A 72,089-nucleotide genomic window follows, 5' to 3' on the forward strand; every position below is an offset into this window, starting at 1 on the left:
GTTTGAAGAATAATTCTCCTAACATGAACAAGCGAATGAACTAACTTATTTCTACAATTTCTTAAATGAGATGCAATTCTAAATGATATGATTAACACATATAGAGGATAGGGGATAATATAATATGCAATATCATGCAAATGAGAAAATATCCTAAAAATAAAAATATGCATGAAAATGTAATGAATATCACACAAAAAAAAATCTAATGCATGAATGATCTAAGAGTCTAGCATTGGACTAGCCCATTTCTAAAAATTCTTACTAGCATTAGACTAGCAAGTAAGCAGAGGGTGAAGCCACAACAAGTTTTGGACTAGTGTGGTGACGCCATGCATTCTTAATACTCCCTCCGTCCCACTTTGATAGTCCTGATTGTTTTTTCATACAATTTAAGAAAAAGTAGTTAACTTTGTTATAACAATCAATTTAGGTAGCTATTTTTCTAAAATACCCTCACATTAATTAGAGTATAACTTTATGGGAACTTGAATTGATGGTTAAAAAAGAATCAACTCTTATTAAATGGGGTAGGTTTATAGTAACAATAACTTATATTGAATAAGGGTATTTTAGAAAAATTAAAATACAACTACATTCTTCAATTGGAAACTGGACTACAATTTGGGACAGACGAAAAAGGAAAACAGGACTATCAAAGTGGGACAAAGGGAGCACATAATAAGAGAAATACGGCATAAATTAAAACAAATAAACATATAAGAGCACGTAGCACATAACACGTAAGCATAATATTTAAATGCAAAAATCCTAAGAAAAGCGGGTAAAGCATATAACACATAAACCACATAAACATGCAAAAACCTATCTATTACAGTGAAAAATCTAACTACAATCTAAAAATGGGGAAAGTATGATAAAATAAACCTACCTATCCTGTCTATTACATTGGTCTATCTAATTATAATTTTTGTAAAATACATTACCTATCTATTACATCTTGAGGTATTTAAACACCTCTCAAATAATTAAAAAAAATTAACTAAACAAACATAAGAAAATCTGAATAAACATTTGAATGAAATAAATAACAAACCATATAAAAATATATAGACACATAAGAGCACGTAATTGACATTTAAATAATAATAGAGGTACCTCCATTTTAAAGTGGTGACTAAATGGAAGTCAAATTGCCCTATTTATACTCAAAATGAACAAAAGAATCATGGCACCAATTTAATTGAAAATAATAATAATGATAAAAATATTAAATTCACATTAATATGTCAAATATAAAGAAACTTAAGAACATCTAAAAAATTACAAGTTAAATATATTCAAAAGTAACATAATTAGCTATTTAAGAAAAGAAACAACCATAATAAAGAGAGTCAAAATTCACTAGGGACTAAATTATAAAAATTGAAAAACTTTTGGGGTTAAAAATATTTTTTCCAAAGTTTAGGGGCCAAAATTAAATAAAAGATAAAGTTCAGGGACCAAAGTGTAATTAATTTAAGGACCTAAGTGAAATAAATTTAAAATGTTTTGGGCTGCAGTAAAACTACTCCAAAGATCAGGGGTTAAAGTGCAAATTTTGGTTTCTGATTTGGGCAAGAAAAAGGCGATCGGACCATCATTTTATTTCTTTGGGCCGAACACTACCTAAGCCCAGCTGAAAGTCCAGAGAAGCAAGCAGGCCAGCCTGTCTTTTTATCCCTCAAACCCAACCAAAAAAAGTATGGACTCTGACCTCCTACCCCAAACCGAAACCCGAAAGAAATAAATCAAAACCCATTCCCAAAACCCAACCAAAAAGTAAACACAAGCTCATCAGAAAAAAAACATTAGCCCAATCCATATTTTCTTTTCTTTCTTTTCTTTTCTTCCCTTCCGTTTCTTCTTCTTCTTGTTCGGCCTGCTGAAGCTTCTCGCACCGACGGCCGCCATGGCCACCGGCAAATTTTTCCGATCACCAAATTTTCTCAAAATACACCCCCTCACTTGATTTTTCTCGTAGATTCCATTTTTGGGTTTAGTTTTTACAAAAAATGAACCGAAAGTGGCGAAAATGACAAAAGGCAGCCCATTTTTTTTTTTTTCAAAACACCATATCCCTTTACCAAAAATCATAAAAATTATACTATAACACTCCTTACAACTTCTGCAATACAACTATGATTTTAATTTGACAAGAAAACAACATAAAAAGGCTAAATTAAAGCAAAAACAGCCCCTAAATGAAGAAAAATACTTCAATGCCTGTAGAACTCGAAACTCCAAAATTTTTAGATAACCCAACATTTTCGGACCTTTGCTAGCTAATGGTCATCTATTTTAGCAAAACATACACACGAAATTCACTCTTTTAATTCGTTTTTCATTTAGACATTTTTTCAAACATTTAACATGCACTCAGAGCACCGTTTCTTTTTTCTTAATTTTTATGCATGGCTTTGTCCCAAAAACTTCAACAACACCACAATGACAACAAAATCAGTGAAAGAAAGAGACAAATAGACAACCACACATACATTCAATCTGGTTAAAAAAAAAAGAAGAAAAAAAACTGGAAAAAAGGAGAAGAAATATCTCAATGAAGAGTTTGGTCCCTTGGCCAAAGTTTTTGATGAAATTGCCAAGCTTTTTTATCCAACTAGTGGCTGCCCTTGTTGTGTTTGACTTGCTAATAGGTGTGTGAGATTGAGAGGGGGAAAGGGAAGGGAGAACTGAGAGGGAGTAGTGGTGGTTTTTCTTTTGTGCTTGTCTGTTGAGAGGAAAGAAAGAAAGGGCCGAGAGAGAGAAAATGATGGAGTGTTCTGTGTGTTGTTTTGTCTTCCCTTCTTGAGGAAAAAGAAAGAGCCGAGACAAAGAATTTGGTCCTCCCCACCTTGTTGTGTCTGACTTCCAAGCAAAAGAAGAGGCCCGGCTGAGAGATGTATTGAGAGTGGAGTATTAGTTTGGTCAAAATGATAGCCTTCCAAATGACAAGAAAGCTACATGGAAATACATGATGAATTTTTTACCAAAAATGAGAGGAAATGTTAACGAGGATGGAGTGTAAAAATGGGTTAATAGTGTTTTTGGTGAAACAAAATGATTAGGATGATTTTGATGTTCTTCTTTTTTTCATCTTCATCTTCTTCTTTTTTTTTCTCTTTTTTGTTGTTTTGTTTTGTTTTTGTTTTGTTTTGTTTTTGTTTTGTTTTTTCCTTTCCTAAAACAAACCTGTAAAAATGAGAAAAATGCACATTAAAATGCAAGAAAATAAATAGCTCAATAAATAGAAAAAATTCAAGAAAACATTAAAATTTGACAAAAATTTGGTGTCTACAGGTGACATCTCTCCTATCACTCTCTCTTTTGTATTTGATTTCATGTTTAACTATAATACAAGTTTGGATCTTATTTTCATATTTAGTTAAAGTGTATGCCTAAAGTTATGGTTGAACTTGCCATATCTTGTTAGTGATGTTTATTTGGTTATTTGATGATATTATTTTGAGCAAGTTATTTATCACTTTAGCTTATCTAATCATGATTAACCGTGTGTGGACCCGAAAATTTTCTTATTTTTATCTTATTTTATTGGCTTATTTAAATATTTATTCACCCATTTTCTCCGAATAATTTATTTCAACCATTTTAAATCCATTTACATGGAACAATGCCTTACTTATATTTTTAAAACGTCCCGTTAGCAAATTTAATTTTTCGGAGGCTCGTTTAGTAAAAAATAGCGAATACACGTTTTTCGAGGCAATATTCGATCCGAGAGTGCAATGATCTTGAAGATTTGAGGGCTTATGTTTTATTTCTTAAAATAGTCATTGTATAAGTTATTTGCCCTAGAGTTAGTTAATTATATTTTAGTTGAGTGAATTATCCTTAAATTTCGCCTATCGCACGCGAATCGAAAGTTCGCGTATTTCGTGTCAAAACGACTACGTGGAGATTTAAAAAACTTATACTAGACTACTAAGAGTGAATAATTACAGTGTTAAAGGAATTACATTTGAGGATTAGTGCACTAGTGCAACAAACAAGAGAGAAAAGTGGTAGTACGGGACACTATTCGCGCACTATTGCGAGTTGACTTTTGCACCATTAACCTAGCTTCCTTAACATACTTCATCCACCAACCATCAACACACAAAACACTCTCTCTTCTCTCTCTTGGAGTCGGCTGAACAGCAAAGGGAAAAGAACAGAAGAAAGGTCTCTTCATCTTGCTCAATTATTGCTTCCATTTCACTTCCAAAACTACTTGGAGATTAACTTTAACTTGGAGGAAGACATCATCTAGTGGAAATTCTTGGAGGTTTTTGTGGTGAAAATTTCTGGTTTCTACAAAGGTTAGAGGTAAACCCATCAACTCTTGCAATCTCTCCATTTTCTTCAAGAATCAAGCTTAGACAAAGGGAAAAGAACAGAAGAAAGTTCTCTTCATCTTGCTCAATTATTGCTTCCATTTCACTTCTAAATTTGCATCCAACTTCAAAACTACTTGGAGATTAACTTTAACTTGGAGGAAGACATCATCTAGTGGAAATTCTTGGAGGTTTTTGTGGTGAAAATTTCTGGTTTCTACAAGGGTTAGAGGTAAACCCATCAACTCTTGCAATATCTCCATTTTCTTCAAGAATCAAGCTTAGATTTCATGGGTTTGACAACCCAAAGCATGAAATAGGCTAGCGGACTTGAGGTGTTTCATTTCTTGCTTTAATTGTTAGGCTAGCGGTCTTGAGGTGGATTATAGGTAGCTGGCTTGAGGTATAATTAGTTGTTTGTGGTTGTTTACGTGTTATTTGAGGTGAATACGGTTAGAAAGTGAAGGAAAAATCGAAGGAAAGTGGTGCACTAGAGCTGGCCGAAATTCTGTCCTTGTTGAACAGTGATTATTTTGAATTTTTGGTACTTGTTTTGCTATGAAATTGATGGTTATATGTTGTATGTTAAGTGTACAAAGTATCGTCCAAAAATCATTTGATTTGGTTGAGCAAAACTTGAGTTTTCGAAATTGAAAGAAAACTGGAAATGGGTTCAAGGCAGCCGAACAGTGCTCCTTTGATCGAACATAACTCTTTGTTCAAAAGTCGGAATCGAATGCCGTTTATGGCATTTGAAAATAGACATTCGTAGCTTTCTAATGGTATAAAAATCACCTGCTAGTTCATTTTGAGTCATCTTAGTGATTCGTCAAAGTTTGCTGCCCTGTTATGCATATCTGTCCGAGAGGAAATGAGAAGCTGCAACTTGTGGCTTGAATTTGAACTACTTGTGAACTGATTTTGGAAATATTTTCTTCTGATGAATTGAAGAATTTTGAACCTAGTTTCCAACACCACCAACCATTCTTAATTTGAACTTGTATTGAGTGAGATGTGGTCTGATTTCTAAAGTGTAACAAAGCTTGGAAAACTGGAAGTTTTTCCTTTCTTGCTGGCCGACTGGTCTAGTTTGTTGTGGGATACTTTATTTCGAAAATTTTAATGACAATCGACCATAAAATGTTTATTAAAGGTTTCTAGGACATTGGTTTCAAAAATGGATCAAATTTGGACTGATTTCATTGTGCAAAATGTTTAGAAAAGAAATAAAAGCAAGAAGGCAGATTAGCCTTGAAACATTTCACGAACTTTGGTCATTTTGTCAACTGCCTTCCCATGTAAGTTTTTGCGTGAAATTTGATACAGGAGTAGTCCACATATAGAGGTTTAAGTGTACCAAATTTGGTGTCATTTCAACAACCTTTCGATATCCAAATGGTGCTACAAAGATAGCTTTTTAAATCTGAAAATTCACTGTTCTAGTAGTGAAAATTTACCGACTTTGAACTGCTATATCTTGATACTCAAAACTCCAAATTTAGTTCCGTTTATCGCGTTTGAAACCTTCTTTGGAACTCTTATTGTGATATAAATTTCAAGGGCTGATTCTATTTCTGTGAATTATGCCGAATTTCCAAATATGACTGCAAAACCAAGACTGGTTCAAACCTGTCCTATTGGAACTGAAATTTTGAGTTGAAAAATGAATGCTTGCCGTTTAGAATCTTGGAAAAGTGTCTTTTAGGAACTTTTACTACTTTGGATCTAGTTTCCAACGGTACAAAGTTTTCTATTTTTGGACCTACCGAGTGCAAGATCTGAGTTTTCAAAATTTGACTTTTAGTATCGATAGTTACCCTTAAGTTTGAATTGAATTTGTATCGAGCCCTGGTGAGAGCTAAGCAGGCGTCCCGCCGATACCCTTTGGTTCACCTTAGGAAGAAGTGAGGGCGTCACAAACCGGCCATTAATTGTGATTATCTAAAGGTGTTAAGTTTGCAATAAGAATTGAAATTTAACACTAGTTCAAGGAAGTGATAAACCTAGGGAGTACACTCACGAGAGTAGAGGTGCACCTATGTGGCTTTAGTGACTTGTTCGTGTAATTTTATAGAAGAAATGAACTTGTAGTTAATTTCAGAACCACGAGAGTAGGTATGGTTTAGTTGCAAGTATAGTTGATTCATTACGAGAGTAGATTTCACATACATTAGGAAATTACGCCATAACTAGCCAAGATAATAACATTCACTTAACCGGTAATCTCTTTTGCAAGAGTAGTAACGAATTCCATATCTCTAGGAACTTTCTAGTGTTATTTTCATTAATTTTATATTTATGGTAGTCTAGATAATAAAGGAGTTTGAAAAATATCGGTAGTTGCAATCTTCCCTGTGGGATCGACCCTTAATGCCCTATACTAAGTCACGATTCGTATACTTGCGATAAATCGCGTGTGGGATATTTAGGATTTATAAATGTAAAACTTGATTGTGAATGAGTTTAATTGTATATGTATACCCCGCGCTCGTCAGTGTCTAGATATAGGAAGGCCAATAAATGAAAGTCTATATACACATATGGGAAATTATGTGTAATTTGCATCTATTATCGAATGCTCAACAAACAACTCTGAAGCAAAAAAACTCTTATACATAAGTGTTGAGAACTAGATTTGCATTTCTTGGCAAGTAAAAAGAGCTTTTTCTAACAGGTGCCCAATTGGCACTTGTTCTCAATCATACCTAACTTATCATATGAATGTTCACATTAACAATTACTATTTTTACTATAACGAGTTTTCTCGTGAACAATATAAAGAAAGTGCTTTCGATTGTAGATTGGTGAATATTTGTAGTTTTATACATGGCCACAAAATCACAGACAGGTAGATTTTGGTATTTTCTTCTTGACTATATTAAATTATAGAAATTGTAATAAATAAGTTTCTAAATCTTTGAATCTTGCCAAACTCAGAAAAAGAAATGAGTAGCCTCTTTGGTTATTGCCAGATAGGAAAAGGCCAGTACTTTATTTCTTTAAGAATTAATCTTTCTTACACTGTCAGCGTTGGATGAATGACAACTGATATGTTTTATTAGTGAGTTTTGGTGTGTCTTATCTAGTTTTATAATTAGTTAACTAGGTTTTGGTAAAAATCTACCTTTTGTGGTTTAAATGGCAAAATTGCATTTCTATGGATTTTAATGGTAAAAACTTCATATGTTTTGTAGGTTTAATGATTCAATCATCAAAGGAAGTGAATTGAGAAGAGAATTTGATGGTTATTGATGATTTGAAGAGGCTTAAAGAAGACATGAATTGCAAAACATTCAAATGAAGAAATGCAAGTGAAGACAGTTTTGACACATCTTCGTATTTCGGCTATATCTTGAGCTACACACATCGGATTGAGGTGATTTTTATACCATTTTTAAGCTAAGAGATAGATGTACATTTGATATGTGGACATCAAAATCTATTTTAGTCGTATTCCTTGTCAAAAAGTCAAAATACAGAAGCACATGTGCATGGTCGAGTGCTGGAACTGAACCCTGACCAGGTGATGGTATTTTGATCATATCTTGGTCCATAGAGTTCCAAATTGGATGATTCTTGAATTATTGGAAAGCTATCCCAAAGAGTTACAACTTTCATGTTTTGCCCAAGAGCTATTTTGGCCTCTATCATTGAGAGAATAACAGTTGAAGTGGAGTCAAGTGCACAGAATTGAATACGCGACTTGGCAATACGTGGGTTGTAGTCGCGTATTGTAGCCTGATTTCTGCAAATTGCTCAGCCACTTGCTCTACTTTCACACTACTTTATAGCTCAACTCCAGACAAGAATTTCAGCTGCACATGATCTGGGAACCCTTTGGAAGAAAAAAGGGACTTTATGTCTTGTCCAAAAACCACTTTTTGACTCTCCTAACATTAGATTTGTTAGAATTATTCAAGGGAAAGAAAAGGGAGACTAGAGATAATTCTCAATAGATTTTTAGCTTTGGGAGTTTAGTTGTTAGTCTTGTTTTGTTCTCTCTAATTAGAACTTTTGTGAGAACAATTGGAAACTACATTGTACAACTCTTTTGTTGAAGAAATAGAAGATCATTGGGAGCTTCTTCATTAATCTTGGCTAAGCTTTCTTTATCTATCTTTTACTTGTGATTCAATATGTGTTCTTGCAATGAAGCCATGTTTTTTCTTGTTATATCTTATATGAGTAGCTAAATTTCTAGATCTAAGAAGTAGATGTAACTTATGGCTACTTGATATGAAGTGAATATGATTTACACTTGTTACATCTTGTATTAACTTGTCTATTTATGCATGCTTATCACTTGTTGCTGCTTGATCACCAATAGCAAGCTTTTAGTTGTTATTATTCAATGAAAATTGGTAATAATGATAGAACAACATGAATAGAGAATACACTGTTATAAGATTTACTCTTTCTCATAATTATGGATCCAACGATGATAGTGTATATGCTGTTAGTGTATATAAGATTTACTCTTTCTTTATTTTAAATTAGTTGTGAACTTGTGCAAGTGTGAATAATTAAAGTTTAAAAAAAAGTGTTCTTATATATTCTAAGTGTTTAACTATGATACCCATCTTTGAAAACTTCTAGACATACTCTTACTAAAGTGTCGTGTAATAACATTGATCATATACTACAATGCATACCAAAAACAAAAAAAAAGGAAAGATACTTTTGTGATAATTAAAATTTTCACAATGACCATAAACCTAGAACTATATCTTCCTATTCAATTAAATAAAAAAAGATGCAATAATTCATTTTTCATGAATAAATATTCAATTTCCAACAATACTAATAAATCTACTAGTGTAGCTACGCTAAATAAATTAAAACTGCGCTAAATAAAGTTAATCCATATTGATAAAAATATATATACAAATTTGTTAAAAAAAGATAAATGTGACAGCCCAACGTCCCCCTAAGGCGAACCAAAGGGTTCGGCGGACCGCCTGCCCAACTCTCGCCGGGACTCATTCACTCACTACAGTCCTCAATTAAATTACAAGGTACATCTCAAAATAATACATTAAAACCTCCATGAATTACATATCAAGCAAAGTGAAAACTAGTTCCCAAGCGTGGAACGTACACATACATCCCTTCAAGTCCAAACATGTATACAATCCCAACTATTACACAAGATGAATTCCAAATTTAAACTATACAAGAGATAAACCATCCAGTCACCCGTAGAACTTAATACAAGCGCTTCCTTTGCTTTGAGCCCTGTGGGAAAAAAATATAATTTTGGGGTGAGCTAGAAGCTCAGCGAGTGTCCAATAAAATCATTAAGCAAATAAACGTCACAACAATACATTGAAATGATATCATGAATCAATGATCAAATGTAAGTTTATTGCTCTTGTGAGCCAGTGAAATTATCGTACTTAGAGCTCCAACGCTCAAACGGATCCAGTCAGTCAAACAGTACAAGGGAGCCATTTGCTCCAAATAATCAGGGGTGAAGACGTTGGTTCTAAGCACACGAATTCCAAGTACTCATTTGAGCCAAAATATGTCATGATCCACATGCAAGCACTCATGATATGCAAGCGAGTAAACAGTGCAAGAAACAGTTCATAAGTAACTTTGAAAATAGTTTGGGGATCACTCACCTATTTAAGCAAAATAACGTCCAACGCAACACCAAATCACATTCAAAGTCTCACTTTCACTCACTCAATCTTCAAGAAAAATAAACGGACAACATTTCCCCTTAAATTCCTCCACTTTCCACCCTACAATCAAACACCAAATCACATTTCAAAATAACCACAATTCACATACAAATTATAGGCTATAAAACACACCTAATTAGGCCACAATACCCTTAAATCTTAACCAATTAAGAACTCACTAACCAACCATAAGAAAACCCCAAATTTGAAACCCTAAAACTGAAATTTTCCTCTAAAAGCTGAAATTTTCCACAACAACCCACAATTAGCCCAAGATAACCTCAACTAGGCCAAGATAAGACCATCATTCCATAACCAACCATAATATACCATATAAAACAGAAAAATCACCAAAAATCTGAAAAATTGGACAAGCCCAACCATAACTCATGAACTATGCCATAAATTAGCATATTCAACCACTATAAACTACTAATTCCACATTAGTAGGAACAAAGAGAGGATTTCTTGATAACTTACCTTATAACTCAAGAAATATGATAGCTTAGAGTTTCCCCCCTTCCAAACAACTCCACCAACTCCTTTATTTCTCCTTAGTGTACACTTGTACGGAGTAGTTTGTGATTTCACCGGTTAAAACTCAAGATTTGAGCAAAGATTAAAGCTAGAAAATGAAGAACTTTCTCTCTTTTCCTCTCTATGATGCACAACCAAGAATGAGCAAGAATGGAAGATATTTCAGTCAGGAAACAAGATAAGAATGAAGGAAAAACAGCCAGTCAAACCTGGCTGCGGAAGCGACATGTCACAATCCGGCCAGAATCTGGCCGGATTCAAGGCAGTGGCGAATCAAATTTTTTTCAAATTCCAACAACAATCTGGCTAAGAACTGGCTGGATATGCGGCCGGATTTGGTACAAAATATTGCCTCCAAGAATTTTTTTTTTCCAAAATCAAACGACCCGCTCGTCCGTTTTTCCAACAAAGAGACCTACATCCTCACACTCATTCTTTCGGGGCGTCACAAACTCCCCCCTTAAAAGAATGTCTTACTCGACATTGCAACTAGTACTAATCAGATCAAAATAGTCCTCGAAAGTCAGTCAAGTACTAAGAATCACTCTAATCCCACTTATCACTTAGTAACGGGCCAATGGATAGCTAAACAAGTACCCAAAGAGAACACGCAAAAGGGCTTGGCTCAAACAACTAGCCCTGAGTTGGAAATAAAGTCCCAAATATTCAAAAAATTCAGGACATAGCGAAGCCTCCAATCGGAAATTTACCCCTGGTGGTGCTTGATAACACAACAAGTTAGCATACAACTACTATACTTCACCAAAGAGTCTCAGTTCAAGAATTTCATCCTTGGTGGTGCTGGACAACACAACAAGCTAGCACACGGCTATACTTCACCAGAAAGTCTCAAGAATTTGTCCTCGGTAGTGCTAGACAACACAACAAGCTAACACAACGGCTATACTTCACCAGCGAATCTCAGTTCAGGTATTTGTCCCTGGCGATGCTTGAGAACACAACAAGTTAGCACAACGGCTATACTTCACCAGAGAGTCTTAGTTCAAAAATTTCATCCCCGGTGGTGCTTGATAACACAACAGGCATGCCTCGCCAGAAAAATGGCGGTGCTTTATAACATATCAGGCAATACCCCACCAGAGAGGTTCAGTTCAACCGCTACAGAGGAGTAGTAGCCGGTCTACAACCACACGAGTACGAATAAGTTCAAAAGTAGGGTCATAACAGGGTTCAAACATATAAGTTCAAAAGCAGAATCAAATACTTCAGGTTCATGGTACACGAGTACGAATAAGAACTTACTCGACTAGCCTATGCCCTGCAATTCACATTCTCAAGTAGTCACAGATTTCAAGTCCATATACAGGTCATATATGAATCAAACTACTTGTTCATGCGTAAAAGAGATACCATATATTCAATCAAGTCAAGTCCATTAAGTGTATGTAAGAGCACATTCGCCTAAACAAGTTTAAATCTCAAATGAGCTTAGCTTAGTCGGTCTTAGGCAGTTCAAGTTGTATTCGTCCTCAAATCGTTACCTAATCCTCGAGTGTAAATTTGGGCAGCATGCTCTTTGTATTTACCTATTTTCTGGCCATTTATGGCTTTCTTATTTTCTCAATCAGTCCCAAAGTCACACACAGAAAATCTCATTACAATAGCTGTTCAATAGGTTCAACAATCATCCAAGTACAACACAAGTATAACACAAGTATAATAATCCAATCGGAATCATGTTTTGAAGGCAAAAGGCTAAATGGCAGATTCGACATCTTATATCATTTTAGTCACAATTAGAGTTACGTTTATCGGATTGGTGTGAACTTTATACAGCTCGAAACTAAGACAAAGGGCTACAACTTTCATGAAGACTACTCAATCCAGTTTACAACTGATCTAGGTCAAAAGTACAGATTACAGAACCAAAATGTCCTTGTTAGTACGGTTGCCAGTACTGAATTCAAATGACAATAACTCAAGCTACACAATTCCGTTTGAGGTGTTTTCAGTTGCGTTGGAAAGCTGAAACATAGGGCTAAAAGTTTCGTGTTTTGGCCAAAGGCTAATTTGATATGGATCAAGGTGGAAAACACAGCCAGAATAAGGAAATGTCAAAACCGTTCACAAAACTATACCTATGGAAGCAAGGGTAATTTTGTCATTGCACGTGCTACAGTGCTAGGATTGAGATGAAATTTTACAGCAGGTATAATACATCATTTCCTACAACTTTCATGTTTTAACCTAAGACTGATTCGGCCTCCATCATGGCCGAATGAACTGGGCAGAATAGGGTAATACAAAACCAAAAAACTGGAATTCATGCATTCAAGTGCTAATCTTCACAATTCTAGCTTGAAACACTACTTCACCTCTGTATCTAAGTTTATTCACATCATCAAACACTAAACCATGTTCCTTCCAAATTCACAAGCATTTCCTCAGGAAAAGTATCGAGTACCCAAGTACAAAAATCCAAAACTAAGAAACTTTACGACTCAGGCCGTACGCTCCTAAGCGTAACTTAACCAAGTCCGATCTTACACTTATCACTTACAAGATTCACAACTACGCTCCAAAAGAGCACTTAATCCTTTGCACATAGCCGCTTAACTTTCAAATCAACCCCACAGTTCGGCACCCTAAACCTTAGCCTAGGATACACTATAGAGATCTAAAACCTAAACTCTGATACCACCTGTGACAGCCCCACCTCACCCTAAGGCGAACCAAAGGGTTCGGCGGACCGCCTGCCCAACTCTCGCCAGGACTACGGAGTCGATTCACACAAACCCAACATAGTACGCGCGATAGGACCCAAAGAAAATGAACAATCGGAAACTACTAAGGTGAGAACATGCCTACCCCACCATAGAATCATAGTCTCAACGGAATACATTTAATAGACAAGGTTAAACACTTATACATATATTTACATTGAAGTCTTGAACAAATTAACATACAGTGCGATCCGAGATACTCATACTACACAAAATACAATTAGGGTTTCGTTTTCAAAAAAGTTTAACAACATGACATATATACTAGCTTGACCCTTTTCTTCCAAAACCGTGATTTCCAAGTTTGTCCCCTGTAAGAAAAACAAAGGCAACAGAAAAGGGTGAGTTTACGCTCAATGAGGTACCAAACATATAGGGGTAAAATCATGGCCTTTCACGTTTAATCAATCAGATACATATACCAGATATAAAGGAAATCATTTAGACACAGTAATTCAAAGGGAAAGGATACAAGTGGCTCTCAGGAGCCAGATTTCCATTTGCAGTACTTGATCCGAACCCGTTGACTCTCCGTCAACGTAAATAGAACCAACATATCTGTAGACCCCACTTTACACCAATTTTCGTCCACCAAACATACCCCTATCGGGCCCGAACTCCATTCAAGAACAGTAATGGTAATACTCGAATATACCGGAATCAAGAGTCTCAATACCCAAAGATTCCCAAAACAGACTACCGTGGTTCGTTATCTAATCGACCAGGCCCTTGCCGGCCCGACTTGAGTAACTAGCCATAGGTGTTGAGCTCAGAGGTCATAGAAAGGTCGTTGGATACCAGCCTCCAAACGACGTCCGAACAGACTCAGATACAGTTAACAGATTATACACAGTAAATAGGCATATAGACAGACAAGAGAACGAGTGTGATAAAGTACACCCTCGTCTCGAACAGAATAAACAGATAGTGCAGTCATTTAAATCGCAGATTGCAGAGGCAGAAACCAAGTTAAACAGCAAATGAGGGGAGTGGTACACTCACCGGTTCAAGTACAGATACTTCAAAAGTTTTCACTTCAAACTGGCTTTAATCACCAAGAAACCCTAAAATTATCAAAGTAAACCAATTGAAGGTTTCACATCCAAAATCGAGTAAACGGAATGCACAAGTGAGGCTTGACTACATGTCGTACGTCTTTCTAGGTTACGTACTAGTACAAAAGAATAAAATATGACTTTTGAGCAAAAAGATAACAGTTGGTCCTAGGGTTACAAACAACCTCCAAAATCCTTCATTTGTACTAAGATCAACTCAATTGAAGGAATCGCGTAGCCCTAAAATTTTGGGCAGCATGTCCTCTGTATTTACCTATTTTCCTAACCACTTATGGCTTCATTATTTTCCTCAATCAATCCCAAAGTCATACGCAATATAAATTCATCACAACAGCCGTTCAATAGGCTCAAAGTCATTCAAGTACAAGATTTAGCTAGGAAAATAACCGGAAATGAGCTTTAAGCTAAGAAACCAAAAAGGCAGATTCACCACTACTTAGCGTATCAGACCTAACCGAAACTACGCTTATTGGATTGAAGAGCAAGTTATACCATTTCGAAGCTAAGACAGAGGGATATAACTTTGATGAAGACTACTTAGTCCAATTCTCACCCTAACTAGGTCAAATTTACCAAAACAATCCCAGATTTTCCAGTTCGAAACTCACTGTGAAAATCAACTAGCAGTCTCGATTCATTCAAGTATATCTCAGCACACACAACTCCGATTCAGGTAATTACAAAGCCATTTGAAAGCTAAGATACAAGGCTATAATTCTTCAGAAGACATCGACAATCAATTCAGTAATATTCCTGGTCAAACTAACCACGTACAGAAGCTGATTATCATTTTTGACAGAAACAAGGCAGCAGGGGTAATTCTATCTTTTCACAGGCTACGGAGGTCGGATTGGGTTGAAATTTTACAGGTAGCTATAAAAACATCATTTTCTACAATTTCACGTTTTAACCTAAGCCTGAATCGGCCTCTAACATGCTCAAATAAAACCGGACAGAACAGGGAAAATTAAAACCCTAATCTGGAATTTTCCGCACAAAGTGGAAATTTTTCGCAATTAGCTATAATTTACGCACTATAGTTTCATTCTAGACTATCCCAAGCCATCAACCATGGCCACACAATATTCAACATATAAAAACAGAAAAATCAAGAATAAATATAAAATTCACCAATCTCTACCAAAAATCAAGAAATCTTCCACAAAATCACATCTTTAACCAACACAAGTCATTAATTTAACATTATCAAGACCAAAGATAGAATTCCTTAGTACGCACTATAGTTTCATTCTAAACTATCCCAAGCCATCAACCATGGCCACACAATATTCAACATATAAAAACAGAAAAATCAAGAATAAATATAAAATTCACCAATCTCTACCAAAAATCAAGAAATCTTCCACAAAATCACATCTTTAACCAACACAAGTCATTAATTTAACATTATCAAGACCAAAGATAGAATTCCTTAGCTACTCACCTTGCAACCTCAAAAAAGGAAGCTACTTAGCACCACTTTCTTCCAACCCACTTCACCAACTATTTCAATACTACTAAGAGACGGATTTTTATGGAGCAAATCAAAGTTTTAACGGTTAGATTATAGGATTGAGCAAGATTGGATGAAGAAAGTTGGAGGGTTTTCTTTTCTTTTCTCCTTGAGAGAATCGGCCAAGAGAGGGGAAAATAAGATGGTTTTTGGTCAATTTTTGGGTTTTAGTAAAGTTAGTGAGTAGTAGTCAAAATCCAAGAACCAACCACTTCGTGACACCTAGCACCTTTTTAATTCAAAGCTATCATTTTGTCTCTCTATCCTTAATCCAACTAAGCAACCTCTACTTATCTCCCAACACCTAGTAAATTAATTCCTGTATACAAAACTTAACCTAATTGGCCGAATTTTATCGAACTTACCGCACTAGTTGGTCCCACATCCGGTATACACTCTTAAAATCTTATAAACTAACTTATACTAGAAAAAATGATTTCAAAACTATCTTTACTCATAAAAATTATTTTCACAATTTTTTGAATAAATAAAATGTGGAAAAGCGTGCAATTAAAAGAAAATAAAACCTAGCAATTAAGAAAATTATGGGTTCTCACAATAAAAATTGTTAGAAAAGAGATAAATCATAAGAAAAAATAATTCAATTTTATTTAGAAAGATAAACATTGTTAAAAGAAAGAGCAATTATAAGAATACTTAATTAGAGAAGAGTTATATACTAATGTGGGTAAAACCTAGCAGAGAATATGGGTAATTAAATTTATAGAAAATCGTTCAAAGCGTCTATCATATTTCATCAAACAAATTTTTTCTTTCTTCATTTTTAAAATATTAACTTTACATCTCTTACAAATTCAAATTAACAAACTTTGATCGCAATCTAAGTTTCTAACTACTTTATAAATTGACTTATGATTAAGAATTAGCTGCAATTGTGTTTGCACTAAAACTATAGAGGCATTATTTGTATGGAGAGCAATGCGAGGTGTTCACTGATCACAAAAGTTTGAAATATTTATTTACTCAGAAAGAGTTAAATATGTGGCAATGGAGGTGGCTAGAATTAATTAAAAAAATTATGATTTGACCATTAACTATCATCCTGGAAAGGCAAATCGAGTAGCTGATGCCCTTAATAGAAAAACAATTACTGCTAGCAAGCCTAATTTGAAAAAGCAAATGGCATATTTAAACTTAGATGTGGTAGATTCTACTGATGAAGTTTTAGTTGCATTGGTTAGCACCAACTTTGATTGATAGAATTAAAGATGCACAAAGGTTAGATCTTGAACTTGAGAAGGTAAAGGAGAAGCTTAAGGTTGAACCATCCAAGAAATTTCAAATGAAAGCTGATGGTAGCCTATGGATGAAGGGAAGGTTATGTGTACCTTAGAATGAAGAAATAAAAAAAAAAATTTTAAAAGAGACCTACAGTACAAAATTTTCTATATACCTAGGAGGAACTAAAATGTATCGAGATCTGAAACTGATGTTTTGGTGGAATGGGATGAAAAAGGAAATTGCTGAATATGTTGCGAGATGCTTAGTATGCCAACAGGTTAAAATTGAACATCAAAGACCAGCTAGATTACTACAGCCATTGGAGATCCCACAATGGAAATGGGAGCATATCACAATGGATTTTGTGGTAGCATTACCAAGGACCAAAGAAGGTCATGATACCATTTGGGTCATTGTGGACCATTTGAACAAAAGTGCGCATTTCCTACCTATCGCAAATGGAATTTCCATGGAAAAGTTGGTGAAGATGTACATTTCAGACATAATATGTTTACATTGAGTACCGATAAGTATTGTGTCTAATAGAGACCCTAGGTTTACATCAAGATTTTGGTCCACATATCAAATAATGATGGGAACAGATCTTAGACTGAGTATTGCTTTTCATCCACAAACAGATGAGCAATCTGAGCGAACAATTCAAACTTTGGAGAATATGCTGTGAACATGTGCACTCAAATTTAAAGGAAGTTGGGATAGAATGGTTAAGCTGATGGAATTCTTCTACAATAATAGCTACCATAGTGGGATTGGAATTGCTCCATTTGAAGTATTATATGAAAGAAAATGCCGATCCCCATTATATTGGAATGAGATTGGAGAAAAAATAATTTTGGGGCTAGGTTCGGTTGAGAAGACTTTAGAGAAGATTAGGATCATCAAGGACAAATTAAAGGCGGCTCAGGATCGTAATCAAAGTTGGGCAGACACTAAAAGGAGACCGTTAGAATTTAATCGAGGAGATAAGATATATTTGAAAATTTTCCCTTCGAAAGGTATTATGAGGTTTGGAAAGAGTGGAAAGTTAAGCCCTAGCTACACAAGCCCTTTTGAGATACTTGAAAGAGTAGGAAATTTGGCATATCATTTAGCACTGCCACCTGCTCTATCCAAAGTCCATAATGTTTTTCACGTGTCCCAATTGAGGAAGTATGTCTCTGATCCAAGTCACATACAGGAGGCTCAACCACTTGAGGTCAGAGAAAACACATCCTACAAAAAGCATCCAGTGAAGATTGTTGATCGAGAGGATCAGGTGCTTAGGTGAAAGACGATTCCGTATGTCAAAGTCCAATGGACAAACCATAGGGAGAGAAAAGCAACATGGGAGTTGGAAGAAGAAATGAGAACAAAGTATTCGCAATTGTTTACACAAGGTATGTCAATTTCGAGGATGAAACTTATTTTAAGGGGAGTAGAATGTAATATCCTTAAAATCTCACCCTTACCATAGAACATAGGCAAATTTTTCCCTAAAAAAAAATCACTTCCTAAAAATCCTTATTTAGACAAAGGAATCTAGTCGTACTACTAAACACTACTAATAAGATTCAATGAATGTAGTCATTTTTTTTTCTTTAATTTTCATGGTAAGATTTCCAATTACATTTAGTATCATTAATATATAATTGCCAACCAACCATTAATCAAACCTATTTCCATTACTAATTAGGATATTTCCTATAGTAAGATTTAAAATACTTAATAGCATTTATGTCTGATCATTAATCAAATCTCAATCAATCCATTTAGAAAATATTATCAACTAATAATTAGGACGTTAACTTTTTAATTGAGTCTTGACACCCTACTAATCTTACGATTGTATATACCTTTTATACAAAACTAAATCATCTTTTCCTTTCTCTGACAAACTAACAAACACAAAGGTAAGTTTGAGAGAGAGAGTGAGCAAGCTTTTGGAAGAGGAAAAGAGGGAGGAGAAGGAACTTCGAAGTCAGATAACAACTCGTGACTGCAATGGAAGTAAGACTCTAAGATTTTATTCTTGTCAAATCGAACTTTAAGATTTATCATACATGTCGCGCCCCGCTTTTTGAGTATGTGAGAGTAGTGTGTGGGATATGTATGTGAACATGTGTGAAAATGAAAATAAAAGGCCATGGGATTGTGAAATGCTACGGTTTGGCCAAACAAAGTTCAAAAAGGGTTTTTGAATGGAAAATGGAGTCGCCACTTGGTATAGAGTTAGGGTGTGCCAAGTCACCCAAAAAGTGATTTTTTGGAAAGAAAAGTAAACAAACCCTTTTTAAAGAACTCTTAGGTCTACGTAACCAAAGAAAGGGATCGGGGGTCACATTTGATAAGGGAGAAGGCAAAGGCAAAGCCTAAGGCACTCCCCTACCCTAGCCAAAGCTAGTTGCGTGACTTAGCCCTTCTTTTCTTAATTCTTCTACCCAAAATATGTGTTGCATGTTGGATGTGACTAATGGATATGAAAAAAATGCTATCCTAAATCTAAAATGTCTCTTATGAGGCTTTTTGGTCCCAATCACATGAGTTGTGATGGCCAATAAGGAAAACTCTCATAGAGGTCACGGGTAATGTAAATGAAAACCCAAATATGAGTGCAAGTGTGAAAATGTAAGAGGAATGCAAAATAAAATAAAATAAAAATACAAATGTAAGTGCAAGTGTGCAAATGTAATAAAAGTGCATGTGTGCAAATGTAAGAAAAGTGCGTGTGTGCAAATGTAAGAAAAGTGCATGTGTGCCAATTGAGAAAATGAAGGTGTATGTGTGCAAGTGGATCAAAATATGGTAAAATAGTAGTAGATGCATATAAGTGCAATTGGGTGCAATTTGTGAGGTAGAAAATAAATAAGTGATAAGAAAAATGTGCGAACATGGCATGTAGATTGAGAAAAATATAAGTAGTGAGAAAATGTGGATAAAGAAAGTGAGGAAGTGATATGATAAAAATGAGAGTGTATGAACCTAGAGGAATGCATCAAGTCGGGTACGGGAATGACTTCTAACTTCATGATTTTAATTTTCCCTTTGATTAGAAGGAAGAACTAGCGTGCTAAGGCTATTTTGTAGCCACACTCGCTCGTTTCCCTTACCCAAAGGGGACTCTCAAGCAAATGTACCCTATAACTAGCATGAGGATGCAAAAACCTAAAATGAAGGGGAAAGGATTGGAGGATCATGCCAAATGCTAGAAAACTAAGAAAAATGTATGAAATGTAGTGAAACATGCAAGTATGTACTAACGAGAGGGGACGGCCTATTGGGGTCTAGCATTGGACTAGCCCTTTTCTAAAATTCTCTCACAAGCATTGGACTTGCGAGAGCTCGAGGGGAAAGACCATGGCCAGCGTTGGACTAGCCACGGTGACGCATTCATCCATCACATTCATCTATGACTACAGAAAGCAAGTAGACATGCCAATCACCTATAAACACATAGCACATAACACTTAGCATGCTCGACTAAATGCAAGAGCCTAATAAAGCAAATTAACACGTAGCAACAAAAGCAAGCAACCAAGCTAATGAACCTATTACATTTGCTAACTAAAACAAATGGGGAGGAGGAAAAGTGAATAAAAATGCTCTCCAAGCCCTATCTATTACAAGCCAAGAGGTGTACACATACCCCATAAAAGAATAACTTAATAAAAGCAAAAGTAAATGAAATAAATGAAAGGAATTAAGAAAAAGCAAGGAAAGCAAAGTAGACATGCAATTCTCACTTAGCACGTTGGATCACATAGGAGAGAGACAAAAAAGATAAAAAAGTTATACCTCCCTTGAGTTGATGCCTTAAATGGAGTGAAATCACTTATTTATCCTCCAAAATAAAAGAAATGGTCAAGGTACCAATTTATTTGGGAAAATTAAAGAAAATAGGCAAACACAAGCTCACTTGGTCATAAAGCCCATAAAGTCGTGACTTAAGTGCAATTGAAACAAAGCATAGTAATTAATTGAAACGAACAAGCAATGAAGTTGTAGAATTAAAACTGCCAAGGACCAAATTGAAGAAATTATTCAATTGGTTGGGTCATAGCAGCGTTGGTTGGAAGCCAAGGGGTCAAAGTGCAATTCTTAGAAGATTTTCCATGCAAAATTCATGCAAAAGCTACGAAGATGGCTTCTGCAACAATTTGCTGCACTTCCTTCTACTAATCTTCAGCAAATTCATGCTACATAAATTCACCAACTCCTCAAACCACAAACCAACTTCAGATTCTCATCAATTATCATACACACAAGGGAAGATCTTCATGCATGCAAACCAAAGTTCAAGGCAAGAACTGAAGCTAGTTTTCCCTTTTTTTTTTACTTCGCCCCATTCTGCTGCAACTTTCATTACTCATTATTGCAGCTTATCGGATCACATTCTCAAGCACAAGACAGCTATTTCAATCAAACTCAACTGGGACACAAGGACTTGGAGCAAGGGGAGAAGAAGATAACAACACAACGGAATGTTATGATCATGTGCTGAACATTCGAAACAAAATCCAGAACCAGATAACGGACACTGATATCTTCCCATCAATGAATTACCCAAACACACACGCATGCTCTATAAAAGGAAACAATAGCTAAAATCTTGCTTAAAGCTAACCACCAAAATCCCTCAAACAAACTCTTGAGCAATCCTCCACAGAGATGTAAGAAAACAGCTATTTGATCAAATAAGCAAACAGGAGCAAGGGAAATGCAGACAACATAACAAAAGGTAGCAGGCATAAAATGCAGCAGGCAACGTGGAGATTTGTAGCAATTTCCTTCGGCCAGAAAACTTCCTTGATAGCATTGTTAGCAACAAATTCAATGATGCTACTGCATGCGAAATCTGATCCCGGAAAAAAAACAGCAAGCATTCGAAAGACAACATTCTGCAAATTTTAGTGTTTCTTCCGCAACTTCATAATTCGGCTAGGGCGTTTATGTGAAAAGAATTAAACCAAGCCTGCTAATTCCCTTAACCGAACCCAAAACATGATTGCCCATTCCTAACCGATCCAACATGTGACCGAATATGAAAGATGCAACAGATACATAAAGACAGACACTTTCTGTAAACTTATGCATGCTACAACAATCAAACTGGCAAGCTACAGGCTAGAAGCTTCAGCAAACCTAAAAGCGGAATGACTCTATCAAAGTGGCTGCAACCAACCACAATTGTTCAACTCTTATGTTTAAATACAAAAATTAGAGGAAAAGAGCCTGCCAAAATCTGAAAAAATTTCTACAACCTCCTTTCGGCAAAATGAAGACTAATCATCGACTAAAGGGAGGCTGGAAATGATTCCTATACCCTGGGTTTCATGAGTTATAACAACACACGATTCAAACACAGAGATATAGAGCTAAAACAAGTTACCACACGGCCACACGGGTTTCTACAAAGAACCAGAGATGAAACCACAAAGAAAGGAAACAAAACATGCATGCACAAGGAGGAAATTCATGCAATGAACCCCAGATCTTCACAAAATGGTATGAAAATGACAGCGAGAAAGGCTAGAGTCACCTGCAAACGTCTGTGAAGTAAATCAAACGGGAAAGCTCAGGAAAGTGACGTTGGTTTCTGGGAAAAACAACGCCCAGGCAGATTTGCTGCAGCGGAAGCAGCACCTCGTTTTCCCTTTTCCTCTGCTATTTTCTTCCCTTCAGATCTCTCTCTACCGCCCCTTTACTTCCCCAGATCTTCTCTAAAACCCTTAGCTTTCTTGTCCAGAACCCTAGCCGTCAGCTCCAGATTCCCAAGACCCCAGCTGCTGCACCTTTCTCCTCTCTGGTTTCTTTTCCTATCAAAAACCTCGCCGCTGTTCAACCTCCCAGCCGTCGCTAGCCTCTCCCCCCGCCTTCTGTTTCAGCCGTCATTCCCCTCATTTTTTTCCTTTTTCGGTTATTTCCTCTCGGTCTCCAAGCTTAGCCGCCAGTGCTCTCTATTTTCCAGCTGTCAACTCCTCTCCTTTTGTCCGTCCGACTCTCAAAGCTCTCCCCTTTTTAGCCGTCGCAACTCTGTCTTCCTTCAGCTGTCCAGTCGTCCTTCTCTCTCTGTTTTTTTCTCTTGCCCAGCTCTCCGACTTTCCCTCTTTTTATCACTCTTCAAACCCTAGCCATCATCCAGATTTCCTCTTCTCAGCCGCACCTCCCTCTCTAAAAGCTGCGTTTCTGTTCTATTTATACCACCCACGTACTCTCAAACCCTCACCTGAAGGGTGAGGATGAGAGTGGAGGTTTACTTGGGCATCCTAGGGCCCTCCGATGGGCGTGTGCTGCTCTCCTTTGCAAGCTGCGTTTCCGCAGCTTTCATGTTAATTTTTTTTTTTTTTTGGAATAATAATTTAACAAAATTAATAATAAAGCTAAGTAATAAAAAACAACAATTTAAGTAACATCACATCAAAATATACAAACTAAAAACAACAAAGTTGCCATTTTTCAATCTTTTTTCCTTCATTTTTCACTTTCATCTTTTTTCTTTTCTTTTTTTCTCTCTTTTTTTTAATCAAATTAGTAGATAAAATAAATGCTCGTAAACTAATTAAAATACAATAAGAGGCACGAAACAGGAAACAACCAAAATAAACCTAAAATTGAAACAAATAAATCTAAAATTAAACTAATTAACAAAAATAAAATTCGAAACCAAAAATTTGGTGTCTACAATACATACCTTAGTTTATGAATTTTAGTATAATTAACTGGATCTCAGAACTTTGGAAATTATTGATTAAATTCTAGTAGAATCTGCCAAGTAACTCTTAACGGATTGTGTTATAATTAATCCATTTGAATGTGCCTTGACTTAATCTAACAATAGTACTTATTCTTTAAAAGATCATGTTGGCCGAAAAACCATTAAGAATGCAACCCACGTATATAGTCAGATCCTATGCATATTAGTTTCCTTGTTATCATGCACATGTCATTACTTGGATTTGGAATCATTATGGGTTTTGTTTATCAGTATAGTGTAGTAGCTTCAATGCCTTACAAAAGTCTCTTTTGTTTAGACTATTGTCCATAAAGCAATGCAATTAGTTTATGATTCAAATCTGGTTCTTCGTCTTAGTGTTTTAGACTATTATAAGTTACGTAAATCTGGCACAATTAGTAGTCCCTGACCAACACCTTGTAAATTATTTTAGTAGCGTCTCATCTTGAATATTTAAGTATAAGATTGAATTTTCAGCCTTGAATGTTCTAACGTTACTTCCATTATTACAACTCCAAGTTTATCTTATAACCATTACTAATCATCCGTAACTAAATGACAATGATAGTATCTTAGGAAAAAGTGAACCTTAATGCTTGAAAAACATAAACTTCTACCTAAAAAAAGAAGACTACTAATATGATAGCACCAACTTACTATGAGTTTTCATTAACGACATTAACAGTGATAAGTACTTAACAGCCTAAATGTTATAATTATGTATTTCTTGCAACTGCCTCATTTGGTGTTAAGGATAAATTATAAACCTTTTTAATGTACTAAAGTTATTGCTAGGTTATAGCGACAACTGCAATTGTTTCAGGGTCATTGACGTTTTAAGAACTTTTCCAAAAATAGATGACTTCTAAAGTTATGAACTTTTCTAAGTTAATTCATGATTTTTCTAAAATAAAGACTTAACTAAATTAACTAAACTGTCCTTAATGATTCATTTTTCCAAGAATATTTACCTAAATAAGGATTCCTTCCAAAGTTAGTAGACTTCCCAAGAATAGAAACTTTCTAAGAAAGGAAACTTTCTAAAAATAGCAAACTTAATTAAAAAGGGAAATATTAAATATAGAAACTTTACTCGTATGGAAATGTTAAGTATCTTAAGGTTAGACATCTCTAGAGGATGCATTAAAGAAACTTCTCTAGAAACAAGTGATGCATTAAACATCTCTAGACGATGCATTAAAGAAACAAGTGATGAACAATTGATGTGCGTAAAGTGATAGATTTACATGTCATTTCTCTAGGGTTAGAAGGCAAGGATCAAGAACCTTAGTAGGTCTTTCTTCCAAATTGATCAAGGTGAGTGGGATTTACCCCTTGTATTTTCTACAATCGTTTTGGCAATATATAATAAAGTGTTTACTTTCTTTATATGAAAATGGACCCTATATAGCTATATTCGTTGAACCTATATGATTCTTGTTATGAAATCTATATGTATATGAGATGTTCATGCTTATATGATATTATGTGATTTTAGTTGATGAAGTGTGAATATTAATGTGACAGCTTTGATGGTCACGACATAATCGGTAAGGGCTATAGTATTGCCAATAGCAATATAAAGTAAAGTAAAGTACAATAAAGTGCAATGTTGGTCAAAGGGTACTCTGGAGGTCCTTTTGACTGCCCATTCTAGTGTGGTCAATCACTAGACTGAGTTCTCAGAGCCGATAAAGGCGTGTAACTATTAAGAGCCGTTAACTGTTTAATAAATATTTATATACGATACTAATGTGCAAGGAATGTTTACTGTTCGTGAAATTGTGTATTTACGTGTATAACTTTTGAAAATGTATAACTATAGATATGTGTAATATATTGGGTCCAATAAGGGTGGTCTGTTTTACTCACTGAGCAAGTTGATGCTCATCCCAATATTTAACATTTTATGCAAATGATGAGTACGTATACGAGTTTGTTGAGGCTGATGGTGATTGAGATTGCCAGAGTAGGATTGTTAATGGAGTAATCAAATAGTGATTGAATAAATGTTATATTTAGATCCGTTATGTTAATAACGAGCATATATGGCTTGATAGAAATGATTACTTAATCATTTCATTTTTATTTTTGTATTAATAGAAATAAGTTCCGCATTGGATTTTCCAATGCTTCCGCAAATAAGATGTAATGATTATTGATGCCTTGTATCTTGGAGAATTATATTCTTTGAGTTATAGCGACTATTGCATTTCGAGCAAGGGCTAGGCTCAGGGCATGACAATATGTGTGTGTCTATGTATTTTTATATACAATAAAATGTTGTTTTGGTATTGTTAAGTTAGACACATCCATGTTCTTTCAACTTGACACTTTCTCTTGCCGCCATATGGTCAAATTTGATGTTTGTGTTTCTTGGTAGTTATTAACTCTTTCATTTTGTTATTTATAACAACCAATTCCATTTCTTTTTTCCCTTATTTATAGTAAATTTAGTTTATTTATTATTCCTTACATTATATACCTACTTCTACTCTAGGGAAGTCTAAAGAGACTTGTATGACAATTAACTCTGAAATTGTCCAATGAGTTTTCTCTCTATGGGTCTTCTTCTTGCGCATGCAAGACTTTAGTCTTTCCTAGGTTTGGGATCTTTCAAATCTTAGTGAAAGTTCAGTTTTGTTTTAAAGCAATTTCCTTCTATCCAAATCAACATCTATCGCTCTTTCCACTTGAGTTTTATTTCATTTCATATTGTGTTTTCTCTTTTCCCGAATACTCATTCCCTGTTTCCTCTCTTTTTCTTTCATAGCTCTTTGGTTTTATCTTATTCTTTGTTTGCTTAGTTTTTCTTTTGCTGTGCAGTCGCATTTCAAGGTGTTTTCTTTTCTTTTGTTATGGTGTAATTTTTTAATATACCTAATATCTGCTTTTACTAGTGTATCAACCATACTTACAATCATAAACGCCTTTCCAATTTATTTGATTTTACTGCTTGATTAAACAACTCAATTTGATGAAACAAATACCACATTTAACTACATAAGTATCAATCAAGTATTTTTTTCGTGCACGTTTACAACCTGCATTCTCATGCGAAGTCAAAATTTTTCTAGTGTCTTTACATGTGGAACAATGTAATACGCCAAGTAATTTCTTAAAACTTACAAACTTAAATAAATTATATAACAAGAGATCAATAAAAAAATGAAAAAGAAGTAAAGAAAAATGGAGAAAGGAGACAAACCCCGGAAAAGCAATCAATTAGCCGAAAAATCACATACAAGCAATTACTTAAGGGCAAGCAAAAATTAATACGATAGCTAACGTAGCCTTCGAGTACAAAATTAACACAAAAAATGCAGATGAGGGTAATCCAATGGTTTCATTGAAAACCAAGATGATAATACAAGCAAAATAAACTAATCCCGATACATATTCAACTGCTTTGCAATTTAGAAATAGATAAAATCGGTTCAGGATATGTGATCTTTTTCTATTAAATATGAAGGAGTGTAGTATAAAATATATTTCTAAACATCTATCCCATAGATTGTATAGTTTTTTTTACACTAACAGATGCAGTACATGCTACATGTACATAACATAGATCTTAAATTTGAGTAGAACTTGTGTGGTAGCATCTAACCTGACTAGTGTGACAAAATTTTTACACTGAACCATGCAGAAGCTAATCTTAAATCCTAAAACAATTTGGACCAATTGAGAGTTGAGTGCTTTCTCTCTCTTTTAAAGCTCGCAATCAGGTTCTTGCTCAAAGGGAACAAACAATGAAGAGAAATTTTCTTGAATGCCAAGTCAATACAGATGAAAAAGATCCTTTGCGTGTGTAGCACATGGGGAACAGTAGTGATTATATATATACACACAGAGAGACATATGTAATTATGTATATACACATACATACATACATACATACATACATACATATAAATAAATATATATATATTACATAATTTGATGTTTCTTGAATTAGTTAATTTTCCTTTTTTTTCACAGATTAGTCTTCGGTTGATTGTTGCTACTACCTTGACGGAAGTGATTTCATTTATGTACAAGAATTTGATAAAGGATAAGAAATCAGAATTAAATGTGCCACTGTCTTATCTTTTTCACATTAGAAAAAAAATATTTTAATAACATACTATATTAATTTGCCAAAGAGTATGCGTTAAAAGTACGGCTGTCCAATCTTTTTGTGGACTAACTAATAAAGAACAATGGAAAATTAAGATGCATTTCATTGGAAATAACAACTTCAAGATACAAGGATGCACAAGTTTCTTGTAAGGATTCTAATAGCATCACAAATATAGTAAAAAGTTATAAATATATATAAAACTTTCTCAACCATCTATAACATATCTATTTTCTTTCATTCCAAAACAAGTTCACTTGGTACTTTGGACACATATTGGTGAAAAAGTTTTTCTGCTTTGTTTTCAATCACTTTCTTCTCTTACAAAGTTAATCGAAAAAGCATTGGTGCTATCAAATTTAGTCAAATTTTTATTGAAACACTCCAAAGAGTAACCATCTACAAGCCCAATTTCCTATGGTGGCTAGGGTTTAAACAAAGTTAGCAATTAAAAATTGAGCAGATCGATACTTAATAATATGGAATTGTTATGAAACAACTAAATGAGAATGAATGTCCATTAAAGTCTCCTATGTCCATTAAGTTTTCATATGTCTATTGAATTTCCCTCAGGATAAGAGAATCGGAGTGGATGACGGTTTAGTTTTCCTATACAATTAATTTGGCAACCTCTGCTATATTTAGAGATTAATCTTTTAGTTTTCTTATATTCAATGTCTCTATAAATAGAGGTCAGTGAACATCTCTTTGGAAGCCTTGATCATTTTGAGTTAATAAAAGAATAGTTTTTTACTTTTGTCTGTTTCTCTCTATTTTATTCTATCCTACATCTTGTTATTTTATTAGTTTTACAACATGTTATCAACAAGAGACTCTATTTTTGAGCAAAACTGAATCACAAGACTCTGTTGAGATTCTACCAATATCAAATCAACAATTGGGTATTTTCTCAAACAACTTTTGGCTACATATTGAAGTAAATTTCTAATTTATAAATCTATTTCAATTTCTTATGGCTAATCTTACAAAACAAGAGTTCGTATCTCTTGATAGTTCTGAAAAAAATTATTTATCATGGGTATTGGATGTTGAAATTCATCTTGAGACAATGGGTCTTGGTAATACTATTATTAAAAGAATGAATTCTCCAATCAAGACCATGCCAAGGTTATGATTTTCCTTTGTCATCATTTAGATGAAGGATTAAAAATAGAGTATCTTACTATCAAAGATCCTCTTGTCCTTTGGAAAGATTTGAAAGATAGATTCGACCACCTGAAGTTGGTCTTTTTTCCGAAAGCCCGGTATGATTGGCTTCACTTACGGCTACAAGATTTTAAATCTGTCAACGAATATAATTTAGCCATGTTCAGAATCACTTCTCAATTATCATTATGTGGTGAAAAAATAACTGATGAAGATATGTTAGAGAAAATATTTTCAAGTTTTCATGTCTCTAACATGCTTATGCAGCAACAATATCGAGAGAAGGGATTTAAAAAATATTCGCAACTTACTACATGTCTTCTCTTGACTAAACAAAATAATGAATTATTGCTAAAAAATCATGAGTCCTGACCAACTGGTGCTAGTCCATTCCCTGAAGCGAATGCGATTCAATTCCAAAATTTTGGTCGAGGTTGTGGACATGGCTGTAGAGATGACCGTGGAGAAGGCCGTGGCCGTGGACGCAGTCGTGATAGATTTGTGTCTCGTGAAAATTATAATCGTAGCAAAAACAAAATATTTTCCAAAAGTGGGATCATAACAATGATCAGAAAAATAAAGAAAGAAACTTTATGAAGAAAAATGCTACCGGTGTGGTTAGGAAGGTCATTGGTCCCGTACCTGTCATACGGTTGATCATCTTGTTGACCTCTATCAAGTATCATTGAAAAAGAAAGACAAAGGTGCTGAGATAAATTTTATTAATCAAAAGAATGATTATGATGATACTGATATGACACACCTCGATGTAGCTGATTTCTTTGAACATCCTGAAGATGTCAAATGATTATGTAACAAATACCCTATGCTTGTTTAGATATTTTATGATATTTTGTATCTTTTATGTAATTTTCTTTATATTCAATATTTATTTTCGCATCTTTCATTAATATCTATTTTTATTTGAAACTTTCTTCCTGAAGAAGAAATGGATGCCAAATATTTGGGATTAAATAATGGTGATGGTGATAGTTGTCTCATTGATAGTGCTACTACGCACACTATATTAAAAAATAAAATTTTTTTTATTTAAAAATGGGAGAGACAAATGTTAATACCATCAGTGGTAGTGCAAAATTGATTAAAAGTTTCGAAAGAGCCATTCTATTTCTTTCTAAACGGATTAAAATTATTGTAAATAATGCACTACTCTCTCCCAAGTCTCGAAGAATTTATTAAGTTTTAAAAATATCCGCTAAAATAGATATCCCATCAAGATAAAGAATGCGACAAATGGTAAATTTTTATTAATCACAAGTACCATTTCTGGGCAGAAAATGTGTATTCGAAAAATTACCTTCATTTTCTTCTGGCTTATATTATGTATAAATTAGTGCACTTAAAATTCATCACCTTGTAGACCAGAAGCCTACTCTACTCATCCCTATGATTTGCATGATCATCTCGGACATTCTAGATCTATAATGATGAGATAAATAATCGAGAATTCACATGGCCACTCATTGAAAAATAAAAGGTATTAAAAGCCAATGAATTCTCCTATGTTGCTTGCTCTCAAGAAAAATTAATTATTAAACCATCATTAGTTAAAGTTGGACTGAATCCCCTACATTTCTAGAGCGAATTCATGGTGATATATGCGGACCTGTAGATCCACCATGTGGACCATTTCGAAATTTTGTGGTGCTAATTGATGCATCAACTAGATGGTTATATGTATGTTTATTATCTACTCACAACCTGGCATTTGTGAGATTACTTGTTCAAATAATTAAGTTGCGAGCACAATTTCCAAACTATCTAATAAAGAGAATTCATCTAGATAATGTTGGTGAATATTCGTCACATGCTTTTAACGATTATTGTATGTCCATTGGAATAACTGTTGAACATCCTGTAACTTATGTTCACATACAAAATGGTCTAGTCGAATCATTATTAAACGGCTACAATTAATTGTTAGACTATTGCTGATGAGGTCTAAACTTTCTTTATCTGTTTGGAGACATACTATATTATATGCAACAACACTTGTGAGAATTAGGCCGACAAGTTATCTTACTTATTCTCTCCTACAATTAGCATTTGGTTACGAGCCTAATATTTCTTATTTATGAATATTTGGTTGTGCGGTTTATGTTCCAATTGTACTGCTCCAACCTCATAAATTGGGCCCCCAAAGAAAATTGAAAATATATATCGGGTATGAATCACCTTCAATAATTAAGTATATTGAACCATTAATAGGTGGTTTATTTATTGCGAGATTTGCAGATTGTTGTTTTAATGAATCATATTTCCCGACATTAGGTGGAGGTAAAGATCAACCGAAAAAAGAAATCACTTGAAAAATATCATTGGATTTCCTTGATTCCGTACCAAAGAATGTGAACTAGAATTCAAATGATTATACATTTACAAAAAATTGCAAATCAATTACGGGATACATTTAATGACTCCAGAAGAGTTACTAAATCACATATTCCAACTAAAAATGCTCCGATTAAAATCAATGTCCCTGAAGGACAAATTACAAGTGCTAATGAGTCTAAAGTGCGCTTGAAGTGTAGAAGACCTCTTGATTTCAAAGATAAAAATTCTTGAAAGAAAAAAGGAGTAGATAAATCAACAATTAGTGACAAAATTCAATTTCCTGAAGAGATCGCTCCTAAAGAGCCAACTCTCGAAGAAAATGAAATTATAGAAAATTTAATAAATTTTGTCACTACAGGAAAAAGTTGGAACCGGAAAGAAATAATTATTAATAGTATTTTTGCATATAATGTAGCACTTGATCTTATGATAGATGACGAGAATCATGAGTCTAGATTGGTTGATAAATGTCGACAAAGAAATGATTGGTCAAAATGAAAAAATGCGATCCAATCTGAATTGGATTCACTGGCTAAAAGAAAAATTTTGGACCTATAGTCCAAACACCTGAAGGTGTAAAATCAGCAGGATATAAATGGGTATTTGTCAGAAAAAGAAATAAGAAAAATGAAATTGTGAGATATAAAGCAAGACTTGTAATCCAAGAATTTTCACAAAGGTCTGGATTTGATTATGATGAAACATATTCACCTGTAGTGGATCCTATCACATTTAGATATCTTATGAGTTTTGTAGTACATGAAAAATTAGATATGCATCTAATAGATGTCGTTACTGCATATTTATATGGAAATCTTAAAAATAATATTTATATGAGAATTCCTGAAGTATTCAACATGCCTGAAGCATGCAAATCAAATTCTTAAAAAATTTATTCTATTAAATTACAAAGGTCTTTATATGGGTTCAAATAATCTGGACGTATGTGGTATAACCGTCTCAGTAAATGTTTAATTAAAGAAAGTTATACCAACGATCCAATATGTCCATGTATTTTTATTAAAAAAAGGGTGAAATTTTGTGATAATTGCTGTATATGTTGATGATCTAAATTTGATTGGTCCTCCTGAAAAGATTTAAAATAGTGTTGAATATTTGAAGAAGGAATTTGAAATCAAAAATTTAGGAAAGACAAAATTCTGTCTTGGTTTACAAACTAAGCAATTGAAAGGTGAAATTTTTGTCCACCAAACTGCTTATATCTCGAAGGTATTAAAGCGATTTTATATGGTTAAGACGCATACATTAAGTACTCCAATGGTCGTCATGTCATTAGATCCTACTAAAGATCCTTTAAGACCGCGAGAGGAAGATGAAGAGATACTTGGTCCTGAAATATCATATCTTAGTGCCATTGGTACACTAATGTATCTTGCTAATTATACAAGATCTGATATATCATTTGCAGTGAATTTATTAGCAAGATTTAGTTCCTTGCCCATAAAACGACATTGGAATGGTATTAAACATATTTTTCGCTATCTCCAAAGAACAATCGATTTTGTTTTATTTTATTCAAATCAATCCAAGCTTGAATTACTTGATTATGCTGATGTTGGGTATTTATCTGACCCGCATAAGGTAAGATCTCAAACTGGTTATCTATTTATATGTGAAGGTACAGCTGTTTCTTGGCGATCTACAAAATAATCATTAGCCACCACTTCATCGAATTATGCTGAAATAATAGCAATTCATGAGGCAAGTCGAGAATATGTTTGGTTAAAATCAATGGCCCACTATATTTGGAAGAGTTATAGGTTATCCTTCGATAAAGAAAATCCTTCAACTATATTAAATAAAGATAATGCAACTTGTATAGCTCAATTGAAAGAAAGATATATTGAAGGAGATAGGACGAAACATATTTCACCAAAATTTTTCTTTACTTATGATTTGCAAAAGAATGGTGAAATTGATGTGTAGCAAATCCAATCAGATAATAATTTGACAAATTTATTTATCAAAGCATTGCTGACTGCAACATTTGAGAAATTGGTGAAGAATATTGGAATGTGTCGGCTAAAAGATCTCAAATGATGTTTGCATCAAAGGGAGAAATTAATACACAAGAATAATATACTCTTTTTTCTTTATTAGGATTTTTGTCCCATTGGGTTTTTCCTTAATAAGATTTTAACGAGGCATATTCTTTGTGTGATGAACATCTAAGGGGGAGTGTTATGAAACAACTAAATGAGAATGAATGTCCATTAAAGTCTCCTATGTCTATTAAGTTTTCCTATTTCTATTGAATTCCCCTAAGGATAATAGAATCGGTATGGATGATGGTTTAGTTTTCCTATACAATTAATTTTGTAACCTCTCTTATATTTAGAGGTTAATCTTTTAGTTTTCTTATAGGGAAAATCGTTAAAACGTCCCTCACATTTTGTAAAATGACTTTTTTCGTCCCTCACTTTTAAAAGTGTACTTTTACGTCCCTGATAGAACGGTTATTTGGCGTATTATGCACTGTTATTTTGTCCTAATTTTGGCTATTCACGGTGCTAAGAATTGGAATTTCACTCATATTCGATATTTGTGTGAATTGTAGGTGGTAGGCATGAAAAATGATCTCGCGGGGTAAATTTTCAGAAGACTTTTCGTCTCAGGGCGTGGCCACGCCTTAGAAGGTGGACGAAACCCAAAGCCGGACTGCGGTCCACGTGAACCACGAGAAGCATGGGATAAAAACTCCAAAAGGCTAGCTTTTGTTGGAAGGAATTGGGCCAGACGTCTGGAGAGCTCCTGCGGCGGCTATAAAGAAAGGAAAAAGCAAGATTCAAGGGGACCACTACTCTTAGCCTTAGTTTCTCTTTTTCTACTTTTCTTAGGGGAAGATTTCTGAGACGCTTTTATTTTTCTTTTGTTTCTTCTGCGGCCGAATGGGTCAGACACAGAAGACTTTTCTTTCCCTTGTTTTTGGCGTCTGCGTCTGACTCTTTTGCTTTTCGCTTTCGAACTTATTCACTTCCGTTGGTTTTGGCATTGAACTTGGGGAATCCAGTACGGACTCCCACGCAGAGTCAAGCGAGACTTTTCACTTTTTCTATCTGCGCTACTTCAACAATCCAGATTCTTTGATGTTTGCGGGGATGAAATCAATTAAATTGCGTGAGCTTGACATGATGAGGAGCGGCTAATTCCCCCCTCTATCCAAAGGTTGGCGCGAGGGCGCGGTCCATAATATCTGTGAGATCTAACCGAATCTTCATTATTTCCTCCAATTAATTGCTATTCGTGTGTTTCCTGAATTAATTGTTCATGGGTATTTTATTAATTGAATATCAACGGCCGGGTATTTGATTTAATTTAATAGCCTACTGCCACGTTAATTAAATAGAATCCGTAATTGTTCATTTAGTTAACACCTCGTGGCAACCACCATAATTGGTTTTATGATGGGGAAACGCAGGATCTAATTTAAATAAACCCTCTTAGTGTGTTTATTGGTTAGGGTTGGGTTCTTCTAGCTTTAATGCAATTGGGTAATTAAATTCCTACGGTCGTACCTAGGGTTGTTATCTGGTTAGAGAAGCAGTCAATGGTCGTACCTTGACTGTCGAAAAAGTAAGGAAGAGCTGGTTGTCAGAGCTTATTGATGGCTATAACCAACCTAGTGATAAATGGATGAAATATCTTTGCATCGATGAGCATTTATTTGGACCGTGCCTGAGCAGTTGATCCTTTGGGTAGAATTTATTAATTGCTATTTTTAGTTAATTGTGCTTTGTGAGTTAGTTTTGAATTTTGTTTGTTTTATTTTATTTTATTTTTGTTTGCCTCCCATTGAAAATCCCCCAATTTCGTTCTACTAATTTGGAAAGAAATAATTTCCTACCTGCTCCCTGTGGAATCGACCCTACTTGCCATTGTACGCAAAATTAGTATTTTTATAGACAAATCCGGTATATCGGATCAAGCAAACTCTTCGGGAACAGGGTGAATCAAGTAACCCATTGCACACCTAGGGTCCCTGCTCCAGTACTTGGATTTGTTCTATAATTATTTAATTGAGGTGGTAATTAGGACTTTTTAGTAATTATTATTGCACAGGGTCGGCACCTGTCAATTTTTGGCGCCGTTGCCGGGGAGCTGGTGTTTGGATTATTTGTTTCTTTTCAAATTCAGTTTTTGTCTTATTTTTATTTTATTCTATTCTTCTTGGTATTTTTGCTAGTTTATGCCCCGTTCTTCTCGCACAGGTGAATTAGTATACGACCCTGAGGTTGAGAAGGCAGCGCGTAGGCGGAGGCAAGAGACCAAGAGGCAAAAAGAAGGGCACTTATTTGCTGCAAACGAGTCAACGGAAGACGAAGTAAGCATGGCCAACACCCAAACATTGAGGGAGCTAGCTGCCCCGGAGCTGACTCACCAGCCCTTATGCATCACATTCCCCACTCTGGCTGAGAATACTGCTTTCGAACTGAAGTCGGGGCTGATTCACCTCTTACCTTCTTTCCATGGTCTCTCTGGTGAAGAACCCCACAAGCACGTCAAGGAGTTCGAGGTGGTTTGCTCTAGTATGAAACCTCCTGGGGTCACTGAAGAGCAAATTAGACTGAGAGCCTTTCCGTTCTCTCTCAAAGATGCAGCTAAAGATTGGTTGTACTACCTACCAGCAGGTAGCATTACCATATGGGCACAGTTGAAGAAGAAGTTTTTGGAAAAATTTTTCCCTGCATCCAGGGCTGCGAGTTTGAGTAAGGAAATCTGCAACATTAAACAGTATCTCGGGGAGTCCTTGTATGAATATTGGGAAAGATTTAACAAGTTGTGCACTAGATGCCCGCAGCATCAAATTAGTGAACAACTGTTAATCCAATACTTCTATGAAGGACTCCAATCAACTGATAGGAGTATCATTGATGCAGCAAGTGGGGGAGTATTAGCGAACAAAACACCAAGGGAAGCATGGCTACTCATTGAGTCGATGGCAGAAAATTCTCAACAGTTTGGCTTCCGTGAGAGTAACCCTACCCGTAGGGTCAACGAGGTAGAGACGTCGTCCATTCAACAGCAGATATCGGAACTGACATCTTTTGTACGACAATTAGCCGTGGGAAACATGCATCAAGCAAAGGCCTGTGGAATCTGCACAAATGTGGGCCACCCCACTGACTCATGCCCTATGTTGCAAGAGAATGGGGCTGAACAAGTGAACATGGCTGGAGGCGTGCCCGCGCCTCAAAAACCGTACGACCCATACTCCAACACGTATAACCCTGGTTAGAGAGATCACTCCAATTTCAGCTATGGTAATAGGCCACAAAATGCATTCCCCAATCGTCCACCAGGTTTTCAGCAACCTTGGCAACATAAGTCTCAACCCTCGTCCTCAAGCTCAGGGAGTTCTTTGGAAAAAATTGTCAAGAGTTTGGCCACGACTACCACTCACCTCGTCACGACCACCACTCAGCTCCAGCAGGAGACTAGGTCCTTAGTTGCAAGTACTACTCAGTTCCAACATGACACCAAAGCAGGCATGAAGGACATGGAGACTCGCATGAGTCAAATGGAAACTGCCATTAATCGTCTGGAGTCCCACGTCTATGGAAAATTGCCATCGCAACCTGAGATAAACCCCAGAAATGTAAGTGCCATGACATTAAGGAGTGGCAAGGAAGTGGAGGGGCCGAAGGTCACGAACTCAAAGAGTAAAAGTGAAGACGAGATCGAGCAGGAGATAGAGGAAGAAGGACACATTCGTGGAGGTCCTGAGGTAATTCTCACACCATCAATACCCGTTAAAGCTAATTTACCCCCTTTTCCTTGCAGGTTGGCAAAGACGAAGAAGGCAGAGAAGGAGAAAGAAATCCTGGATGTGTTCCGCAAAGTTCAAGTAAACATCCCCCTATTGGACGCGATCAAGCAGGTACCCAAGTACGCAAAGTTCTTGAAAGACTTGTGCGTTAACAAAAGAAAGTTAAGGGGTGATGAAAGAGTGATGGTAGGAGAGAATGTATCAGCTGTACTTCAAAGGAAACTCCCACCCAAATGCGGAGATCCAGGTATGTTTGCTATCCCCTGTAAGATTGGTCATTCTAGTATCAAAAATGCCATGATAGATTTAGGAGCTTCTATTAATGTGATGCCTAAATCAATCTATGATTCCCTAAATTTAGGACCTTTAAAAGAAACGGGGATAATAATTCAATTGGCTGATCGTACATGTGCTTATCCGGATGGGATAGTTGAGGATGTTTTAGTGCAAGTAGATGGATTAATTTTTCCTGCTGATTTTTATGTGCTTTACATGGATGATAGAAGTGCCCCAAATCCATCACCCATTATATTAGGAAGACCATTTTTGAGTACTGCCCAGACTAAAATTGATGTTAGTAAGGGTACTCTCACGATGGAATTTGATGGAGAAATAGTCCATTTTAATATTTTTGATACAATGAAACATCCTGTTAACTCTCATTCTGTGTTTGCTATGTATACCACTGATCCTTCTGTGCAAGAATTCTCTAAGTTTGCTTGTAGGGGTAAATTCAAGGTTGCTGCGAACAAGTCCTATAGGATGAAAGCAATTCATGAGGTGAAAATGGAGAGAAAATTTAGGAAAAAGGTTGCACTCAATGGCCACATGGATCCCGGAGGAGGGCCACCAATTACAAGAAAAATTCAATTACATCCAGACTAAAGAGTGGTGTTATGTCTAGCCAAAGACATTAAAGAAATGCGCTATTTGGGAGGCAATCCAAGGCTTCTTTTGTTTTTAGTTTTCTTATGTTTTTGAAATTTTTGTTAAGTGTTAGTGTCATTTAGTGGATTGTTGTTTTGTGACAGGAAACTGGCAGTTAGACATGCCTACGTTAGGTGGTCATGTCTAAGGAATGAAGTTTTGGAATTGACGGTCAGAAGACTATAGCTTCCAAGGCGTGCCTACGCCTTCCAGCCTTTGCGCCAACGACAGTCAAAGATTGACCAGGATCCTCTCTAATCCCACTTTCTACTTTTCTCTTTTCTTGTCTTGTATGGTCTTATCAATTTCCATTGTCTCAGCTTCTACTTTTCAATTTTCTTTGTTTTATCTTAGTCCAAGGTTTCCCCTTTGTCCACCGCCGCTAGAAACTCTCTTTCTTATCAGACAGTTTTTCTTGCTCACATTGGATTCCACCCGCCTCACCCCCCTCCGCCTTAGTATCTCATTTTCCCTCCCCAAAGCCAGGGAAGTTTCTCTTCTTTCCTCCTATTACTTTATTTTGTCTCTTCTACATTGAGGACAATGTAGGTCTTAGGTGTGGGGGGAGTGGCTTCCATTAGTTCTTTTTCACTAGTTCTTTTTGCTTTGTTTTTCAAAAAAAAAAAAACATGGGATGAATGAAAAAAAAAAGAAAAAAAAATGAAAAACATTGTAGTTAGTCGGTTTTTTGGTTATTTATATGCTTGTTAGTGTTGGGACATGTTGCTGTGATGAATGACATAATCAAAGTGAGTGGGTATGTGGTCGGATATGCTAGCTGTGCATTTTGCTTCCCTTGGCAATGTCGTTGAATGTTGAATATGCTGGAATTGACCCATTTTTGAAACTTTTGGGAGCTTTTGAGCCTTACATGAGCACATTATCCTTGTCTGCTCTATTCTTGTTTGATTGAGTGGGTATCGCACATGGTATGAACATTCTAGAACTTGCTATTTTGTACATGTCAAGACCACATTCTGTTGAACTAGATACATTTGAAATGATAAGGGCATTTAGGATTTGACCTCTTTGAGCTTTCGAAAGAAAATCATGCATTCACCTTGTTTCCCAATAGTGAACCAATTTGAGCTTTATCATTCGCTTTTGGTTGTTACCCGTGTTCGTTAACCCGAGACCTCTTTAAACTTTCTTGTTTATCCCTGTGTTGTCAAGGGATGTCTGAAATCCATCATTTGTGCAAAGCAAACAAATTTGGGGTTGCAAGTGCTGTTAGATTAGGAGCTGTATGAAGTTACCCTTGTAAAAAGGGGGAGAAATTGGAAAAAGGCCACTGACCAGAGGACTTTGGCTTGCAGGGCGTGCCCGCGCCTTACAGGACTTTCTCCCTTAAAAAAAAAAAAAAAATCCTGAAAGAGACCACGTGACCAGAGGACTATGGGCTACAAGGCGTGCCCATGCCTTGCGAGCAGTTATCTCTAAAAAAAAAAAAAAAAAAAGGGGAAAAATTGGGGACACCTGTACAGTGTGTATAGCAAATGAAAACTGCCTTGTTTGTGAAACCCCTCCGGTAAAGCACTGTGGTTATTGGTGAGTTTCGGACATTCTCTTGACACTTTACCCCCTATCTACACCTTCTTAACCCGCCTTTCACTCGAAGCCCCATTACAACCCTATTAAAGTCCCTTTGATTTATGTGCTTAGTTCACTTTTAAGTGGTGGAGATGTGATAAATGTGCAAGCCTATGGTAATGGCATTCCGTGATGTTGAATTGAGCGTTCCTAGTATTCATATACTTCCTCCGTCCCAAAATTTGGGACGTTTTTTGGGAGTAGCACTTTTTATGCACAGTAAAATGGTGGACTGCACTTTTCATATTCTTCCAGTTTTACCCCTTGTCTGACACACAGAAATAGCCAGCTAAAAGCAAAAGGTCACAGGAATGGTGAAAGTGTGCATGTGTTGTGGTGGGCCATATGTAATTGTTTGTTATTAATTGATGGAATCTTGTCATTATTACTAAGGGTATAAAAGGAAAGTAGTAATGAAAGTTGTTTGACTTTTGCCATGAGACTCTTATTTTGGGACAACAAAAAAGTGAAAACATGACATTAACAATGGGACGGAGGGAGTATATTCTTTGAATTACAACATGTCCGGTGTGTTCTACCTTTGGTGATATTGTCAGGGACCCAAGATGCTTGTGTTAGTATAGACTACTACATGACCTCTGCTCTCTTGGTTGTACTTCTGAGCTTCGGAGCTCCGAAATGCTTGAGGGCAAGCATTGTCTAGGTGTGGGGGGATTTGATAGAACGGTTATTTGGCGTATTTTGCACTGTTATTTTGTCCTAATTTTGGCTATTCACGGTACTAAGAATTGGAATTTCACTCATATTCGATATTTGTGTGAATTGTCGGTGGTCGGCATGAAAAATGATCTTGCGGGGTAAATTTCCAGAAGACTTTTCGTCTCAGGGCGTGGCCACGCCTTAGAAGGTGGACGAAACCGAAAGCCGGACTGCGGTCCACGTGAACAGCGAGAAGCATGGGATAAAAACTCCAAAAGGCTAGCTTTGTTTCAATCAAATTGGGCCAGACGTCTGGAGAGCTCCTGCGGCGGCTATAAAGAAAGGAAAAAGCAAGATTCAAGGGATCACTACTTTTAGCCTTAGTTTTACCTTTTTGTAAGACTGGTTAGACGCTTTTGTTTTTCTTTTGTTTCTTCTGCGGCCGAATAGGGTCAGACACAGAAGACTTTTCTTTCCCTTGTTTTTGGCGTCTGCGTCTGACTCCTTCGCTTTTCGCTTTCGAATTTATTCAACTTCCGTTGGTTTTGGCATTGAACTTGGGGAATCCAGTACGGACTCCCACGCAGAGTCAAGCGAGACTTTTCACTTTTTCTATCTGCGCTACTTCACCAATCCAGATTCTTTGATGTTTGCGGGGATGAAATCAATTAAATTGCGTGAGCTTGACATGATGAGGAGCGGCTAATTCCCCCCTCTATCCAAAGGTTGGCGCGAGGGCGCGGTCCATAATATCTGTGAGATCTAACCGAATCTTCATTATTTCCTCCAATTAATTGCTATTCGTGTGTTTCCTGAATTAATTGTTCATGGGTATTTTATTAATTGAATATCAACGGCCGGGTATTTGATTTAATTTAATAGCCTACTGCCACGTTAATTAAATAGAATCCGTAATTGTTCATTTAGTTAACACCTCGTGGCAACCACCATAATTGGTTTTATGATGGGGAAACACATGATCTAATTTAAATAAACCCTCTTAGCGTGTTTATTGGTTAGGGTTGGGTTCTTCTAGCTTTAATGCAATTGGGTAATTAAATTCCTACGGTCGTACCTAGGGTTGTTATCTGGTTAGAGAAGCAGTCAATGGTCGTACCTTGACTGTCGAAAAAGTAAGGAAGAGCTGGTTGTCAGAGCTTATTGATGGCTATAACCAACCTAGTGATGAATGGGTGAAATATCTTTGCATCGATGATCATTTAATTGGACCGTGCCTGAGTAGTTGATCCTTTGGGTAGAACTTTTATTAATTGCTATTTCTAGTGAATTGTGCTTTGTGAGTTAGTTTTGAATTTTGTTTGTTTTATTTTATTTTATTTTTATTTGCCTCCCATTGAAAATCCCCCAATTTCGTTCTACTAATTTGGAATGAAATAATCTCCTACCTGCTCCTTGTGGAATCGACCCTACTTGCCATTGTACGCAAAATTAGTATTCTTATAGATAAATCCGGTATATCGGATCAAGCAAACTCTTCGGAAACAGGGTGAATCAAGTAACCCATTGCACACCTAGGGTCCCTGCTCCAGTACTTGGATTTGTTCTATAATTATTTAATTGAGGTGGTAATTAGGAATTTTTAGTAATTATTATTGCACAGGTTCGGCACCTGTCAATCCCTTACAAATTCACATTGGTTAAATTTGGTCATTATCTAGGTCTAGGTTTCCGACTAGTTTTTTGTCGAAATCCACCACGTGCCTTGCACATGATCATTTTTGAAGGGCAAAATTGTTAAATCAAAATTTGACATAATCCGATCCATAGTCCTTCACATTTCACAAAATGAATTTTTTTGTCCTTCACATTTCACCAAAATAAATTGTTTCATTCTTCACATTTCACAAAATAATTTTTTTGCATCTCTTATATTTTATAAAATAAAATTTTTCATCCCTCATTGATCATGTGTGTGAATAACTTTTTCTAAACTCATGTATATATCTTTTTGATCTTACCTAAACAATACGAATAGCATGTAATATATCTCTATTTGATTTTTCTTGATGAAAATAGATATATACAGAGATTTAAAAAAATTGTTAGTTTTTCACTCATGTTCATTTCCTTTTACTTAAAAATTGAAAACAAAAAGACATTTAATCCTAAAATTATCAAGTATTTATATCGAATTAAATTTGGACAAAAAAAATAAACAAAAGAAAAGTATGACAAAAAGAAGTAAGTAATTGACACATTCAAATTTTAAGATAATCACAAGGTAAGAAATTCAACTGTTGGTCTTAAAGGTAGCGAGTAAAAAATTTAGATTTAAATTACAATTTGTTAGCATAACTATAGAATTCAACTTAGGACCGATTAATTAGATGGCCTTATTACCCAACTTAATAAATGAATTATTATCAAAATAGAAAAGACTACAAATATTGAATAGATTCACATGGTGAAATCAAATATATATATATATAAATTTAAAATTAAATTGTTAAATTTAAACCCATGTATATATCTATTAAATAGCATATGTACAACTACAATTAGTCTATTTAGGTAAAATCAAATAGAGATATATTACATACTATTCATATTGTTCAGATTAGATCAAATAGATACATACATGAATTTTAAAAAAATTATTTGTACACATGGTCAATGAGGGAGGAAAAAATTCATTTTGTGAAATGTGAGGGATGAAAAATTTATTTTGTGAAATGTAAAGGGCGAAACAATTCATTTTATGAAATGAAAGGCATTATAGATTGATTATGTAAATTTTGATTTGATAATTTTGCCCTTAAAAAATGATTACATGCAAGGCATGTGATAAATTCCGATAAAAAACTAGTCGAAAACCTAAGTAAGGATCAAATTTGACCAATGTGAATTTGTAAGGGACGTAAGAGTACACTTTTAAAAGTGAGGGACAAAAAAAGTTATTTTATAAAATATGAGGAACATTTTGAACGATTTTCCCTTATATTCAATGTCTCTATAAATAGAGGTCATTGAACATCTCTTTGGAAGCCTTAATCGTTTTAGTTAATAAAAGAATAGTTCTCTACTTTTGTCTGCTTCTCTCTATTTTATTCTATCATATATCTTGTTATTTTATTAGTTTTACAATAGGAATTAAGTTTTAGAGAATAAACACTTCTCTGAAATTCAACCAGAAGGAAACAAGCTAAAAAAAGATTAATTACACCAAATGGTATTAAAATGATAAATACTAGTAATATTCTATCTGCTTCCCCCCGCCCCTCTCTCTCTCTCTCATGAGGGCATAGTTTTAAACTTTTTAGTGTATCGACAAAAAAATGTTATGAGTCTTCTACTGCACCTAAAAGTGCAACACTCATATTACACAATTTAGTGCATTGACGTGTGACCTCTGCAGAATATTTGGATTAACTTATCGTTAAAAAAAATAATAGTTACTTATGTTTGTTTTTCTCTCTAGTACAACTATTTTCCTCCCTCCTCTCCCAAACCACAAATCTTTATCAACAAAAAATCCTTCGCCTGCCAAGTTGTGTGGAAGATCAACATCGTACTAACATAACTTTTGGCATAAAATCGCAAACGAAAAAAGAAAATCAAAAGCACCAAATTTCTTTTCTAATTTCAAACTTCTATTGTTATGATACAAGGTCTTTTGAATATTTTTTTTGTGAGAAGGATCTTTGAAGAGAGGAGGGAGGAGAAAAGTCATTGAAGAATGGGTGTTACACTTTTAAATATAACAGAAGACTTGCAGCCAAGACAAATTTGTTGGGGATAGACGTGATTAAGCTATTGAATTTGGAGCACATCGATTTCAAATAATTCATATTATGGATCTAAGTTCCATATAATCACAACTTCTCCCAAGATTAACCACAAGCAGAGAAAAAATAAATAAATAAATGGGTGGAAATCGATAATTATGAATATACCATCCTGCAGGAGATTTTATTTAACATTCCCTGTAGTCAGTAACAGAAATCGGCAGAAAAGTACAAATTTTCACTGTTTCTATTTTTTGCCCAAGTCCAAGAAACAAACATATTCCAGCCACAAACACTGCAAATATAACCAAATAAGCAAAAAGACAGGATAAAAATAGAACTTTAATTAACCATAATATCTAGAAGTCAACAAAGTCTTTCAATTAAAATTCTCCAAAGACAATTCCAAGAAAATCTCTAACGTACTTGAAGGTGAAAATCAATTCCCCTCCAGAAAATACTAAAAACTGAGAGCAAAATTAAAACTAGTTAAAAGCAACCATCAAGTTGATATAGCCACTTGGGCTCTGCATCACAAGAGTTAGCTTTCATGGGATTAGGATTATATAAAACCTCTGCAGCACCCTTGTTAGGATTCTCCAACATCAATGGCTTATCAATATTGTTTTGGGGGTTAAAATTCTCTAACATCAAGAGCTGATCAATATTAATTGGGGATTTAGGATTCTCTAGCATTAAGGGCTCATCAACATCAATTTCCAGCTTAGGTATTGCTAACATTGAGGGCTGATTGTTATCAATCAGGGAGTTAGGATTGTCGAACATGAAGAGCTCATCATCAGCTTCAAGTTTAGGATTTCCTGATATTAAAAGCTGATGGCTATTAGTTTCGAAGTTAAGATTCTCAAGCATGAAGGGATCATCAGTGCCATCAACTTTGTCCTCATTATCGGACTCACAAAGAATAACTGGACGCCCACAAAGCTATCAAGAGAAACAGTAGGAATCAATACACCTGATGAAAAATCAGCATTGTTATTAGCAGCGACATTGTTGTTAGCAGCATTATTGTCACCAGGATTATTGTTAGCAGCAGCAGCAATTGCATTATTGTTAGCAGCCATCTCTTCGGCTCTGGTTAAAACATTCTTCCTCAGAATCTCCATAGCAACCATATGTTCAACTAGTTTATCCAGTTCAAGATTATCAATAGGCTGTTCCCACCAAAACCCTTTTGAATTATCACCTTTGTGCTGCATTAAAAGCTTCCCTTTCGCCTTTTCAATCTCAATCTCTTTCATAATATCCAAAAATTCTCCTTGTCCTCCTCCCGCGACAACATCGTTGTAGGAAGAAGAACTTGATGCCTTCCCTGCAACATACTGATCAATGATGGAGTTGACCGAGGCACGGCCACCTGCGGCAAAGACTTTGCCTACTGGAGATTGAACAAGAACGGCAACATCTGCACCACATAAAACGCTTAGTTCAGCAGCCTTCTTAAACAAACCCCTGCGGCGCTTTGAAAACGTGACTTGCAAGTTGGTTTTCTTCTGAATTTTCTGGATCTCAATCTTTTTTTGACTAGTGCTCTTTTTCTTCACCAGTGTTGCTGTCTCTTCCATGGCCAAACACCAACTTGTAACAAGTTTTCTCCGCGTCACTGGATAGAAATTGGTTTAGTGCTGGACAGGAGATTATAGATTCGTAGATATTTATAGTTTTATACATGGGCATAAAATCATGGACGGGTAGATTTTGGTATTTTTTTCTTGACTATATTAAATTATAGAAATGGTAATAAATGAGTTTCTAAATCTTTGAATCTTGCAAAACTAAGAAAAAGAAATATGTAACCTCTTTAGCTATTGCCAGATATTGGAAAAAGCAAGTACTTTTATTTTCTTATATTAAATTAGTTGTGAACTTGTTCTTTTTTTCGAAACGATAGGAAATTTCATTATCAGAAAGAGCAAGTTACATGTACGAGCAACGGCTCGAGGGAACTGTACAAAATGTGTTCAAAGAACACTAAGGAAAAAATCTTTCCTCATCCACAATTATGCTTAAAGCATCTGCACTCAGTTTTCTACTATCTACCATATTTTCTTCTCTTTCCAATCCAAAGGAACACATGCAAAACAGTCTCTTCAGATTCAAAATATCCTCCGGCAATGTAGCCATCTTGCTATCTGTTGGTCATTGCTGTGTTAGTTGTTTCCATAGCTCTTTGTTGCAGGAGTTGAGTCATACCTTTCTCCACTGCTGGTGCACAGCTTTACACAGAGCCAGTTTTAATGCCAATGCTTCATCCAAAATTTTGCTCCCCAGGCTTCTCTCTTTCAGCACCCAATCTGCAATTTTAGTGCTTGCCACATTTCTTACCGTGACTCCTATTCCAAAGGCATTCTGTTCTTGCTTCTTTGCTGTTGCCACTTCTATAATTACAGCCCCTTCATTTCCATTGCTCTGGCTTTGTTGCTCATTCACAGAGACTGTTTCTTCTGTACTCTTTCTATTTCCCTGTTGAAACTCTACCCCTTGTTCCAACCATTCTTTATGCGCACGTTCTACTGTTCTCATTGGTGTTGACCTAGCTGAGCTCTCAAATTCCTTCTTATTCCTATCTTTCAATACCTGCCACAATATATTTGCTGTCAGTCCAATATGATCCTTCCCTTCTGGTCTAGTCCTTGCTTCTGAAATTCTCAACCACATCTCTTAAAACCTCCCTTCTGGTCTGTTGCTCCATCCCATTGAATGGTAGCTGATTTCCATATGTGACAGCCCCACCTCACCCTAAGGCGAACCAAAGGGTTCGGCGGACTGCCTATCCATCTCTCGCCGGGACTCAGACAAACCTCAATCAAATCCGAAATAAAACCACTAGATCAAACGAAATAACAATCCAAAATTTAAAGCAAAACTTATGTACACTACTATCTCAAAAGGGAGTACAAACATCGAATATACAAAGGTTCTCAATTCAACATACACTCAGCCCGTGTCAAGCACTAGGGCGAGAACCATTACAAAATCAAAGAACTCGACTAGGCTAGTCTATACGGAGCTCTCGTCCTGGCTCACCGTCCCCTGTTAAGGAAAACAAAACTAAAGGAAAGAGCTAAAAACTCAGTAAGGTTCCGAACACATAATCAAATATTCAATCCAATACATTAATCATAGAGTATCAATAGTTCAAGAAACATTTACAATGGAAAGTGATAATAACACATTCATTAAAAGGATACGGGCTCACAGGGAGCTATTCGTTCGTTCGTTCGTTCGTTCGTTCATTCTCCTGTCATTCCCCTTATTCCTCCAATCATTTAAAATTACATTTTTGTAAGTAAAACCCTCGTTTGCATTGACATTCGTTCGTTCATTTCATTCACCCCCTCCTGGACGTTGGTCAGGCTCCACATGACAACAAGATAATACTCGAGTATACCAAACGTTCACCCAGGGTCACCAAATCGCCCGACCGAGTCCGCTTCTGGCTCGAGTCGACCGGCAATGAAGGGCAAGGGCCCAATTCAGCCAAACGGCTTACATTCATGCACAACTAGAATTTAAATAGTCAATCATTGAAAATTTCACATTCATTTAGGTCGAGTGCGATAAAGTACACACTCGCCTAGAAAACTCATTTTGAGCAATCATTGAAAACATTTAACATGTTGTCATTCGTTCATAACAAGCCATATAATCAAGAACAAGCCACATAGTCAATGAAAATATAACAAACAAGGAACACTTACCTATTTACGCAAAATAATATCCAAAATATCCTACCGGATAATACTGTCAGTCACCGATGAAGCCTAATATAATCAAAAGAACACATTATGCCATCAAAGATTTAAGTGATTTAAAGTGATTCAAAGAAAATTTGAATACATACTAGTACAAAATATAAATATGATTTTGGTAGTGAAAAGAGTACATTTAAACCGAAAGACATAAGTAAAATATTTATAAAACTTATGCTCACTTGTAAAACTTTAAAATCGCTATTTGAGTCGAAGTGGCAAAGAAAACGTATTTCTATTAGTCGTAAATTTCATTTTTCCAAGGGTACAAGTTTAGGCCGAATACTAACTTATATACCTTGATAAGAGAAGACGTAAATACCCTAGATGGTTCACGTGGTATTCGCTCTCAAATCGTTAACTAATTCTCGAGTGTAAATTTGGGCAGCACGCCCTTTGTATTTACCTATTTTTCAGCCATTTATGGCTTCATTATTTTCCTAAATCAATCTCAAAGTCACACACAAAATCATCTCATTTCAATAGCCATTCCATAGGCTCCAAGTCATATAAGTACAAAATCAAGGTAGGAAAATGTGCGGAAATGAAGTTCGAGTCAAGAAACAAAAGAATTATAAGTGAATAAATCGAAACCCTAACTCAAAATTCATCCCTCCAATCATCAAAACCATTTCAAACAAGCATCACAAGCATAATTCTAACATTAATACCCAACTCAAGCATGATTAATAGAAAAGAAAGGGTGATCAGCCATTATACCTCAAGACAAGGCCTTGCAAGAGTGATCCTCCACTACTCTTTGAAATTTTTGGTTCCTTAAGCTTCCCAAACTTTCAAACTATTGATTAATCGGTTTAGATTTCTTGTTTTCTCACTTAAGTGGATCAAACTCAAGATGGATTATGGTTTCTTTCTCTTGGCTTTTCCCTCTCTTTCTCACGGTTCATATGGAAGAAATGGAGGCTGAAATAAAGTACAATTGAAGCTTCAAGAAGGTTAAAAGGATAGGAGTTGATTTGGGTCAAAGTGGACAAATGTCACCCTTGGATTGGAAGTCAAATTTTTTTCCTTTTCTCCCTTATTTTGGTCTACAATTTCGGCTGACTTGAGCTGGTTTAAGGGCTGATATTTTGCACTACTATCAAGGATATTTTATGATAAGAAAATGGTAGTCAAGTGGGGTGTTCAATCGGTAGTGAACGGTACCCGTCGGTTCAACCCTTTTTCCTTAAATCGCGTATACTAGGGTTTTAACTTATAATTCACTAACTTATTATTACTACTTCTAATCACACACTTAATATCATCTAAAACTCACTCTTAATCACCAAATTTGATCCACACTCCGTATCGGATAGTCACACCACGGATAGGCGTAAAAACCCTAATTCGCTCTAACTTGAAAACGAAAAGGAAAAACGCTTAATTCTATATTCATTTGCACTTATTGTGGGGTGATTGGGTAGCAGGGCCATTATAAAGTAATAATTTCTAAATAAAAGGGTATTTTAAGAAAAATATAAGGAATTTTACGGGTCCTCACCTCGATAATGCGTTTCAAATTTAATGTACACTAACTCATACTAGGAAAATGAATTTAAAATTGTACTTGCTTGTAAAAATGCATAGAAAGTTTAATATTTCCAAGAAAAGTATAAAATGTAGGCAAAGGAATAAAATAATGCTAAGAAAATGTGAAATTTTTTTTTGGGTTCTCACACCATACATCCATTGCGTGGGAGTAGTTGAGTAGCATATGTTCTATGATTTCCTGTGCCTCACCACAAGTTGAGCAAATAGGATCACCTATTCCTGTTCGTCTTCTCACTGCCTCTCTGACTGGTAAAGCTCCTTTAATACACTTCCAAATGAAGTGTTTGATTTTATTTTCTTATATTAAATTAGTTGTGAACTTGTGCAAATATCAATAATTAAAGTTTAAAAAATTTTCTTATATATTCAATGTATTCTAACTGTTTAACTATCATACCTATTTTTTGAAAACTTCTAGACATGCTCTTACTAAAGTATTGATTCACATACTACAATGCATACCAAAAACCAAAAAAAAAAAGAAGAAAGATACTTTTGTGATAATTAAAATTACTACAATGACCATAAATCTAGAACTATGTCTTCTTACTCAATTAAATAAAAAAGATGCAATAATTCATTTTCTCATGAACAAATATTCCATTTCCAACAGTACTAATCAATCTACTAATGTAGCAATTAAAACTACACTAAATAAAGTTACCATATTGATAAAAAAATTATACAAATTTGTTAAAAAAGATAAAAATTGGTTGAAAAGAGATAAATCATAAGAAAAAATAATTCAATTTTATTTAGAAAGAAATAAGTTTTTAAAAGAGACAGGAATTAAAAGAAAAGTTAATTAGAGAAGACTTGTATACTAATATGGGTAAAACCTAGGAGAGAAGATGGTTAATTAAATTTATGAAAAAACATTAAAAAGGTCCCTCACATTTTGTTATATAAAATTTTTCATTTTTCATTTTTAAAATATTAACTTTACGTTCCTTACAAATTCAAATTAGTAAATTTTGATCGCGATCTAAGTTTCTAACTACTTTTTAGCCTGAAATCATCATGTGATGCAGCCATATTTTATGTACAAAAAGGTTAGATTCCACATTTTTATTGGCAAAAATGAATATAGATTAGGTCAGATCTTACTTTTTAAGGGAGAAAATGAAAATGGTTAGGATTAGATTCTATTTCTTTAGGGATAAAAAAATGAATATGGATCGGATCATTTATTTAGTTACAAATGAGAGCTAACCTTTTTCCTCCCAAAAAGAAATGATTATGTGTGGGTCATATGATGGATTCGGGGTAAAAAGTGGTCAAAAACTTAGGATTGAATCAAATTTTATTAACTTGATTTTGTAAGGGACATAAAGTTATTATTTTAAAAGTAAATAATGAAAAAATTTATTTGACGAAATGTGAGAGACATTTTAAATGATTTTTCCTTAAATTTATTTCTTTCAAATGTGTGTGTAGATTAGTACTATGTTGTGAGGTTCCTATCGTTTAATAGTCTATTTCATCTCTTTAATTGCTAATTTTACATTCATAAATTGCAATTAACCCTAAGTTTACTTCAACAACTGCAATTAACTCAATGGTAGTAGCTTATTTTAGGCGCTGTAGTCCGGTTATAAGAGGCCCAATAATATTAGGTCCTGAATTCAATTGAGTCCCAATTATATTAGGCTTGAATTTGATGGAGTCCTAAAACTCTCATGTATCAATTCTGAGAGAAAACAATTTTTTTTAAAAAAACCCTTATTTAACCCGTTTTTTTCCCTCTTTAACCTTTAGTTCCTAAATGCACTGACTTGAGTGCTTGAAATATTACTCCTTTTATAATAGGACCACAATGAAAATTGTGTTTAGTTATTACTAAGTCCACTATTTACTGATTACAAACACAAAAATACAATGGAAAGAAATTGTCTTAGTATTGGAACTCTAAAGGAGACTGATTTTCAAAAGTATTTGTATCTAGATTAAATAAGTGCCCACTCAAAAGGAGCATTAGGTGGGGGAAGAGGTAGGAAGGTAAATTTTTTTTTTAAAAAAAGGAGCTTTAGGTGTTAGTTATTGTAAGGATCGAAGACAACCTAAGAGGGGGTGAATTAGGTTGATTAAAAACCTAATTTAGTTATGGGCACTTTTTGTTCAATATGAAATTTACCCTCTTTTCTAAGTGATCACACAATGAATCAATTAATGAATGAACAAAATCACTTGAGAGAAGTAGAAGAGATAAGCAATGTAAAGATCACAAACGTAACAATAAGTAAATAAAAAGGAAACAATTGCAAACCAATTAACTACCCAACTCCTCCTGAGCTTGTAGATTAATTCAAACAAGCTTCTTCAACTTGATGAATTACAATCACTCTTGTGTACAAAGGAAGGTTCACCTCCTCCTTACCCCGAACTCCACTCGATCAAGTTAGGAAGTTTTACAATTCCTCAAGACAACCCTCACAGAGCTACACTCATGAAGTATTCACTCACAAATGAAAAACTTACAATGAATTTCACACCACTAAAACTACAAATCTTCCTTGGAGAGTGTTTTCTCACTAAAACTACTCTAGATCTTTTGTATCTTCAATGTGCAAAAGTTGTTTGAAATATCTGACCATGCTTTATTTATAGGAGACCAAGAAAATGCTTCATTAATGCTTCCAACGGATAGAAAGTAGCTGAATAGTCAACTAGTCATTGGGAGTGTCGGACGTCCGGTACTCCTGTTTTTTGCGTCCGACAGCAGGCAGTAAGTTTGAGAAATTTTTTTCAATTCTATCGGGCGTCCGGTACTTGCGTCCGAAAGAGATCAGTGAACTAGGTGGAATGTCTTAATTCTTTCAGACGTCCGGTGATGGAGTTCTTCATGCGTCCGAAGTTGCGCAATGAGTATCGGATGTCCGATCCAGACTTCACAAGCGTCCGACAACTTTCAGCAGCCTTTGTCCCTTTCAATTGCACTTGTTCTTGAATCTGATTGCTTCATAACTGAAAGCATTTCTTAAAAATATTAGTATTATCCATTTGTTTTGTAAACCTCAAAAGCTAGGGACCAAGGTCAACATTCTCCCCCTTTTTGATGATGACAAAACAATGGATAAAGAAAGAAAAAGATTGAGCATATGAGCATAAGCTCCCCCTCACTCATTGCATCCAAACTTATAATCTCAGAATAACTCCTCCTTACACATAACATCCATTTCTCCCCATTTTTGTCATCATAAGATGAGAGTAAAAATCTCATACCGTAATCCAGCAATAATAACAGAAAATCTAATATTTCAAACAAAAATAGAGAAATGATACCAGAATTCAGCAATCACCAACATATCACAGAGACTTGATACCAAAAGAAGTACCAACATATCACAGAGAGTTTAACAAAGCAAATCATCATTAGATCAGAATTGTTCTTTTCTCTCCCTTTTTTACATCATACAAATTCAGTAATATTCAAAAACATCAAGAAAAACCCAGTTCAAAGCATCAGAAACATCAAAAAAGAATTACAAAAAAAGTATTATGAACAAGAATCTCACCAATCTTACCAATATCTCCTACTTGTTAGAGTTAGTATCATGTCTAACTATCCACATGCATTTCATGTCTCTTCTCATGTTTTTTCTCACATAACAATCACTTTTCATGTGATCTTTTTGACAACAAAAATTACACATAATCAAAGGATTATTTACATGAATAGCTTTAACAAATCTAACTTGCCTTCTTTTGTAAATGATAAATTCATTTGCACTAAAATTCAACCTTTTTTCATGTATATCAAAATGAGGTTTTATATCAATCTTTTGAAAGCAGTTTTGTTTCTTATGTTGAAGCAACAGATTAAGATCATCCATTCTTCTTTTCAAACTCCCTTGTTCAGTTTTAAACATTTCACAAAGTTTTATTTTTCTATCAAACTCAAAGTGTAAAGCAGTGTGACTCTTTTTTAAGAAATCACTTTCAGTTTTCAGTTTTTTGTTTTTTTGAAAAAAACGTGCATTGTCCTGAAGAAGAAAGCCAATTTTATGTTTTAATTCCTTGTTTCTAGCATAAGATTTTTTCAAACTATCATGCAATTTTATAATGAAAGATTTAAGATCATCATCAGTTTCATCATCACTTTCAAATTGAGAGTTAGAAGATGTTACCTCATCTGGCCATAAAAGCCAATTGAGCAGATTCTTCTTCCTCTTCAATTTCACCATCAGAATTGCACTCATTTATGGGAATTGGAAGTTGTTGAATCTTGATTTTCTTTCAACTTTCCTCTTCTTCATTGGACACTCATTCATGTAGTGTCCAAGTTGGCCGCATTCATAGCATTTGTCATCTTGTTTTTTGTTAGCCTCATACTTTTCTTTGTTTCTTGCATTGTTGAATTGATTAGAATCTGAATTGCTAGATCCTCCTCTTTTAAATCTCCTTTCGTTGAGAATCCTCTTGAAACTTCTTGTGATGAGAGTTAGATCACTATCATCAGCTTCCGCATCTTCTTTATCTAGGGAGGCAAAATCATCTTCATCTTGAGATGCTTTTAGAGCAATACTCCTTACTTTCTCATCCTCATCCTCTTGCATTTTGGACTTAAGCTTCACCTCATAAGAGGTTAGAGAATTAATAAGAGATTCAGTGGGTAAGGAATTCAGATCTCTTGCCTCTTCAATAGCAGTCACTTTACTTTCCCAATCTTTAGACAGATTATTCAAGATTTTTCTGTTTTTCTCTCCTTAGGTATATTCTTTTTTTAGAACCTCTAAATCTTTAATAAGATCATTGAATCTGCAATACATTTGATCAATATTTTCATGAGATTCCATTTTAAACGACTCATATTTAGTAATCCAGATAGATTTTTTCCGTTCTCTAACATTCTCACTACATTTATGAATTTCTTTCAGTTTGTCCCAAATTTCTTTAGTTGACTTGCAACTTTTGATTCTAATAGATTCATTTGAGTTTAAAGTACAATATAACACATTCATGACTTTTGCATTTAAGGTGAGATGAGATCTATCCACAGTAGTCAGTTCACTTCTTGTTTTTGGTCTAGATTTATGAGTATTTTCATCTATAAGAGAGACATCATATGGACCTTCACTAATAATAAACCACAATTCAATATCAATTGATTACAAAAAGATAATCATTCTTTCTTTCCAACTCACATAATTTGACCCATTAAACATAGGTGGTCTAATGACAGAATGTCCTTCAAAAAACATGGCCTTACTGGTTGTCATTATTAATCGTAAGCCGATTGAGCTTAATCTCAAGGAGATCAAGTTCTGATATCAATTGTAAGGATCGAAGACAACCTAAGAGGGGGTGAATTAGTTTGATTAAAAACCTAATTTAGTTATGGGCACTTTTTGCTCAATATAAAATTTACCCTCTTTTCTAAATGATCACACAATGAATCAATTAATGAATGAACAAAATCACTTGAGAGAAGTAGAAGAGATAAACAATGTAAAGATCACAAACGTAACAATAAGTAAATAAAAAGGAAACAATTGCAAACCAATTAACTACCCAACTCCTCCTGAGCTTGTAGATTAATTCAAACAAGCTTCTTCAAGTTGATGAATTACAATCACTCTTGTGTACAAAGGAATGTTCACCTCCTCCTTGCCCCGAACTCCACTTGGTCAAGTTAGGAAGTTTTACTATCCCTTAGGACAACCCTCACAGAGCTACACTCATAAAGTATTCACTCACAAATGAAAAGCTTACAATGAATCTCACACCACTAAGACTACAAATCTTCCTTGGAGAGTGTTTTCTCACTAAAACTACTCTAGATCTTTTGTATCTTCAGTGTGCAAAAGTTGTTTGAAATATCTGACCATGCTCTATTTATAGGAGACCAAGAAAGTGCTTCATTAATGCTTCCAACGGATAGAAAGTAGCTGAACAGTCAACTAGCCGTTGGGAGTGTCGGACGTCCAGTACTCCTGTTTTTTGCATCCGACAGCAGGCAGTGAGTTTGAGAAATTTTCTTCAATTCTATTGGACGTTCGGTACTTGAGTCCGAAAGAGGTTAGTGAGCTAGGTGGAATGTCTTAATTCTTTCGGACGTCCGGTGATGGAGTTCTTCATGTGTCCGAAGTTGCGCTATGAGTACCGGACGTCCGATCCAGACTTCACAAGCGTCCGACAGCTTTCACCAGCCTTTGTCCCTTTCAATTACACTTGATCTTTGAATCTGATTTACTTCATAATTGAAAGTATTTTTTGAAGAAATATTAGTATTATCCATTGTTTTGTAAACATCAAAAGTTAGGGATCAACGTCAACAGTTATTTGCAAGAATTATGTACAATCAAGAAAGTTTCTAAATGTAGAAGGGGCAATAAATAAATATATAAATACATAAATATATGAGAAGTTATGTATTCCCTTCATCCCATTTTTAACGTCATGTATTTTATTTTATTGGTGTCTCAAAATAAGAGTCACCATTTTAAGTTCAACATGTGCTTTCCAATATTATCATTTAAAAATGTAACTTTTTAAAATCCCAATGCATATTTAGCAAATGAATATTTTGAATTCAAAGAGTATATATGTAATTTCTCCAATGCCATCTCATCTAACGTAATAATTATTATGTTTTCATAAAAACTTGAATTTCTAAAAAAATGACTTTAATATAAGGATGAAGCGAGCATAATTTAGATCTTATAGAGTGCCCGATAAACACGAGCTAAGGGAAAAAAAACTTTTACATATAAATGTCGAGTCCTGAGTTCAATTTCCCATTCCACATCCGCTCTTCCTAAATCTCATCTCTACACTCAGGAAAAGAATTTTAAAAAACAAATAGATTTTTGTAGACAAGTACAATGGATTTTTTTCGTAACAGGTGTGCAATTGACACTAATTAACACAATTAAATCCTATCTATTCTCTCATTTTTTTTCCACGTTTACAAGTCATTTTTCATTACCATACAAAATAATGACAAGCAATCAGTTTTCATTACCGTGCAAAATCATGGCAAACAATCATAAAATTTGATAATAGAAAATTATACTCCTCTTTCGTCTTAATTTCAAATGTGGATTGTTAATTAGATTAAAAACAAGGTGTATTGCTAGATACATTCTTAACTGGTCAAGCTTTCCTACATTCTTTCATTCTTTTTTGTTAAACTTGACTAGGCCCTTTCTATCAGAGATGAAAGCACAACGTGGTGCCAAAATTAATTATACCGTACCCATATATTCCATTTTCCTTTTTTTCTATTTTTATTTTTTATTTTTCATTTTTCTAATTTTGGGTTTTGTTTCCACTCCCCAAAACCTTCTTGGGACAGGAGTCTGCCCTCATAATTTCAAAAGATCCAAAAGATAACACCAAAACAAACAAAGAGATCCCATAGTGTTTGAATTGGAAATTTTTCTAAACCCAATTTTGCAACCATTTTACCTACTGCTGCTGGTTCTCCAGTTTGAAAGCGTTATAGAATTTATAAGACCAATTGGGTAACCATTTTTACCTACTTTTTCCTCTAGAAATTCCACAAAAAGATGGTGTCCGTTGGGGTGTAAAACATAACGAAACCGATTATGAACATGAAGAAAAAGGAAAACCAGAGCAACCACAAAAAACAATTTATGAAATCTCAACAATTTTCTCATAAAATAATTCAAAGAGTAAACCATTAATAACACATACTAATTCCAATAAGATTTCACCTTTCAAAACAATAACGGAAAAGGGAAAATTAATAAAATCTATCTGGTTAACATAATTAATTAACCCAATCATTGTACTGAGGACTCAGTTCATCAAAATCAAAATCAACCGGAAGCCCACCAAAACAATCAAGATTAACACTAGGAATCAATAAACTTGATGAATCAACATCGCCATTAACTACTCATTCAGAATTGTTTGCACCTTTGTCGGAATTTATGTCTTTGTTTTTGCACCTTCACTGCTATTTGCCCCTTTAACTACTAAAACATGCACCACTTGAGATTCCTTGAGATCTATAAAGAAGGCTCCTTCTAAAGTTTCAATAGTTAAAAATTTCTTATTATCACTCTCATAAGACTCTGACTGCGGATGCACACTTTGTTCAAACTCCCCTTCTACACACTTCGCCATGTAGACTTGTTGCTTGCGATTGGGACAATTTTTAAAGTATGCCCCAGCTGTCTACATCTGCAACACTTATCCGCTATTGGACGAGCATAGGGATTGTTGCAATTTGTATCTACAGGTGGTGGTGGTGGAAAATTGATGTTGCTTCGCCTTGGCGCTTTTTTTGGTTCTTCCATGGGGTGCTTGTCCTCACGGTAACCTGCACACGTCTTTTAGAAAGACCTTTGATACTCATGATTTGCAACACTAGTTGGCTCATATTGTCTCCTTGAACTTCTTGTCCTTGCAGTATTCTTTGATGATAACTGCCACTCAGCCTTGAGGCCATATTATATGCCTTTGACATGTTAAGTACAGATTGGCAATCCATCTTTTCTTGAATGGGCTCTCTTAAGCCATCCAAGAATCTTGACACCAATTGAGCATCCGTCTTCATAATGCTATTACGGGCAAGTAATCGCAAAAAATTAGCAAGGTGATGTGAGAGACCGGACGGGGTTATTTTAGCAAGGTTTGGGACGATATATCCATTTTCTTTTAATTCGCTTGTATATTGTTACTACATGCCGTCGGTTGTATAATTGTGTATATGACTAATTGCCTGATTTGATACGTATTTGTATATTTGATCATTTGTTTCCTTGATATATGGAGTGTTATGTGCATATATGTTTATTTGTGTAATTGGTGGCCTCAATTTTAGATACTTTAGTCAATTTCCTATTGCTATGTTTATTGACTAAAGTATCTTTGGGGGGGAAGAGAAAAGAAAAGAGAGGAAAAACAATAATATGTATATATATATATAATATCTAGCACATGGAAAGAAAACGGAGTCACGGACGAGGTCGTGGCCGTGGAAGCGAGGCCAAGAACCAAGAGAAGGAAAGGGAAACAATAGTTGGACAAGGACCGAGAGTGCCACTCGTACTTAGGAATGTATTATGACCCATTGTTTTGCCGACAGGCTAGCCTTCGAGTTCCAGCAACTCCGTAAGATGACACACTGGGTTGATCCGTATCAAGAAATTGCGGTTCTCCGAGACGAAATAGAGGTTCAAAGGAGGCTAACCGAGTACTGGGAAGGGCGATGGAAGCAAGAGTATTCGGAGAAACTTGAGCTCTTACACCAAAACATGGAGCTAAAGAGGAAATATGAAGAGATTTCCAAGGAGACTGTAGCAATGGCACAAAGCAATACTTATATGGGGATTCCAGAGGAAGCTTAAAAAATAGGAAGTGCAAGGCCACAACTGAAGATCTTCCATGCAAAGAAAAAGGGTAAAGCTGGAAGGCCATTTGCTAAGAGGGGCCGTGGATCGGGTGGTGTGACAAATTGTAGTTATTGCAGAAAATCCAATCATATTGAAGTAGATTGTTGGTTAAAGGGGAGGAGATGTCTGTGTTGTGGGAGCGCCGAGCATCTGATTGCTAATTGCCCGGGTTTAGTGCCCGAAAAGAAGGGAACCCAACAGCCAACCAAGACCGACCCTGGACCGTCAAGTGGAGAAGGGACTGGAATGAAGAACCTCGTTTCTTCTGACTCTGACGACGTAGAAGGTACAGGCCATTGGTTACTTTACATTTGGAAGGTAAAATTTCGAGGGCGAAATTCTTTTAAGGGGTTGCTGTTTGTGAGAACCCGTAATTTGCATTTTCTCGGTTTTCGCATATTTCATGGCTTGTTTTCTGCACTTTCTGTATCCGGAAAATTTTTCTAGATAAATTTTATGAGTAAATATAGTTTTTAGATGATTTTTCTAGTATCGAATAGATTTTGAGAAATTAAGAGCGTATACCGAACGTGGGATCCACTAGTGCGAAAAGTTCAGAAAATTTCGGCCAACTAGATTAAGTTTTGGATACTGGAATTATTTTATCGGGTGTTAAGAGATAATTAGAGGATACCTAGATGGACTATCATTGGAGAGACAAAAGGATAGAGTTGCATTAAAAAGGGTGACAAGTGTCACCTTCCTATTCAACCTTGACTTGACCATTATTTCTTACCTTTACTAATACTCAATTTTGACCCAAAAAGCACCTAAATTTCTGCAAGCTTGGCCGACCCTCTCTCTCTCAAGAAAGAAAGAAAACTCTTCAAGTTTTAGCTCCAATCTTGCTCAAGTTGAACCATCCAACCATTTGATCTTGCAATTACTCCATAAAACCTCTTCACTTAGTGATTTTGAGGTGATTGGTGAAGTTCTTTGGAAAGTTAAGGTGACCAATAGCTCTCTCTCTCTCTTGTTCTTAAGGTAAGTTGTGAAGAACCACCCTCCTCCTTTAATTGATGCTTAAATCATGCTTAGTGGTAGTATAAGATGCAAATTTATGGATTAAATCTTGAGTTTTGGTTGAATTGGTGAAGTTTTATTATTTTTGGGGATTTTTCTGTTTTAATATAAGCATGATTGTGTGGCTATGTATGATGATTGGAAATGGTATATAAGGCATCTAGAAGGTGGAAAAAGTGATTAATTGCAACCAATTTCTGTTTTGGAAGAAAATTGAAAAATCTAGGGTTCTTGAAGCTACATTCTGTCCGAAATTTTAGGTCATAGATAGAGGTCGAATTGGCTTTGCCTTAAAACATGAAAGTTGTAGGGAATGCAACTTTAGAGATTCCTACAAAAGTTCAGGTCAATTGGAGTAGTGTAGAATGAGAAAAGTCGAAATTACTATTACTGTTCTGGTTTTACCCGAATGTAAGAATTGCGCCTGTAATTGGTTGTTTTAGCTGGACTTGCTTCCGAATTGGTTGTTGAGGCCTTCTAATGAAATTTAGCCCTGTTTCTTTAGTTTTCAGCTGGTTTTGGAATTTATGGATTTAGACTTGTAGAGCCTGAATTATGATGTTTCCGCTAGAATGCGTTTTGGTGAATCTGTTTTACGTTGTTGATGTAGTATCTTGCATTTTTGACCTGTTTGCACTCAAAACTGGGTTGAGTGACCTTCTGTGATGTTGTATACCTGTCTTTTAGCTTCGAGATGGTGGGTCTTTCACCCTCATCCGATAAGCGTAGTGAAATTGGTGCCATTACCGCAAAATGAGGACAAAAACTGTTTTTTCAGGGCCAAAGCTAGTTACATTTCCGAAATTTCTGGTTTCCTCTAATGCTTATATATGCTTATGGAACCCTATTGTGATCGTGTTGGCATCGGTTTATGACTTGTAATCGAATCTTCTTGTGCTTATTGGAATATTCTAGGGCTTGACTTTTATTTCCGGTCATTGTCCTAGCTAACTTTTATACTTGGATAACTTTGAGCCTATTGAATGGCTGTGGTGATTGAATGTTGATGAACGGCTGTGGTGATGAATGTATGTTGAGTATGACTTTGGGAGTTGATTGAGGAAAATAATGAAGCCTTGATGGCTGGAAAAGTAAGAAATTTAGGGGAAGTGCTGTCCAATTTTCTAGGCCGTTTGGTTCCTTTAAGTTTGAATTGACTTTTGATAGAAATGAACGGCTTTTGGGTTGTTTGAGCCTAGGCCTTCATGTTACCTTTTCGTTCCCAAAAATCATGTTTTGCACCCTTGCATTAGTAGTTTTTGGCGAGGCATACGACTAGTGGTCGAGCTTGTGCATTCTGTTTACTCGATTTTGGATGTGAAATCTTCAATTGTTTTACTTTGGTTCGTTTAGGGTTTCTTGGCGATTAAAGCCAGTTTGAAGTGAAACCTTTTGGAAGTATCCGTACTTGGACCGGTGAGTGTACCACTCCCCTCCATTGCTGTTTAACTTGATTTCTGCTCTGCAATCTGTTTAATTTGTTTGAGACGAGGGTGTACTTTATCACACTCGTTCTCTTGTCTGTTCATATACCAATTTTGGTGTCAATCTGAATCTGTCTGTATCTTATCTGTGTCTGCATCTGTTCGGACGTCGTTTGGAAGCTGGTAACCAACGACCTTTCTGTGACCTATGAGCTCAAATCCTGTGGCTAAGTTATTCGAGTCGGGCCGGCAAGGGCCTGGACGATTAGATAACGAACCACGGTAGTCTGTTTTGGGATCTTTGGGTATTGAGACCCTTGATTCCCGTATACTCGAGTATTACCATTTCTGTTTCTGTTAAGGTGAGCGGGCTCGGTAAAGGGGTGTTTGGTGGACGGAATTCGGTGTAAAGTGGGGTCTACGGACGCGTTGGTTCTATATACGTTGACGGATAGTCAACCAGCTTGGATCAAGTACTGCGCTGGAAAGCTGGCTCCTGAGAGCCACCTGTATCCTTCTGATTTGAATCATTGGTTCCTTTACTTTACATCTGGCATGTGTACCTGATTTGTGAAATGTGAAATGCCATGGTTTTACTGCTATATGTCTGGTACCTCATTGAGCGCAAGCTCACCCCTTTCTGTCCCTTTTGTTTTCCTTACAGGAAAATAAATACTTTTGGACTGGATTTGATAATCGGTTGCCGAATTGAGCTAGTTGGACATATCTTTTGTACAGCTCATTGATTTAAACCCTAAATGTACTTTTGGATCCGTTTCTCTGTTGGATTTGGCAAACCATACATGTATCCACTTTTGAATCACTTTGGTATGCCCTTTGGGTTGTATATGCTAAATTTTGAGATGTAAATATTTGCTTGACGTTTGGTTGGGTTTTGCCATGTCGATTCCTATTCATGGCCGACTCCGATTTCGTTTTGTTTTATTTTGGGATTTTGACTTGTCTATGCGCGTTGTATGGTCCGGAACGGATTCGATCGCTCTAATCTGAACCGTTAGTCCTGGCGAGAGCTGGGCAGGCGGCCCGCCGAACCCTTTGGTTCGCCTTAGGGTGAGGTGGGGCTGTCACAGTTGGTATCAGAGCCTGCTTCGCGTGGTCTCTGCGCGGAGTGAGCCTGGACTAAGTGGTGAATAGGTATGAAGGATTAAGTGCTCGTTCGAGCCTAAGCTCTGAATTGTGAATGTTATAGGCCTTAACTTTTCTTGTGGTATCTGAGGATCATAGATCGGTATGTCTGGTAGGAATTTCGATTGTAGATGGTTTACTCTTGAGACTGGCCAGCTCGAGAGGTGAATTGTCTTATTTCGGATTCTTGTGCCTGAGTACTCCAGAGTTGAGGCGGTGTTACGTAGGTGAGAGTTGCATTTTGGGAACATGAATAGGCTTTGTTCGACTGGAATGAGTACAAGAGGTTAATGGATATTTCATTTGGATAATAGGTGATGTGAGAGACCGGACGGGGTTATTTTAGCAAGGTTTGGGACGATATATCCCTTTTCTTTTAATTCGCTTGTATATTGTTACTACATGCCGTCGGTTGTATAATTGTGTATATGAATAATTGCCTGATTTGATACGTATTTGTATATTTGATCATTTGTTTCCTTGATATGTGGAGTGTTATGTGCATATGTGTTATTTGTGTAATTGGTGGCCTCAATTTTAGATACTTTAGTTAATTTCCTATTGCTATGTTTATTTGACTAAGTATCTTTGGGGGGAAGAGAAAAGAAAAGAGAGGAAAAACAATAATATGTATATATATATATAATATTTAGCACATGGAAAGAAGACGGAGTCACGGACGTGGTCGTGGCCGTGGAACTAAGCGAGGTCAAGAACCAAGAGAAGAAAAGGGAAACAATAGCTGGACAAGGACCGAGAATGCCACTTGTACTGAGGAATGTAATTGACCCATTGTTTTGCCCGACAGGCTAGCAGCTGAGTTCCAGCAACTCCGTACGATGACACATTGGGTTGATACGTATCAAGAAATCGCGGTTCTCCGAGACGAAATAGAGGTTCAAAGGAGGCTAACCGAGTACTGGGAAGGGCGATGGAAGCAGGAGTATTCGGAGAAACTTGAGCTCTTACACCAAAACATGGAGCTAAAGAGGAAATATGAAGAGATTTCCAAGGAGACAGTAGCAATGGCACAAAGCAATACTTATATGGGGATTCCAGAGGAAGCTCAAAAGATAGGAAGTGCAAGGCCACAACTGAAGATCTTCCATGCAAAGAAAAAGGGTAAAGCTGGAAGGCCATTTGCTAAGAGGGGCCGTGGATCGGGTGGTGTGACAAATTGTAGTTATTGCAGAAAATCCAATCATATTGAAGTAGATTGTTGGTTAAAGGGGAGGAGATGTCTGTGTTGTGGGAGCGCCGAGCATCTGATTGCTAATTGCCCGGGTTTAGTGCCCGAAAAGAAGGGAACCCAGCAGCCAACCAAGACCGACCCTGGACCGTCAAGTGGAGAAGGGACTGGAATGAAGAACCTCGTTTCTTCTGACTCTGACGACGAAGAAGGTACAGGCCATTGGTTACTTTACATTTGGAAGGTAAAATTTCGAGGGCGAAATTCTTTTAAGGGGGAGAGAGTGTGAGAACCCGTAATTTGCATTTTCTCGGTTTTCGCATATTTCATGTTTTCTGCACTTTCTGTATCCGGAAAATTTTTCTAGATAAATTTTATGAGTAAATATAGTTTTTAGATGATTTTTCTAGTATCGAATAGATTTTGAGAAATTAAGAGCGTATACCGGACGTGGGATCCACTAGTGCGAAAAGTTCGGAAAATTTCGGCCAACTAGATTAAGTTTTGGATACTGGAATTATTTTATCGGGTGTTAAGAGATAATTAGAGGATACCTAGATGGACTATCATTGGAGAGACAAAAGGATAGAGTTGCATTAAAAAGGGTGACAAGTGTCACCTTCCTATTCAACCTTGACTTGACCATTATTTCTTACCTTTACTAATACTCAATTTTGACCCAAAAAGCACCTAAATTTCTGCAAGCTTGGCCGACCCTCTCTCTCTCAAGAAAGAAAGAAAACTCTTCAAGTTTTAGCTCCAATCTTGCTCAAGTTGAACCATCCAACCATTTGATCTTGCAATTACTCCATAAAACCTCTTCACTTAGTGATTTTGAGGTGATTGGTGAAGTTCTTTGGAAAGTTAAGGTGACCAATAGCTCTCTCTCTCTCTTGTTCTTAAGGTAAGTTGTGAAGAACCACCCTCCTCCTTTAATTGATGCTTAAATCATGCTTAGTGGTAGTATAAGATGCAAATTTATGGATTAAATCTTGAGTTTTGGTTGAATTGGTGAAGTTTTATTATTTTTGGGGATTTTTCTGTTTTAAATCGGAAAGTTTCGGAACGCGATAGATCGCTCTAAACTGCACCGTTAGTCCTGGCGAGAGCTGGGCAGGCAGCCGCTAACCCCTTTGGTACGCCCTAGGGTGAGGTGGGGCCGTCACAGGTGGTATCAAGCCACTTCGCGTGGTCTCTGCGCGGAGTGAGCTTGGGCTAAGTGGTGTTATGGTCCTGATTTCATGGATATGTCTAAGTGCTCGTTTGAGCGTAAGTTATGAACGGGGCATGTTATAAGTGTAAAAATCTTTATCATGGAACTTGAGGACGACAGATAAGTATGTCGGGTAGGAATCTTTAATATGGATGATTTACGCTTGGGACCGGCCGGCTCGAGTTGTGAATTATCTTAGATGGGATTCTTGCGCCCGGATACGAAAAAGATGAGAGCCTAGGTTAGAAAGGATTGGGCGAACTAGAAAGGCGATTCTATGGAACTTCGTGTGGTTTGTTCAGGTATGGTTAAGCGTGATTAACCTTGATTAAGATATAAATGTTGTTGTTCTCGTAGATGTTGGACGGAGCCCTGGGGATGAGGGAAAGCTTTTCGTGAGTTCTTTTGTACTCGTGACCTAGTCTGTCTATAGTACTTTTGGAGGACCCTTTTGTTTTATGGGATGACTTTGTATGTACCTGACTGACTGTTCTGTATAATTGTTGATCCTGTTATGTGTTCTCTGTATATGTGTTATGTGTTTAAATGCTCTACGAGGGAGTTGTTTAGTTAATTGTTCTTGTTTACTTGTTCCTGTTTAGTGCTACGAAAAGGAGGGTTAGGTGCCCTTTAACAGTATATTTATTTTGTGACCTAGATCGACTTAGATTTTATGGAAGGCACACGTAGTGGACGGGGGCGTGGGCGCGGGAATAGGCAACCTACGCCTGAAAGGGGCACTGGGAAAACCTCCTCTGGACCTAACCCTGAACCGAGAGTTGACCCCAACGTGCAGATAGCTGCCGCTATGCAGCAAATGACCAACCTGCTGGCACAAGTGGTGCAGCAACAAGGCCAAAACCCAAACCCTAATCCTGGAAACCCTGGCAATCATGTCGAGAGCGAAGACAGAGCTCTTGAACGATTTCAAAAGTTTGCTCCACCCAAGTTCATTGGGGAACCCGATCCGGATGTCGCCGAGAGGTGGCTCGAAAAGATGGTCGATATTTTCGCTGCCCTGCACTATACCGAAGAACGGCAGGTGACTTTTGCCATTTTCCAACTGGAAGGGGCGGCCCGTTCCTGGTGGAATGTCATTCGGCAAAAATGGGAGCGGGAACAAACGCCCAGGACTTTGGTAAATTTTATGAGAGAGTTTAATGCGAAATTTTTTCCTCCTCTAGTTCAGGAGAGGAAGGAAGACGAGTTCATCCGACTCCGTCAAGGGGCTCAATCGGTGGCGGAATACGAGAGCCAGTTCACCCGTCTGTCCAAATTCGCGCCTGAGCTGATCATGACCGAGCAACGAAGAATACGGCGATTTGTCCAGGGCCTGAACGTAGAAATCCAGAAGGACCTCGCGGTAGCCCAAATTAATGCCTTCAGCGATGCAGTGGAGAAGGCACAACGAGCAGAGAATGCTAGGTTACAAGGGAGAAACTTCCAGGCGAAAAAGTGAGGATTTCCTGGAAGTAATTCGGGGCAGGGGGATGAGAGTACCCCTTCCAAGTTTGGGCGAGGAACTGGAGGAGAAAGGATGCCGGGAGTGTCACAAGAGAGCCCGTCACGAGGCGGCCAAGTGGGGAGAGGCCAGAAAGGAGGCTCGGCTTCTGCAGTACGCGGACCCTGCGGGTATTGCGGAAAGTCAAACCACTCGGAGGACAATTGCTGGAAGAAGGAGGGGAAATGTTTGCGCTGTGGAAGTGCAAACCATCAGCTCGCCACTTGTCCAGTCCTATCACGAGATGGAAAGGGGAGTCAGCAATCGACGAAGACTAATTCCGAACCGGCAACGGTGGAAAGGACCAAATCTAAGGTGGCAGCTCGAGTGTATTCACTGGAGCCACAACAGGTCCCCGATTCTCCTGAAATTGAAGAAGGTACGATTGTGGTATTTCTGCGGAAATATTAGTAGATCCCGGTGTTACTCATTCACTTGTCAACCCCAATTTTGATAGACGGAATAGATACCAAACCTGCTCGTCTACCCTACGACCTGAAAGTAGTATTCCTATGGGGACAACATCGTTTGAGCACTGGTATGGTTTGTAAGGATCGCAGTGTTTGGGTAGGAGAGAGGATAGTGTTCAGGAATTAAAGCGAAGGTTAACCATGGCTCTTCTTTTGGCCTTGCCTAAAGGTAAGGACAGTTTTACTGTTTACCCTAATGCTTCGAGGGAAGGGTGGGGTGTGTGTTGACGCAAAACCAGAATGTGATATCGTTTGCCTCTGGGAAATTGAAACCCCACGAACAAAGCTATCCAACCCACGATCTGGAGTTAGTCACAGTTGTTTCCGCTCGGGAAAAGTGGAGAAATCATGGGATAGAAGAGGCTACCTGGGAGGTGGAAAGGAATACCCTGAGCTGTTTGTTAACCAAGGTGAGAAATTTCGAGGACGAAATTCTTTTAAGGGGGAGAGAGTGTGAGAGCCCGTAATTTTTCCATTTTAGGGTTTTATTATATTCAATGGCTTGTTTTCTGCACTTTCTGTATCCGGAAAATTTTCTAGATAATTTTTATGAGTAAATATAGTTTTTAGATGATTTTTCTAGTATCGAATAGGTTTTGAGAAATTAAGAGCGTATACCGGACGTGGGACCCACTAGTGCGAAAAGTTCGGAAAAATTCGACCAACTAGGTTAAGTTTTGGATACTGGATTTAATTTACCGGGTGTTAAGAGATAAGTAGAGGATGCTAAGTGGATTGGTATAAGAGAGACAAAAGTTAGGCAAGCATTAATGAAGGTGACAAGTGTCACCATGGGATTTGGTCTTAAGTAAGACCACTATTCACCTTTTGTCCAATTGACCAAATAAATCACAAAAATCACCAAAAATTCACCATTTTTCTCTTCATCTTGGCCGGCCCTCTCTCTCAAGAAGAAAGAAGGAAACTCTCCAAGTTCTTGATTCCATCTTGCTCCAAATCATCAAAACAACCACTTAATATTACTTTTGTTCCATAGAAAACCTTAAGTGAGTGTTTGTGTGGGATTTGGTGGAGTTGTTTGGAAAGCTAAGAGGACTTGTTGCTCTATCTCTCTTGTTTCTAAGGTGAGTTATGAAGAACCACTCTCCTCCCTCTAATGATGCTTAATTTATGCTTAGTGGTGGTATAAGATGCAACTTTATGGATTATATTGTGATTTTTGGTTGAATTGATGAAGTTTTGTAATTATTGGGGATTTTTCTGTTTTAATATGAATATGATTGTGTGACTATGTATGATGATTGGAAATGGTGTGTAAGGGACCTAGGAGGTGGAAAAAGTGGATAATTGCAAGCAATTTCTGTTTTGGAAGAAATTTTGGAAAGTTAGGGTTTATGAAATTACATTCTGCCCGGTTTTGTAGCTCATAGTTAGAGGCTGAATTAGCCTTGTCTTAAAACATGAAAGTTTTAGGAAATGATATTTTAGAGGTGCCTGCAAAATTTCAGGTCAATCGGAGTAGCGTAGCTTGAGAAAAGTCGAAATTACCCTTGCTGTCCTGGTTTTACCCGAATTTGGGAATTGCTTCTGTAATTGGTTATTTTGGTTAGGAATGCTTCCGAATTGGTTGTTGAGGCCTTCTGATGAAATGTATCCCTGTTTCTTAGCTTTCAGATGGCTTTGGAATTTCTGGATTTGGACTTATGTAGGCTGTTTTATGATGTTTGCACTAGAATGCGTTCTGTGAATCTGTTTTTGCGGTTCTGGTATAGTAGATTGCATTTTTGACCTGGTTACACTCGAAACTGGGTTGAGTGACCTTCTGTAATATTGTAGCCCTATCTCTTAGCTTCGAAACGGTGGGTCTTGGACCTTCATCCGATAATTTTAGTGCCTTTGGTGCCATTACTGCAAAATGAGGTCAAAAACTATTTTTTTCAGGGCTAAAGCTAATGCCATTTCCGGATTTTCTGGTTTCCCCTAATGCTTGTATATGCTTATGGAACCCTATTGGGGTCGTGTTTGGCATTGGTTTATGACTCGTTATCGAGTCTCATTGTACTTGTTTGCATGTTTTAGGGCGTGACGGTGGTTCACGACGTTCTTTTGACGGAAGTGCATGAAACACCATTTGCAAGCTTGGTGAGTGTACTACTCACTTGTGTGTTACTATATGGCTTTGATACTTGAACTTGACGCGTTGAATGTTAATTGATTGAAGTGAGAGCGTACTTTCTCACTCTCACTTATTGTTTATCATGTTATTGGAATGTTACATGAAATGTTACATGAAATGAAAGTACTTGACTTGGTGTCGATTGGACGAGTATCCAACGACTACAATGGTTATCATTGAGCTCAACCCCATTGGTAGTTGATTGAATCGAGCCGGAGAGGGCTTGGTCGTGCCAATTAATGATCCTTGGGGAAATGTTATATGGAATCTTGTAGTATGAGAGACTCTCGATTCCGGTATACTCGAGTAATACCACAGTGCAAGTGTTTGGAGTTCGGGCCCGGTAGGGGGATGTTAGGTGGAAGGAATGGAAGTAAAGTGAAGTCTACGGTTGGTTACTTGTAAACATTGACGGAGAGTCAATGAGATCCGATCAAGAATGCAAACGAGGAAAAGGGCTCTTGAGAGCCGCCTGTATCCTTTTATCACCACCATTAATGTGTGCCTTTGTCTACTTTTGATGTATTGAAATGAAAAGCTTGATGCTTATATGAACTTGGTTGCTTGAGTAGTATTATCTCACTGGGCAATTAGCTCACTCTATTCCTTTTGTTTTCCTTACAGGAAAATAAATACTTTTGGACTGCAATTGATAGTTGATTGCCGAATTGAGCTAGTTGGACATATCTTTTGTATAGCTCGTTGATTGAAACCCTAAATGTACTTTTGGGGCGTTTTCTCTTTTGATTTGGTAAACCGTGTATATATCCACTTTTGAATACTTTTGTATGCCACTTTGGCTTGTAAATGCTAAATTTCAAGATGTGAATGTTTGCTTGTTATTTGGTTGGGTTCTGACGGGTCGGTTGCTATTCATGGCTGACTCCGGATTTCATTTTTTTTTATTTTGGGTTATTTTGCCATTTTGACTTGTTTACGCGCGTTTATAAGTTCCGGAACGCGATAGATCGCTCTAAACTGCACCGTTAGTCCTGGCGAGAGCTGGGCAGGCAGTCCGCTAACCCCTTTGGTTCGTCTTAGGGGAAGGTGGGGCTATCACAAGTTGCACTAATACCATCCAAACCCTAATACAGAAATCACAAGATGACAATAGTAACAAGGTATTAGAAGAGATTTTGTTTTTGGGTCAAAGATAAAAAAAAAAGCCTAGGTAAATATTGAATGTTGAATAGCCTAGAAAATATTATTGTTAAAACATTAAGAGCAAAAGAATATAAAAAATAATTAGGAAACATGAAACCAAAACTCAACTTTCCAAGGCTTTGCACCAAAAAATTTTATGTTGATCTGAACCGACTACTAGGTATGTCTAGTAGTTGGTCCAGAACTAATAAGAGAGTTCCATGTACACATATAAAAGCATAGCCTAACTCCAAGTGCACATGCAAGTAAACTTCATTTGGTATATAAATTAGTAAATAGGGTCTTTATATGTTGACATGAAACTTTTTTATTGATTATGAACCAACTACTAGACATGCCCAGTAGTCGATCTAGACTAATATAAATTTCTCCTTTGCACCCCACCATCACTACCACTTCTATGGGGTGGGGGGATTTTTCTCCGTTCTCGCGGGTGACAGGAAGGATAGCTTTGTCCCATCCCGGCCCCATCCCCTACATAAATTAAATATAATATGAAAAATATATAACCTAAATACTTTGATAATTATACATAAAATGTAATAATTATAAATTCATTCCGACCCAATTAGTTCCCAGAAAAAGATTAAGCTGTTGCACATGAAAATGAATTGTATAGTGAAAATTGTATCTATAGACAGACATGTCATGCCATGAAATAAACTAACCATTAGACAAAGTAACTAGGCCTGGTGCAGTGTCAAGTAATTATAATGTTTATATAGCAATAGATTTAGAAAAAATAATCCAAAATGTCCTAGTGATCACAGAAAATATGTTGAGCTGGAACTTTCTAAATTAATACAATAGGTCGGGTTACCTGGTATGAGGTCATAACCTTTGAGCTAAAAGTATGGAGTATTAGACAAGATGGGTAAATGAGACCAAGAGCTACCTAAGAAAGGATAGCAAGACAAAATAAGAAATAGCTGCTTCCAAGTTTGACAAGAAAGTGAAATCGCTACAAACAATAAAACGTTAGATGAATCAAGAGTAAAAATTTCAAAGATGCAGAAACACTCTTATGTCTTCAAAATGCATTGTGGTTCTCATCTTGTATGAAGTTAGAAGTTGCAACATGAAATTGTCGACTCTTGTTAAAAGTATCTTGTGGTGTATTAGTATTTTATTTTCCGTGGGCACCTCCGGGGAACGCGGGGTGAGGTGGGAGAAATTAATTGATAATGGAAGGGTGGGTAAGGAACCTTTTCTTTGCCCAAAACTGCTCCGTTATCATCCCCATGCTTAGGTGTCATAGGAATCATTTTCCATTTGCATATGCTTGATCACATTTTTTCTATTGGAATCAAGTGAAGAAAAAACTCATCTCATGGGCTTTTCTTTCTGTTTTATTCTTCTTTGTTAGGCTTTCTACACTCTACAACATCCCCTCTTTCCTGTTGTACGCGATTAAAATTTCAAGTCTGTAAAACGACAAGAAAAAGAAATACACGACAAATATGTAATATATAAATTTAGAAAAAATATGTGGGTACAATCTCCGGAATTTTCTCGAACTTACAGAGAGCTTCCTTCGATTCTTCTCCTCGGACGCCAATCCAAGGGCTTCGCAGTTTGTACTTGAATCAACCACCGATTCCTTCAAATCTTGATATGGAAGATTTGAAGAACTTGAAAATATTTGAAGACTCAAGCATTGATATATGGAAGACTTAGAGAGCTTGAAGACCCAGACTTTCGTAGATTGGAGCTTCAATACTTGAGCGTATGAGATGCCTCCTGATATGTCCCTGTGTCTTGCTAGAGAGACCCCTATTTATAGCTATGGTATGAGGTAGAGGTTGAAAGCATGTGTACCACTTTACTTGCCTTGCAAGACGTGCAATCATATTAGGACTGTGCCAACTTAAATATTATCAATAAAGAGATAATACCAATAAGTAGTCCCTTGAT

Source organism: Coffea eugenioides, chromosome 9 (assembly GCF_003713205.1).
Source record: "Coffea eugenioides isolate CCC68of chromosome 9, Ceug_1.0, whole genome shotgun sequence".
Taxonomy (NCBI): domain Eukaryota; kingdom Viridiplantae; phylum Streptophyta; class Magnoliopsida; order Gentianales; family Rubiaceae; genus Coffea; species Coffea eugenioides.